The 70,096-nt window shown below is 38.6% G+C and overlaps 4 protein-coding genes across 4 annotated transcripts; 1 reads left to right on the forward strand and 3 right to left on the reverse strand.

The window, feature by feature from the left end:
* Nucleotides 1–6,571: 6,571 nt before the first annotated feature.
* Nucleotides 6,572–12,625, reverse strand: hsd11b1la (hydroxysteroid (11-beta) dehydrogenase 1-like a). The gene is made up of 6 exons (XM_053635442.1): nt 12,210–12,625; nt 11,344–11,474; nt 10,160–10,363; nt 9,403–9,496; nt 9,158–9,323; nt 6,572–7,319 (listed from the first exon to the last, which is right to left on the reverse strand). The coding sequence occupies exons 1-6, from the start codon at nt 12,295–12,297 to the stop codon at nt 7,136–7,138; spliced, it is 867 nt and encodes a 288-aa protein (XP_053491417.1). The 5' UTR covers nt 12,298–12,625; the 3' UTR covers nt 6,572–7,135.
* Nucleotides 12,626–16,671: 4,046 nt separating this feature from the next.
* On the forward strand, nt 16,672–20,135 carry micos13 (mitochondrial contact site and cristae organizing system subunit 13). Its single transcript, XM_053634764.1, has 4 exons — nt 16,672–16,862; nt 18,126–18,282; nt 18,520–18,571; nt 19,686–20,135. The coding sequence occupies exons 1-4, from the start codon at nt 16,834–16,836 to the stop codon at nt 19,781–19,783; spliced, it is 336 nt and encodes a 111-aa protein (XP_053490739.1). The 5' UTR covers nt 16,672–16,833; the 3' UTR covers nt 19,784–20,135.
* Nucleotides 20,136–29,421: 9,286 nt separating this feature from the next.
* On the reverse strand, nt 29,422–37,138 carry LOC128613928 (serine protease 53). The gene is made up of 10 exons (XM_053635117.1): nt 36,907–37,138; nt 36,576–36,726; nt 36,340–36,478; nt 35,056–35,313; nt 34,793–34,945; nt 30,871–30,928; nt 30,501–30,651; nt 30,268–30,403; nt 29,850–30,113; nt 29,422–29,757 (listed from the first exon to the last, which is right to left on the reverse strand). The coding sequence occupies exons 1-10, from the start codon at nt 36,962–36,964 to the stop codon at nt 29,599–29,601; spliced, it is 1,527 nt and encodes a 508-aa protein (XP_053491092.1). The 5' UTR covers nt 36,965–37,138; the 3' UTR covers nt 29,422–29,598.
* Nucleotides 37,139–47,503: 10,365 nt separating this feature from the next.
* LOC128613717 (granzyme B-like) lies at nt 47,504–51,832 on the reverse strand. Its single transcript, XM_053634762.1, has 5 exons — nt 51,754–51,832; nt 51,262–51,412; nt 49,716–49,857; nt 48,773–49,027; nt 47,504–48,685 (listed from the first exon to the last, which is right to left on the reverse strand). The coding sequence occupies exons 1-5, from the start codon at nt 51,809–51,811 to the stop codon at nt 48,530–48,532; spliced, it is 762 nt and encodes a 253-aa protein (XP_053490737.1). The 5' UTR covers nt 51,812–51,832; the 3' UTR covers nt 47,504–48,529.
* Between the last annotated feature and the right edge of the window lie 18,264 nt (nt 51,833–70,096).

Raw genomic sequence — 70,096 nt, forward strand, 5'->3', positions numbered from 1 at the left:
GAAGGGATGAATCTCTCTTTATAAAGTGCACTCTATGTTGTTGTAGGAGACATAAAAAAAAACCTCAAATAGCAAAATTATATTCTTAGGCATGTATGATATGTTGCTATTCAGTCAATACAGCCAACCTTATAATTTGATCATGTTCTCATTGACTTTACTGAAATGTTTTTTCCCCCACTTAAAATCGTAAAATAAGAGAACTGTCAGATAAAACTAATTATGCCATGATCTCAATGTATCAAACCATTAAAAAAATGTTTTGTTGTTCATATGCTTTATAACCACATTTTCATGGCAATGAAGAACCATTTATTCATAATGTGTATTTGTTTAATTTTATGAGTTTTGCACATAAAATTAAGCACTTTGAGATGCCACAAATTAAGATTAATTTCCATCATTACAATACACAAAATTAGGCTGTATTCTGCGACAGCACACCATCCTTCATTCCAACAACATTATTTGTGGCCTCCACAGGCCTGGACTGCTTTGGTGTTTAAAAAAATTTGTTCAAACTGATGAGATGATAGAAAAGCAGAAGGATGGCTTCATACAAGCTTCACCCTTGGCTTGAATTCGGACACAGGCTATGAAACGTAAATAGAAAGTGGGAGGTAGAGGGAGAGAAAGAGGAAAATAGAAAAAAGAAAGCGAGAGGGAGTGGGGGAGCATGGCTTTGGCCTGCTTCACAGCACCTCTGGCCCTCTTCCTCCCCTCCACTGAGCACATAAACAATAACAGTGTTCGCTCTGACAGGACACAGGTGTCAACCATTGTGCACTTTCTGAATAGCATCATGGGGGGGGGGGGGGGGGGGGGCAAGCCTCCTACCTCACTCCCCTACATCTTCTTGCCCTCTCTCAGTGCTGATGTGAACCATGTCCCTGCTGAGGCCTGAATACAGCTCACATTGTGGGCCTCTATTCAAATTTATTTTAAAAGTAGAACAATGATTAACAATCATTTTCTCAAGAGTGAACCATATGAATGGCCCAAGTTCTTTAATGAGCATGAATATTTTTATATATGCATACCACAAAAGCTTTATAATGTTTAAAAATGTTAATGCCATTTGTACCTGAGGGCAATGTTTTCAAATAGATTGGCAATAAAGACAAATATATGCTGAGTTGCCAGCTTATTATCCACACTCATTGCAAAGATATATATCTTAGCAAGTAAGATTATCTTAAATATAGGCCAATTCAACTAATATTTTTCTTAATTTGATTGTCTCTAAACAAAAATATAATTATTAGGCCTATTTCTTACCCATTTTAAGCTTGAAATTGCCTTTTTATATTGGCATATAAATGTTGCTTATTTATTTTTAAAAAGTAGCAACATTATATGGCAATAGAATAAGACAATTTCAAGCTAAAAATGAGTAAGAATATCTACAGGGCATCCCAAAAGTCTCCATACATAGGGTACTATGTTTGCCAGCACCACGTTGGTTGTGCCTTCGTCAGTGGATGTTTGTGGACGTCTAATTCTCGGTGGGTCTGCAACACTTCCAGTCTTTTTGAATTGAATAGAATATTATTTTGAATTGAATAAGTTTGGCAACAGTGTGTGATGTGCTTGCTATATTTCTTGTTCTTGTTCAGCTTCCCAATCCAGCCATGAGAATAATTTAATATGTTCTTCATTTGTCAAAGGCACTCTTAAAGGTTATCTGAAGAAAAAAAAAATGAAGAATGAAACATTTTGGCAGAAATTTTGCTAAAAAGTGTTAATTTCCCCTATGTATGGAGACTTTTGAGACACCCTGCAGAAATAGGCTTAATAGTTTTGTATTTGTTATATAATAATCTCATAATGAGAAATATTAAATAACTATTCCTTCATTCAAGATACCTTCACTTGCTAAGATATCATTGTTTGCAGTGCTCTTTGAGCATTTTCACAGGTGAACCAACCATACAGGTGCACCTTGTAAGTTTACAGTTACTGACCGTAGCAGATTCGTCTCCCTCCATCAACAGAAAGAAACAACAGGTTACCCAAGTTACCCAGATAGCATTTATATCAATACCACGGTGCTGTTGAAGTATGAATAATCTGCCGTTCTGAAAGTAGTTCACACTTTAAGGTTTACATTAATATGTTTGTTACCCAGATGAGGATGGGTTCCCTTCTGAGTCTGGTTCCTCTCAAGGTTTCTTCCTCTTAACATCTTAGGGAGTTTTTCCTTGCCACCGTTGCCACCGGCTTGCTCAATAGGGATAAATTCACACATTTAAAATCTGTATCTTGTGTTTATATATTTCTGTAAAGCTGCTTTGAGACAATGACCGTTGTAAAAATGCTATACAAATAAAATTGAATTGAATTGAAGTTTCTATAGTGACAAAGTGCATAAGGTGGATTCTCTACATAAATGGATTAAAAAGTGTGTAATTGTTGATATGGTGATGTTTATATGAGGCAGTGTTTATTTAGAATTTCAGAAGGAGTCCAATGTCAGTATTTTGTAACAGTTAGAGATAAAGCTGTAACTTTTAAGTTTTCCGCCAGGACAGAGGGATTTGTGCTTTCGGTTTTCTCTGTAACATAACAAGCTGCATTTTTTGTGTTTAAGAAAGAGAAATAAAGAGAGGCTGGTGAGGGAACAACTGTTCATTGCTGTCATATCATAAGTGATAATTGGAACTAACCTGTTTTGTGATCATTCTATATTATTAAATGTAACTATAAATGGATAAAAAGCATTAAGTTGTCATTTTAATAAATGAAAATTGTAATTGTTGTCAAATTGTTGTGATATAAGAGAAATAAAACACTTCATGATGTTATAGGTGCAACACTCTCAAATATAGTACTGCTGCCACTCAAACCACAGTGGCATGGGCATGAGTATTTATGCTGGCCAGCAATTAATATTTTAGCTTAGAGCTAAGATTTCCAAATAAATCTTTAAAAAAAAAAATCATATAAGAACTACAACAATATTCCACACTTACACTTACAATAATTTGCACACTAATGTTAAGTTCATCTTTTAAACATTTTTCCCTTTTCTTAATCCTTGAAGCTGAATCTCTACACCTCAAACAATCAGATCACACACTGACTTCAGTGCAGATAAACTAGTGTTCAGGGTCACATAGGAAAAGACGCATGAGTGGGGCCCATAGTGACATGCGTTTACAGCAGAGACAGTGATGTATGAGCCGTAGCATTGCCTCGCCAGCAGCTCCTCTCTTCCTCTCTGTCTCAAAGGAGATTCATGGGGTTCAGCCTCAGAAGTGTTTTACCAGCTGCTTCTTTAGAAGTGGAGGAGCAGACCTGAGGAGCAGATATAGAATAATTGAATGACAGAATAACTGCAGTTGTGTAGTAAATAATGCTAAACTGAAAAGCTCGAAGTCATAAGAACTGGAATCAGAAGCACAATCCCACAGTGGCACGGTCGGAGAGGAGACAATCTCATACAGAGGACAAAAGTAGATATACAGTAGATAAACAAAGAGAGGCAGATACATAAACACGGAGACAAATTCTGTATGCATAAAAATATCATTTCAGTGCTTTGGCAATACTGTAAATGCTGCAACTGTCATGCCAATAATTGTGAATTGAATTAAACAGTAAAGATATGGTGACAGACAGACAGACAGACAGACATACAGATAGATAGATAGATAGATAGATAGACAGATAGATAGATAGAGCTGTGTATATTATACTGGTGGTGATTTGGTGAGAGGGGGAGGGGATTTATTGCCTACCATTAGAAGAACTAATCTGTTGCAGGTGTTACAGGCTGCTAGCTGCTGCACTGAGGTCATACCACACAAGGCCCCACCATACATGTGTAAGTGTGAATGAACAAGAGAAAGTTTGTGAAAAACGGGTTTAATGAAAACAGAGTGTGAATACCTGTCCATGAGCTGTACGTGAGAATGCAGATCCCTGTTACCTTGTCTTATGGGTAGCCCGAGTGCCTATTTGGCTTCATTTGTCTTTTTATTTATTTATTTATTTATTTATTTAAAATCACAACTGAATAGATGATGGCTTGGGTAAACAGCACATATCAGTCAGAATCCCACTGCATGCTGATTTTTCTCTACCTAGATTCTTATTAAAGTCCTGCCATCATGAGTGTGGCTTTACTACCCTGGGAAGCTGGGGAAGAATAATGATTGATGCACATTGGCACACATTACACGAATCCTATGCGTTACAGAGTAAATAAATGATCTCTCTACAATTTTCATGCCCCAAATGCTACATTCATTGAGAAGTAGCAAACTTTCACAAAACTTTCAAACTTCAACTATATCTATCTATCTATCTATCTATCTATCTATCTATATATATATATATATATATATATATATATATATATATATATACATATATACATACATACATACATAAATTATACGTACATACAGAATATACACATAACTTATAATTGCTCGACATTCTGTATTTTGGCCTAGAAAATGTGAGCAGACACTTGGGACCATGTCACTTTTATAATAGACCACTGCCTCCTAGTGGCCATATTTAATCATTGCAATTATTCAGTTGACGCCTGTAAACAAAGCAGTCTTTCGTCTGTCCAAATAACATAAATATAAAATAAATGTAAGCTGAATATATCCTCTAGAGTAAGATTTCCTAGTTGAAATATGAAACGCCTGATAATTTATTACCTTAAAGGTAAAAATAAATATTCTAGCAGGCTGTTTGATTTTCTCCACTGCTAGCTATAGCTGGCTTTTAACTGATTCTAGCAGGACAACATGTAAGCAGATCTTCCAAAACCAAGAAAACGTGATAGCACTGACCCATCAGTATGTATGACACTACTGACTAAAAACTACAGTGAGAAAAAGCAAGGTATTATAATTAGCTAGCTGAATTTTCCTCAGGTTGACTGCACTTCTCAAACCTGAGAGGATATAAACAAAGTTTTTACAGTTTCTATGATCCACATATGGAGACCACAATAACTTAAGAATAAAGATACATTTACTTTGAAAAGAGACTGAACTATGCTACTAATGCTAGTGGCTAAAAACATCACATTCTGTCACTGAAAGCTGCTCATCAGAGAGACTGGTTAGTACACAAGTGAGTGCTCAGTTTATTAAACATGAAAGTCTCAAAAAAAAAAGTCTAACAGTCAAATGTTTTGCCCTTCAGCTGCAATATTTAATCGCTAGTGCAATAAGAATAATGGTGTGATAATTCCTGCATGGTATCTCAACTGAGCACACCTTAGAACCTTTATTCAAAGTAATTTTATTAGAAGGCAGTACATTTGTTAAAGGAGTAAGGAGACACACGTTACATTCACAATATGACAATGTATTTCCTCATTTCTTTAGTATAAGGTTCATAACTTTGAGGACAGATCAAAGAGACCGTTGAAAAACAAAACAAACAAAAAAAACACCAATACAAAGAGTTCCAGTGATCAGTCAGTCATTGAGTTCATGATGTAATGAATCATAAACACATTTACCCTCTACACCCTTAAAACCCATAAAATAGCAGGAAGTCGAGCACATCCAGAGAATTTTAAAACACGTTTCCATCCGATAGTCTAGTATGGAAATCTCACATTTTGTAGTTATTTCAGTTACCAGTGAAAATACACTGTAACATAACGAAGTACACATGCTGTATTTGTTTACCCTTATTATCAAGGTACTATGAGTATTGAACATTGGGCATACACAATTGTCACTTTATGGCTGCATCCCAAATTGCATGACATACTAACAAGTATGTCAAAATAGCATGCCACAATTTGTTACCTCAGTTATTCACTCATCTTCTGTTCAGGAACTCTTCTGGTTGTATCCTGTCAGGGTCACTGTGGATCCAGAACCAATCCTGGGAACACTGGTCATGTGCCAGGAATACAGCCTGGATGGGACACCAGTCTATACTCATTCACCCCCAGGGGCAATTTAGTGTAGACAATCGACCAAAGGCATGTTTATCATCGTTGGGAGGAAACAGTAGAACCAGAGGAAACCAAGACTCAGATATAACATCCACACATGATAACCCAACCCAATGTTGCGGAGGCAACATTAAAGTAACTATTAAAGATGCCACCCTGTTAATATAGTGGCATACTATTTCTAACAATAGTTTGAAGTCTGGCTAGAATTGTTAGTTAATATTTTCAGTATTAGCATCTGTAAATTTTTAAACTTTGCTCCTGTAGTTAGTGTTTATTATTAACACATGTGAACTGATGTCACCGCCCACAACCTTCCAAAACTACTCCTACTCTGCATGTGTACTGTTATGTGATGAGAAATGAACACAAGTACTCAACCAAGGTGCAGACAGTTCTGGATTTTATTTAGTAACTGTAGCATGCCTTAATCATACTATCCAGTGGAAAGACGTCTAAGTCACTTCATAGAAACAGTGGATCCAAAGTGATAATATACTTTAAAAGTCAATTCAAGATTTCCCTAACATTGTAAATAAGGAAGAAAACATGATGGGACTGTTATTGGAAAATAATCAGCAATGGGGTGGTGTGATGTGGCATGCAAGGCAAAGTTACTATTACCACCCTGGCTTAAAAAACTCCTAAAATGATTTATTTCTCTCATACCACAGCAATTTTCCAATGCTAACAACTTTGTCAGTTTATAGTTAGGTTTAATGTTGTGGAACGTCCATGAAACAAGTTGGTTCCTGTTATTATTTGTGTTATAGCAGATATAGATGGTCATTCCTTTACCAGTTTCTCTTTTGTGAACTTAATAAGACAAAAAAAATTAACACTGTTACAGAAAACGAATCAGCACCTGACTAATAAGAACTAAACATTCAACAGTGGCTGTGGAATAAATGTCAACGATGCAGTATTTGATGGAAGTACTTTACAACACAGCACACATGTATTTATACCATATCATTAAAAAGGTAAGAAAATTAGAGATTAGAGGTAGGAAAAAGTAAATTCTAGAGCTATCATGGTGCTCAGAACTGAGCTTTGGCAGCAATGGATTCAAATAAAATATACCAACCGACTTACTTTTCCATTTATGTTAATTCATATTATGCTAAATAATTGTTCTCCCGTATTTATCCAGAACACCAAATGAACACCCCACAAGCTCAAGTGATCAGCACCTACTCATGGCTGGTAGATGAAACTGTTCCTAATGACCAGATCTCTGTAGTAAGGGAACCAGTCTCTGAAGAGTGTGTAGTAGAAGGTGTACCAGGGGTAGAAGGTCTCGCTCTGACGAAGCGCTCCAGCCTTGATGATCTGATATGCAGCCTCATGTGCAGGGTAAGCAGGCATGTCAATGTAGCCTCTGAATCAAGACACAAAAGATATACAATGCCTTGCATAAGTATACACTCCCCTAGAACACTTCTATATTTTGTTGTGTTTCAACCAGGAATTGAAATTTAATTTTATGGTATTTAATGAATCTTCATAAATTATAGGAATTATGAATAATTATAAATAATTATGAAGTGAATACACACACACACACACACACACACACACACACACACACACACACACATATATATATATATATATATATACACACACTGTAGAGTAAAGATGACTTCAAAATAATGAAATTAAATATTTCTACATTACAAAAAATACCATGAAGAGCAGTAAACAGTAGTAAATGAAACAAAGTCAATATTTGGTAACAACAATTAGTGCAGTTTTATAAGGAAATGAGTTGTAGGTTTTATTGAGCATCTTGCAGAACCAGCCACAGTTCTTCTGGAGACTTTGACTGTCGACCTTGCTCCTTATTTTTGCAGCAAAATCCAGCAGCTTTCATTGTGTTTTATGTCTTAAAACTGGTCTCTTACATAATATGCTGCTTTCTTTAATGACATATAAACATTTTTCTGTATCATTTAATTTTGTGCTGGAAAACTAGTGTTTGGGAATCTAAAATGTTTTTTGTACTGACCTGATAATGTAGAAATCATAAAATAAAAAATCTATAACAAAGTTTGTACTAAAAAATAGGGTGCCTAAAACCTTTGCAAATATATAAATACAAGTATTCACTCCTGTTGCTATGAAACCTAAATTAGTTCTAGAACAAACAGTTCTGGCATAATTTGATGAATGGAGTCCAATTGTCTGTAATTATAGTGTTACATGATTTTGAGGGTTGGTTATAAAAATATACCAAGATTTGAACATCATGCAGAGCTCTATTAAATCCATTATTAAAAAATGGAAAGAATATGGCACAACCATATTCTGCCTAGAGGAGGCTGTCCACCAAAAGGTAGTGGCTGAGTAGGAAGGCCAAGTAGAAGCAACCAAGAGGCCAAGAATAATTCTGAAGGAGCTGGAGAGATTCACAGTTCAGATGGGAAGAGCTGTTCACAGGACAACAGACAATCCATAAAGTTAGGCTATATGGAAGGTTTGTGAGCCATATGAAATCCTGCTTCAAGTTTGCAACAAAAAAAACATTTTGGACACTCGCTAAACGTGTGGAAAAAGGTTTTCAGATCTGAATAGAAGTTTTTGGACTTGCACAAAGCACTATTATTGATATAAACCCAACAACTCATTACCCTGAGAAAACAATCCCAACAGTGAAGCATGGTAGTGGTAGCACTGGATGATTTAATAATGGATTTTATGGCACAACTATGTTACATGCTATAACAGTGGAATTTGTGCAATAACTAAAATATGTGCAATACTCAGACATTGTACAATAACTACAGTATGTGCAATTACTAAAAATATGTGTATGAAACCAAGTACAAAGTTCAATAACTAATATATGGGCAATACATGTAGATGGGAGGGTTGGACAGGAGCACTTATTTTTTGTGTCAAATGGCACCATGTTGGCAGATGGGAGGGTATGTGTAAAGGTCAGGATGTAGTAACTGTATTTTTGTTTGTGTTTACAATATGCTTGGAAATACAACTGCTATTTCATTGTCTTGAAACTTTACCACAGTTCTCTGCCAGTAAAAACAACTTGAAATGAACTCTTTCCCACTAAGACTCACGTCTTACACCAATTCAGCCCACCACCAAATCTATCCCTTGTAAACAGTGCACCATCAGAAATCAAATCATCAGAAGTACAGCATTGAGCAGTTTTCTCTAAATAGAATAAATCTGCTGTATTTAAGCATGGCTCACTTGATTTTCTCCATGGCTGACTCCGTGTCGATGAGGCCCAGGGTGCAGATAGTGACAGTTACGTTGCTGTGCTTCATAGCCAGCTCATGCTGGAGACTCCCAAAGAAGCCATTGAGGGCAAATTTAGTAGCGGTGTATGGCAGAGCAAACGGTGAACACATTTTACCTGCAAAGTTCAACAACATTCACATGACTGCTTAGTCAGAACAGATCTCTGAGTAAGATTTAAAAAGTTCTTTACTCACCAAGCAAGGAAGAGATGACCATTATTGATCCATTAGTCTTCTCCAGGGCTGGTAGAGCTTTCACAGCCATTTTCACATAACTGTGGAAATTCACCTTCACATAGTACAAATAAAGGTGAAATGTAATAAACTGTAGACAGTACAAAGCAGTGGTTACAAAGACACCCCCCCCACCTCGCTTTTCACAACTTTCAGGATAATAACTTAATGCTCTGACAAAGAAGTGTTACAGCAAGAAGATTTGGTTAATGTGATTATTTTAAAATAACTGCATGCCCAAAAGTGCTTTACTCCTTACCACATCAATCTGTCAATGATCAAAATTTTTAATTTATTTAAGAATTACATTTTACTTTTAACCATTTATAGTTCCATCCATCCATCCATCCATCCTCTACTGCTTACTCCTTTTCAGGGTCACGGGGAACCTGGAGCCTATCCCAGGAAGCATCGGGCACGAGGTGGGGTACACCCTGGACAGGGTGCCAGTCCATCGCAGGGCACAATCACATACACACTCACACACCCATTCATACACTACGGACACTTTAGACGCACCCAATTTATAGTTATCATATGATATTTATAGGTATCACTAAGGACATTCCCAGGTGAAAGACCTCATCTATGAGTGTCCACACCCCTACGTCCACCAAACAAGTGACCACAAGGGATTGTGTAGTGTGAAACGCTCAGAGATTCTGAGAGTCGAGTAGCGTGCACTTTTTTGTGTTGTAGACCTACTATGTTGCCTCACCTGCATGAGCCATCGAATGTGATCCACATCACCATCCCACATCGCATATGGACTCGGCCCGATGTGGTTAAGCACTATGTAGTCCAGCTCTTTCAGCTGCTCTTCAGCAAACTCCACTACTCGGTCTGCATCAGCTGTTTCGGCCATGTCCGCTGCAATATACAAGGCTTTCTGAGCTCCCAGATCCAGACACTTCTTTACAACCTGAAATCAGATAAGCAACATATACAGTATACACAGTGCCTTCCAGAATAATTGGTAGCATTCAAAAAATCTGGTTAATTTCCAACTGTTCCAACTGATGTGACACTTTCTGTGGCTCTAATTATGCTTAAAGGTATTATATACCATTATATTTTATATTATATACTTTTTTTGGTATTTTTTTCTGTCCGTTACCTGTTTTGTGAAAGTCAACAACCATCTATTTTGTCTGTTTCTGGTTTTTCACAATGATAATAGATGATAGTGATTTGTACATGTAGTCAAACTTATATTTATACCCCAGGCAAACAGGAATTTGTTAAAGGAAAGTTCCTGGGGACTGAGAGCAAATTAAATATATTTGTTTTAATTTGAATTATTTTAAATATTTCTTAGAGGTGCCAATAATTGCGGCACAAACATTTCTGATAAATATTTGTGTTTCAACAGAGAAAATTGGTTTCCCCCTATTGTTTAAGTGAAAATGTTCAATAGTTGTGTATTGTATACAATTGTTTTGCTGATTTTTATGAAGGGTGCCATAATTTGAGGGCACTGTTTGTTCTTAAGTGACCACAAAGCAGACCCTGGTTACAACTGGGTTTTTTCCTTCTTTTTTCTTTGTTTTTCCTCTCCATGTGTTGTCCAGATCAGTGGTTGTCAAAGTGGGGGCCGTGGCCGCGGTGTGAAAAATAAATTCTCACTCTCAGACAACCACACACACACACACACACACACACAGACACACACAATCAATTCCTAATGTAATGTAATGTAAAGATGTAAGATGTAATTGTTAATAAAAAAAAAAGGGGGATATATTCAGAAGTCTGTATTTTTAATGTGTTTTAAAGACATCTTGCAAAAGGGGGGCCTCGGTCAAATGTTAATGCCATTTGGGAGGCTTGCCCTGGAAAAGTTTGGGATGGATTTTATTCTGGAATATCTTAACCACATGCAAATGGGAAACACCCACTGACCTCTTTTAATACATGTTCTCTTCTTGCTGTGATGACAATCTGAGCACCCATGCGGGCGTAGTGGTACGCCACCTGCTCCCCGATTCCAGTACTCGCACCAGTCACCAGCACTCTCATGCCTTTCAAAGACTCTTAGGGAGAAAACCCCCCAGAAATGTAGACATTCAGGTTTACAAATTCATATGCAAAAGTGAAGTTTGTACCTTGGACGTTCATGTCATGGAGCTGAGAAAAAAACCTTTTACCCTCTTCTCCACGTTATTGCCATGGGGTAACATACCACTGATTTGGAATTTTTAGAACATTTAACAATATATATTTTTACTGATTAGCCTTTTTATAGAGTGGGGTTTAGTTGTACTTGTTATGTACTTAAGGTGAATGAATTAAAATCTCCCACAGTCCTCCTCTTTCCCACACTGAACATCATTTTGAACCACCCTCAAAGATTTTTTTTTTAAAGTCATCTGAAGTGATAAAATACAATATAACTTCTTTTCCCCCATGAGAGTGGGGTCAGTTGTCACATTTTTGTGAATATTTTGAGTAAAATATTCTAAAGCTACTGATGTGTGCAGGTTAACAAGGACTGGATACTATCCCTGTCACAACATCCTTGCAGGGTATCAGTCACAACTTCTTATATCACTTGTACTTCTATCAGTTGTACTCATTATAACTGTATTGTGTGACTTATAGAGGAATTCAGTAATGTTATAAAATAGTTCCTGTATTTTCTTTTGCAGTTTACACTGTATTGTTCTGTAATCACTTATGCCGAACAGTCGAGCAAGTCGTGCGACTTGTTTTACAGGAAGTGAAACGCAAGGGGAAAATTTTTTAAAATAAAATAAACCCAAACTCACCTTCACTAAAAGTGGGGCCACTCCATTGGAGCGCAATTAAAGCTGCACTCAGACTCCCGACTAAAAGGATTTTAACGGGAAACTTCATTGGGAAGAGCTGTAGCGGAGGGTCTGTGCTCAGGTATGTTTAGAGAGCCTACTAATCTCTCTGATTGCACAATCTGCACCCAGGACAAAGTGTAAACTGCCTACAGTCTGCTTAAACCACCGCGCAACGGAAGCTGAAACTAGCTCATAAATCTGATCTGTTAAATCTTTTATTTTAATAGGATACTTTTGTTACTCGTTGTGTATGCATTATAATTATAGTAATTTGCTAATTATTATTATATTATTGTTAATAACTATTGTTATTATATTACAACATCATCATAATCATCACACTGTTGCAGGTAACAGCTTGATGAATTATATTGGCTTTTGTGCTTTCGTAGTCCCGTCGGGCGGAAACAATGGTCAGGAGAAATAGTTCCGCCCTAGTGCACACTGAAAAAAAGTAGCGATAGGAATTCCAGCTCTTTTTATTGAACCAGATCATTTAGCTCAGCTCAGCAATAAAAGCCGGCTCTTCATTTTCAGTACCACTTCTGGCTTTTATAATTCAACCAAATTTAGCAATATGCGGACCTATGATTGGTATCTATGTACATATATCACTTAAATTATTATTCTAGGTAATTATACTAAACCTTTAATTGTACAGAATTTTGAATTATGTTTAGCATAAAAACCATAAATAATGTAAAAACATCAAACACTATTACACATTTGTATTGAACGTTTTATTTATATTGAATTATCCAAAACACAATCCATACCAAACAAATCCCACTCACTGCACTGTTGTATAATTAGAAATGTATAATTCTAATATGGCTGTGAAGGTTGTCAGTAGACCCTGCTGTCTAGACCCTGAATTTTTTACCTGAAATTCTACATTCTGCCTTTATGTTGTCTATGTTATTAAAATGCATGTATTAAATGTATTAGAATGTGATCACACGTGATTTGTCACACGCACACATACGTCAACACAACATTCAGTCAGTGCATGGAGTGCGCGTGGCCGAGCAGTGTAGCGAAAAGATCATCCTATTATTCTGTTTTGTATTCATTTGCATTTACAAAAATAAATAAATAGCCAAAATAAATAAATAAATAAATAAATAAGTCGGTGATGTTATGAACAGGGTACAACAAATAAAAAAATATAAAATAAAAAATAAAAAATAAGTCCAACAAACAAACAAACAAACAAACAAATCCCATTCATGTGACTTTGTTATAATCCACTGTACTTGGATATCAAGTATGTATTAACCATGTTAGTTTGATTATAGAACCTATATTTAAATTGTCTTTTATATAATTTTATTATATATTTATTTTTTTATTTTATGTTCTTACACATTTATTCTGTCATATATTATCTGCCCCGCTACTTCTCTAGCTTTGTTAATCGCCGACGTGTTGCTTTTATTTACAATAATGTTTTTATACTCGTCGTATAATTTAATTATAAGTAAATAAGCTGGAATAAAGTAATACACGCTCTCATTGACTGCCATATACATGCGCATGCACACTGAGCTGCACTGACCTGTTATGCTAAATCAAGCGAGGAGGTTTTATGGAGTTAATTTTGTGCCAAATAAAATAAATAAATTTCACATAAAATTTTAAAAAATCCACAAGCAAAATATCAATCATCAAAATGTAAATATAGGCTATTGCAAATGCAAATTATGAGAACAGAGGCAGACTGGGACCAAAAAGTGGCCCTGGACATTCTGACCCAGAGCGGACCACCACACCTGGCCCACAACACGCCCCATCATAACACACCGGCTCATTGGTGGTTAGAACAATTTTAACACCACTTACTAGCATAAAAAATATAATGCAATACAGAAACATGAATGCTATGTAAACATATTTATTTGAAGCAGCACTAAACAGATATCAAGTCATATTTGTAAAACAGGCAAACAGAAACAGAAGAACAGAGTGATAAAGAATATAAAACAATCAAGACAGCATGAGCTAAGGGGGCATCATCTGGGTGCAGTGTAGGAGAGCTACAACCCTCAGCTGTACAACTCCTGAATCAGGACTGAAACTTTATTTTTTAACATGAATCCACATTTAAATGGCACACTATCATCATGTTACATTAAACTCACCTATGATCATGTCTGCATAGTTCAGGATTTCTCTTGGGAGTAGGTCAGCAGAGCTTTAGGAGGGAATGAGGAGGAGAAGAGGGGTTTGTGTGTGTGTGTGTGTGTGTGTGTGAGAGAGAGAGAGAGAGAGAGAGAGAGAAAGTGTACATTTGAAAGAGCATGTCTATGCATGTCTAAAATCTGTTACTTTAAAACATTTTGCAGCATCTGCCTCTAACGCCTTAATATTTTTTATGCTTTTCAGCTCAACCTTATCTTTTCTTCCCTTCCCTTTTTCATCCATGGAAATACACGTGACAAAATGGGCAAGCATAAGAATCTGAGCAAGTTTGACAAGGGCCAAATTGTGATGGTTAGATGACTGGGTCAGAAAATCTCCAAAACAGCAGGTATTGTGGGGTGTTTACTCAGTACGCAGTGGTTAGTACCTACCAAAAGTGGTCAACCTGTGAACCGGTGACAGGGTCATGGGCTCACTGGTCTGATCCCACAGAAGAGCTACTGTAACACAAATTGCTGAAAATTGCTGAAAAAGTTCATGCTGGCTATAATAGAAAGGTGCCAGAATACACAGTGCATTGCAGCTTGCTGTGTATAGGGCTGCGTAGCCTCAAACCTGTCAGAGGGTCCATGCTGACCCCTGTCCACTGTCGGAAGCACCTATGGGCAATGGAAGAAGGTGGCCTGATCTGATGAATCACATTTTGTTTTATATCGTGTGGACGGCCGGGTACGTGTGTGTCACATAACTGGGGAAGAGGTGGCACCAATATACACTATGGGCAGAAGGCAAGCCGGTGGAGGTGGAAGCAGTTTGATGCTCTGTGCAATGTTCTCCTGGGAAACCTTGGGTCCTGGTATACATGTGGATGTTACTTTGACATGTACCAACTTCCTAAACATTGTTATAGGCAAAGTACACCCCTTCATGGCAACAATATTCCGTAATGTCAGTGGACTCTTTCGGCAGAATAATGCTCCAAAAATTGTTCAAGATTGGTTTGAGGAACATAACATAGAGTTCAAGGAGCTGACTTGGCCTCCAAATTCCCCAGATCTGAATCCGATCGAGCATCTGTGGGATCTGCTGCTAATGTTTGGGAGCCAAATAACACGGTACACCTTCAGAGGTCATGCGGAGTCCATGCCATCTGAGCTGTTTTGGCATAACAAGGGGGACCTACACAATATTAGCCAGGTGGTTTTAATGTTATAGCTGATCTGTGTATATCTTTAGCATACAAGTGTCTTCATTCCATCCAGAAGCAGTTAAAAAGATAAAAAGGTGACTAGGCCACTTATCTGGATTGTCCGTTCCACCTGAAAAGGTTCAGGTCTTACGAGCTCTCGCCTGGAGATGGCGCCATGAAGCACACGAATATCACATACAATTCCCTAAACCATTATCTCCTCATTACCAAAAATCCTCAAAGCTCTGACACTTTGAAATAATAATCAGTATGAAGAAATTGATATGTATTATTATTATTATTATTATTATTATTATTATTATTATTATTTTAAATAATGGGCCTTTTTGAGATAATTTGAGATTATCGGATGCAGGCAAATGGCACTTTCTGCCTAATTCCTACACCATTATCTCATTATTATAATAATAGCCTACATTACACTTTTTCTCATGTGAAATGGTCACAAATGCTCAAGTTCATTGACATTATTTAAAAAAAAAATTCTACAGTATATTTCTTCATGATGAGTATATTAAAAGTATATTATATTTAATTTAATGTGGAATTGAGACATTTTTTTGACATATTTTGAGACATTTCATCATGAGGAGATAATGGTTTGGAACTAGACAGAAAGTGGAAGCAGAAAATCAGAATAAGAAGCTGGTGAATAAGAAGTCAACTTCCGCCTCGTCACCTGGTTTTCTTTTAAACTGCTTCTTTACTGGGATTGAATTAGCAGAATAGTAGTTCCATAAACAGAATCATATAATAATAATAATAATAATAATAATAATAATAATCATCATCATCATAAAGACAACATTATTATTATTATTATTATTATTATTATTATTATTATTATTATTATAAACATTATTGCAAATAAAAGCAACGCCTCAGCAATTAACAAAGCACGAAAAGCAGCATGACAAATTTACGACAGAATAAATGTGTAAGAAAATAATTATATTTATTATTATTACTATTATTATTATTATTATTATTATTATTATTATTATTATTAGTCTAAATACGTACATTTAACTCCGCCATTCAAAGTTTCACAAAAAACTTTATTTAAACGTTCATATCCGGTTGTCGCTAATACTACTGCCCTTGTGGATGGAGCTAGCTGTGAAGCTAGCTAACTAGCTGTTGTGTAGGAAATTATCCTATATTGCGGGTTTCCTTTACATAGATTTATCGAGACGCATATCTGGATCTAGGTTTGGACCGTGTGACGCCATGGCAGCTAGGATTTTTCCAGTAGTCAAGTAAGTTTTTTTGTCTTAGTGTAAAATGACACAGCGGAGGATGCTAAGCAGTTAGCCAGCTAGCTAATCAGTAACAAGTTGGTCGGGTATCGACATCATCTACAGGTGTATTTCATACAGACATAGTCTGACAGTCTGTGTTTCGTTATATACTGGAATAATATTGCATTTTTATATTGAATATAGTAACCTTAGTGTAAATTAAGGCCTTATTTGAGTAGCGTTTACTAGGGGGAGTTCAAGGACAGCATTGCATGTCTATACTACCCCTTTATTCAATAATGTAATACAGATATATATTCCGTAAACTATATTTTACAAAAGCATTGTCTTTTTATACATCATGATCTCATGATTCTGTGGTTCAATCTGCCATTCAATTAGCCCTAATAGAGCTCAATGATACTAAAGTTACAAACTGATGATTGTGTGTTTGTGTTTGGACACCGGTGATCAGTGATTGGTCATGGGGGGGACACTGGTGATCAGTGATTGGTCATGGGGGGGACACTGGTGATCAGTGATTGGTCATGGGGGGGACACTGGTGATCAGTGATTGGTCATGGGGGGGACACTGGTGATCAGTGATTGGTCATGGGGGGGACACTGGTGATCAGTGATTGGTCATGGGGGGGACACTGGTGATCAGTGATTGGTCATGGGGGGACACTGGTGATCAGTCATTGGTCATGGGGGGACACTGGTGATCAGTCATTGGTCATGGGGGGACACTGGTGATCAGTCATTGGTCATGGGGGGACACTGGTGATCAGTCATTGGTCATGGGGGGACACTGGTGATCAGTCATTGGTCATGGGGGGACACTGGTGATCAGTCATTGGTCATGGGGGGACACTGGTGATCGGTGATTGGTCATGGGGGGACACTGGTGATCGGTGATTGGTCATGGGGGACACTGGTGATCGGTGATTGGTCATGGGGGGACACTGGTGATCAGAGAGTGGTCATGGGGGACACTGGTGATCAGTGATTGGTTCGTATAACCAGCAATAGTGATGTGAGCTGGAGAGTCATATCGCGTGCAGGACATCACTCAGATTTGCTCAGAAAGTTGATAGATTTGTTGGGCTCTTTTTTTTTTTAAACACAAATTCACTAATGGGGTCTAAAATGTCACCAAACCAAGCAACAGATTCACTAAGTTTGCAGCACTGCCTAGAACAATTGCTAAACAAGGTTCCTTTATGGACGGTCATCTTGCATTGGGCTTCTCAAGTAGGTAACTCCCATTTTTCTTTTAAGGTTAGCTACAAAAGTGGGCATTGCTGGAGGGGCTGTATACGTGGCCTATGATTCGGGACTGCTCGGTGGCAGCACTGAGGGCTCCGAGGCTCTAAGCAAAGCGAAAGCAGCCATCCCTCCCGCTGTGGACGAGTGGAGTAAATACTTTGGTTTGGAGGTAAAGTACACTTGAAATGATTAGGCATTTAAATTAGCTACATACCAGATCGATTCTGCCTTACTAAAATTGTCAAAAGACTTCATTATTAAAAACTCTTGTCATTCAGGGTCATTAGGACTTTATAGATCAAAAACAAGTCAAAAGGAATGTAAAAATATCCAGTTCGTCTTGTTAAACAGTTTCTAAATAAACATTCTGTGTACATTGGTAATGGACATCTGTTTATCTTTTCAGCTTCCTGCAGCACCCAAAATCGAGTTTTCCCCATGTGATGCTTGGAACTCAGGTAAACACATCAGCTATTCTGCTCTGTGAGATGTGGTTTATGTTGAAATGTTCTGTTGTGTACAATGGAACCCAAAAATGTGAGCTCATGACCCAGAACTGTTGAATGTTTTATCATTTATTATGAAAAAGTGCATTTGTGATTAATTAGCTTAATCTTATGCTGAAATACTGTAATAAGTAAGAAAAGAAAAGGGGGACTTATCAGAAAAGGGGGGACTCATCAGAAATCAATATTTTAAAATAAAAAGCTGCCACAATTATTGGTACCTTTGCATTTTGACCTTGTTAACATACTAATGTTCAATGAGTGATAAGATTGCAGAATACAGAAGTCTCATAAAAAAGAGAGCGCAGAATATAGAGGAATTAGTGAGACGACTCATACACGATCTCTCCAAATCCGACATCTTTTCTTTTAGACTCTCTTCTTTATCTCACCCTACACATTTCCATTAGGGTTTAGTTTAGGGGACTGTCAAAATCTTAGTTTCCCATAATTTGGGCAAAAATCTTAACAGTCGGAAGGGAATAGTATATTATACAGTATATTCAGCTCTAGTCAACCTCACTGTCTCTACACCAGGCCGGTTTAGCAGTCCATTGACGTGCAGAGCAGGATTGTCTGAAATACCCTATTTGATATAACTATGATGCTCTTGGCCTATATATTATTTTTTAACTCGTCAGCTAAAGTTAATATTCCTGTATTTTTGTAAAATACTTTGGTCTAATGCGTTATTGTGATAAGGGCTTTGGAACCCAGAGAATGCTAATTACAGACATTTTCTCATATCTAGAGGGTCACTGGAAATCTTTCAAGTTTGTTAAAACATTCCATATGTCAGGTGCTCAAAAAGGAAAAGAAAAAAGGCTGACTACATTTTAGGACTGTTGAATATTACATTGGAATGACATTATATGCACGGCAGAACTGGCGATGGTTCAGTTTCATGTAGTTCTGTTTCATAAACTGATGAATTTAAGGTTTTTCAAACTGATGTATTATGTCCCTTGATAACTGTACATTGTATGGACTCAGACTTTTGGACTCTGCTATTAACCATGGAATACAAATGTGCTGAAATATGGATTTTCACACGTTTTTCACACAGGAGTGCGGAAGTCCATCCATGCATTGTCAGTGGCTCCAAGTGTGATGTGCGAGTACACCAGTCAAGGCTTGCAGTATGTTAAGGACCTTATTAAATGAACGCTTACTTCTTCATGCTTATAGTTGATTGCAATTATGATTCCTGTGTGTAAGCTGAACGCTAAATGGTGCACATGGAAAATCCTATATGTACAAGTCCTATACTTTAAAAGCTAAATTCAAGGGAAAGACTGAAGATGTGGTCAAATTTCTTTATTTTTAAATTCTGTGAAATACCTGTTCTAAAGGTATTTAAGTAAAATGAGTATAGTTTTATGAATATACACATGAACAAGGGATAAGGCTATATTGCTATTGTATTTATCTTTTCCCTTTACTTTATCAGACCATCTGCATTTTGGTATGTTAAATAATGTACTTTGTTGACTGTAAAATAAACCTTAAGCCTATTTGGAAGGTATGTGCTTTTGTATGTTAATATATGTTAATATAATAATCAGTTTTTGGTTTACTTCTAGCATGTTAGATTGTTATGCACAAAACGGCCCTGAGTGTGCAAAACATTACTCACATCTACTCTGTTGTTTTTCAACCTAATTCCTACATTCCTATATAAATTCCTTTATATCAAAGTGCTATGTAGAAACATTTACCGTAGTTGCTATAAACACACAACATTTACATTTACTTCTCATAAAGAAGGCATGATGTGGCGGTTTACTAAGCTGACAGTGATTCAAGTGCAGCAAGATACCATGTCAGACCAATTGTTCTGTTTATATATAAAACTACCTTTTGCCTACTCCTGGGCTTTAACAAAAAAAAAAAAAAATATCAAGTGTTGAGAAAACTAGGGAAAAAAAAATTCATGCTTGAGATGTACAATCGTGAAAAAATTATTACACCCCATGGCAATTATTGGCTTTTTTTGACATGTTTGGACAAGCAAACATTTGATCATTTTTGAAACTGTGCCTTTTAATGAAGTTGATGTATTTGAACAAAACCCACAAGGAAAAATAGCTTTTTTTTAAAAAAAAAAAAAAATCATTTATTCAACAGAAATATCAACAGATTATATTATTCTGTTGGAAAAGTAAGTACACCCTTGGCCCCAGAAGTTACTATTGCCCCCTTTAGCAGAAATAACTACTTGTAAGCTTTTTGCATAATTGTCCACCAGTCTCTGAGATTGGCTTGCTGGAATTTTTACCACTCTTCCATGCAAAATTCTTTCAGTTGCAAGATGTTTGAGGGTTTTCTTGCATGTACTGCCCGTTTCAAATCCCCTACATTTCAATAGGATTAAAATCCGGGCTTTGTCTAGGCCATTCCATAACCCTCCATTTCTTCTTTTTGAGCCATTCCTTGGTGGATTTGCTAGTGTGCTTAGAATCATTATCCTATTGAAAAATCCACTTTTAGTTCAACTTCTACTTTTTGACAGATGGCCTCACATTATCTTCAAGCACTCTTTGATATGACACAGAATTCATAGTTGAATTAACCTGAGGCAGAGAAGCAACCCCAAACCATAACATTTATATCAACGTGCTTCACAGTTGGTATGAGGTGCTTCTCCTGAAAAGCCATCTTTGGTCTGCACCAAACATGTCTGCTATTACTGTGGCCAAACAACTCCATATTCGATTTGTTTGTACAGAGCACATTATTCCAAAAGGCCTGGTCTTTGCCTATATGCTCATTGGCAAACTGTAGTCTTGCAAAGGCTTTTTCCTTGTATGCCTCCCATGCAGGTCAAATTTGTGTATCTCTTTCTGATTGTAGAAGCATACAATAACACTAACAGTTGCAGGACTTACTAGCAGATTCTGTGAGGAAATTTTGGGGTTCTGGGAGACTTCTTTTTTCATCAGACGGTCTGTTCTTGGACCGAATTTGCTGGAACGGCCAGTCCTGGAAAAATTGGCAGTTGCTTGTAATCTGTGCTATTTGTAGATGATTTTCCTTACAGTGGAATGATGCATTTCAAATAATTTGGAGATCTTTTTAAATCCCTTGCCAGACTCCTAGGCATCCACAACCTTTTTTCTGAGGGCTTTACAGAAGTTTTTAGGTCTTGGCATGAAGACAGCACACACTTCAATAACACCGGGAACACCAGACACTAGATATGAGAGGGGTTTAAATAATACAGGTTCCACCTGCACTCCCTAAGCAGGTTCTAATCACTGGCACCTAATATTGAACACCTGATTCTAATTTTATGGATTTAAATGTGTGATAAATGTAGGGGTGTACTTACTTTTTCAATCTGTCTTATCTGTTTTTTGTTAATTTAAATTGTGAAAATGTAAATGTTGTGTTATTAGAGTGTATTAATAGGCACTGTTTCAAACAGTGTCAAATGTTTGCTTGTCCAAATATGTAAAAAAATAATAATAAGTGCTTGTTCTACCTCTGTATCTTTTATTAGGATTACAATTTTATTAAATTAAATGAATCACATGATATCAAGTTAAGCAACACATGAAACAAAATATATACCTCAAGCATCTTCCTTGATCACTTTGTTAATCCAGTCTGTGAATGGTGAAATCTCAGTGTAGACATTATGGATAATTTCAATTTCATTTATACAGTTGCAGTCAAAATTATTCAAACCCCATTGCAATTTAGGTTTATTGTCAAAATGTTCAGACTTTCAGCTGTTTTCAATGAATAAATCAAACAAAAGCAATTGAAATAGTTCAACACAATGAAAGCTTCAAGTGGTTTCTCCATATTCAACTGAAAATGCAACTTATAATGACACCTCCAGTTTCAAAATTATTCAATCCCCTGAATAGAATCTCTCACAACATCTACTGTGCAAACTCAGTCAAGATGGCAACTTTCAGTTTGTCATTGGTTCAGTCTGACAGGTGCAGCATCAATTAAAACAGAATTATGCTTTTGAGTAAGGCCTAGAGTTGTAAAGGTGTGATAGAACTTAGACTAGTATCCAGCACTGACATTAATGGGCTTAAAACTGACGGTCAAGTAGGCACCATGTGCATTGAAATAAACCTGGTAATCTTTATTGTTTTGGATTTATTTCACATCTGTAAATATTGGAGCACCTTTTTAAGATAATTTGAGATACAGTAGATGCCCAGCCACAACATAAAAATACAAGAGAAAAAAAAATGTTGCTAAAAAACTGTTGACATTTGTATGAGCAGTGTGTTACCTGTTATAATGTTACCCACCCTATAGCGTTTTCTGTCTCTACATCCAAAGCCATCTTGTGTCGTTCTGTGTTTCAAAAATGTCACATGAGGTACAATGGATTGTGGTCATTGGAGTTCTCATGAACTGTGAGAAAATTCTGTTGAGTAGGTTGTGCATATATCAAAACTACATCTTTACATAAATACACATCTCGCAGAAAACACAGTTAATGCACCACATTAATCAGACTAATTCTAACTGACTTCTGACCACTCAGCACTATTCACAAGTACAATTTCTGGCCAAAAACTTGTAGACATCTGACCATCACACCCATATCTGGGCCTTCACACAAAGTTGGAAACAGAAACTTGTATAGGATGTCTTTGTATGCTGTTGCTTGAAGATTTCCTTTCAGTGGAATTAATGGGCCTTAACCTGTTCTAGCATAACCATGCTAGAACTGAACAATGCCTCAACCCCACTGAACACCTTTGGGATGAATACAAACACAGACTGCACCCCAGGCCTCCTCATCCGACATCAGTACCTATATGACCTCACTAATGCTCTTATGGCTGAATGGGCAAATTCCCATAGCCATGCTCCAAAATCTAGTGCAAAGCCTTCCCAAAAGAATGGCAGTTATTATAACAGCAAAGGGGAACTAAACCTTGAATGGGATGTTCAAAGGGTGCAGACAGCATAATTTTTTTCCATGGAGAAAAAAAAAACACACCAGAAACACACTCCCCAGTTTTCATCATTTGAATGCCTGGTCTTGAGTATTTCCGCTCCTGTATCCACCATCATCGCTACAGTCTATAAACCACCTAAGACTAAGACACACGCAGCTTTTATGTCAGAGTTTGCGGACTTCCTATCGATGTTGAGTATGAAGTTTGACAGAATTATAATTGTGGTAGATTTTAACATTCATGTGGACTGTAGTGACTCTGTGGCGGCTAAGGAATTTCTGTTGCTAATTGATTGTTTTAACTTCACACAGTTTGTAACTGACCCTACTCATAACAAGGGTCATACGCTGGATCTTGTGATTGCTAATGGCTCATTTGTATCGCAGTTTTCATCTATTGACATTGGACTGTCTGATCATTCAGCTGTCTTTTTTAACCTCGAACTGTATCATTCAAGTGAGCCTACCATTCGAACAGTAACCTTCCGGAAGTGGAAGTCTATCGATCACACAGCTTTCTCCAATTCTGTGGTTTCCATCCTAAGCGATCTTCATCCCTCATCACTGGAGGAGAAAGTTCTGCAGCTAAATTCCACTCTTGCTGCTAATCTTGACACTTTTGCTCCTCTAAGGTCACGTAAGGTCACATTCACCCGCTCTGCTCCCTGGTATAATGACAATCTGCGCTCTAGAAAGGCTGTATGTCGGAAAATGGAGCGAAAATGGCGCCTTACTGGACTGAATGTCTACTATCAAGCGTGGAGGGATCTTCTGGGGGATTATCGTGCACTACTGGAGACTGAAAGATCCTCTTACTTCTCTCAGGCTATTGTAAATAATCAAAATAATCCCAGACACTTGTTCCAAACCATAAACAGATTGCTTCAAGTTAATGCTATTACCACTTTGCCTGTTTCTCAGCAGCTCTGTGATTCTTTTCTACAGTTTTTTAATTCTAAGATTGTTAATGTTCGCAAAGAAATTCCTGTTAACCCTGACTGTGCCACTTCACACCTTCGTCCATCTGGGTTCACTGGTGCTTCTTTCACTCATTTCTCACTGCTTAATTCTGAGGCCCTCACAAGGGAGGTATCCAGCATGAAATCTACCACTTGCTTGCTGGATCCAATTCCTATGAATTTATTCAAATTGTGCTTCGCTGTGTGGTGCCCTACTATCCTCAGCATTATAAATGAATCATTGGAGACTGGGGTCGTTCCAGCAGTACTAAAGACTGCTGCTGTTACACCTGTACCAAAGAGAGAAAATGTTTCTGTGGATGATTTTAACAATTTTCGTCCCATCTCAAATCTTCCGTTTTTGGCAAAAATACTTGAGCATGTTGTTGCCTCTCAACTCTGTACTCACCTTACAACCAATAACCTCTTTGAACTCCTTCAGTCAGGTTTTCGTAAATTTCACAGCACTGAAACGGCGTTGGTCAAAGTCACCAATGACTTGTTGATGGCCTCTGATTCTGGAGCTACTTCACTTCTTATTCTTCTTGACCTTAGAGCTGCCTTCGATACTGTGGATCATGGTCTTTTACTTACCCGCCTTGTAAGTGTTTTTGGTGTGTCCGGGACAGTTTTAAACTGGTTTAAATCCTATTTTACTGACCGTTCCCAGTTTATTTCTGTGTGTGGCTTTAGGTCTGACACTTGCTCGGTGCTCACTGGTGTTCCTCAGGGTTCAGTTCTAGGCCCTCTACTCTTCAATATTTATCTATCTCCACTTGGGCATCTGCTGCGATCACTTGGCCTCCATTATCACTTTTATGCCGATGATACCCAAATCTACATTCACTCTAAATCTGGTGAAAACATTGATGCTTGTTATCTTTCTGACTGTATTTCTGAGATAAAAACATGGATGAACAATAACTTTCTGTGCCTGAACAGCGGGAAAACTGAGGTTATGCTTATAGGTTCCCGTCATCAAATCACTGTCTCTGTTTGTTGATGGCTCTGTTTTAGAAACCCAAAGTAAGATGAGGAACCTTGGTGTAATTTTTGACCCCAGCCTCACTTTTGATTTTTTTGTTCAGGGCACTGTGAAGGCATCCTTTTTTCACCTCAGAAATATAGCCAGACTATGCCCAATGCTAAACTTATCTGTCGCTGAAAAGTTGATTAATTCATTTGTTGTCACACGGCTGGATTACTGTAATGCCGTTTTAGCCGGAGTTTCTAAAACCGCAATAAACAAACTGCAATATGTTCAGAACTCTGCCGCCCGGATCCTGACGGGAACCAGGAAATGTGACCATATTACTCCTGTTTTGAAGTCCTTACACTGGCTCCCGGTCAGGTTCCGTGTCGATTTCAAGATCATGATGTTGACATACAAGGCATTACATGGATTGGGTCCGCAATACTTATCTGGTTTATTAATCCCTTACACCCCAAATCGCAGACTGCGCTCCTCACAGTGTAATCTGTTAACTGTTCCACAAACACACCTAAAATCTATGGGTGACAGGGCTTTTTCTGTCTATGCTCCTTCACTTTGGAACTCTCTTCCTCCTGAACTCAGGGAAGCCCAGACTTTTGGCATTTTTAAAGCTCTTCTCAAGACACACTTTTTTAAACTTGCATTCGCCTGCTGATGTCTTTTTAGATTGTTTTATAATTATTTTTATTATTAATGTTGTTGTTTTTGTTCTTATGAACTTTTATTTGTTTTATGTTTCTGTGGACTGTGATTTTATGTACAGCGCTTTGAGAAGCTGCTTTAAAGGCGCTTTATAAAATAAAGTTTATTATTATTATTAGAAAAGTAGTTAAAATACTAGGTAGGACCCCTTTTGCTCTCAGAACAGCCTCAATTCTTTGGGTTTGACCAAAGATGTATGGTCCATGTTGATATGATTGTATCAGGTAATCGTTGCAGATTTGTCAGCTGCACATTCATGCTGTGGATATCCTTTTGCACCACAACCCAAGGGTGCTCTACTGTATTCAGATCTGGTAACTGGAGAGGCCATTGAACTGCATGCTGTCCTGTTCATGGAACTAGTTTAAGACAACTTGTGCTTTATGGCATGGCATATTATAATGCTGGAAGTAGCCATTATAAGATAGGTAGATTTTGGCCATAAAGGGATGAACTAGGTCAGCAACAATTGTCAAATAGGCCATGGCATTCAAACAATATTTTGGGTTCCAATATTTGCCAAGAAATCATCCCACACATCATTTGATCTGTTGAAAGAAGCAAGGCTGGATCTATGGATTCCACCTGTTGCCCACCCACGTTGGTTGTTTTTTCCTTGTAATGAAATTTAGCTAGTGTTGCTTTGGTTTATGCCGTCACTTTGTTCACTCACGTTGGTTTGCTAGTTTTAATATCAGTACAACAAACTAGCTTAGACATGAAAACGACCGTCAATCACCTCAACTATCATGCACTTGTAGTTATCGTCAAATAACTCCAGAAAATCATTGGAGGAGATCTCAAGGTCAGCTGAACTTGTAAAAAACCCACGAACACTATTCCTGAAAATAATTTTTGGAGGTAAGTAACTTAAACCATACTGTACATTCCTATGGTGGGGCTACAAATTGTACTCCAGCCAGACACTAGAGGGCTTCAGAGACTTTTTGGCTTCACGTTTTTAACAGTTGGGACATCCAAACATATTAATATAATGGATATTAAAAATCTACACACCCCTAATAAAATGAAAGGTTCTAATGATGTAAAAAAGAAAGAAAAATAAACCAAGATAAATCATGTCACATCGTTTTCCACTTTTATTGTGATACAGCAACCAACAAACATTCAAGTGAAATACAAATAGAAATGTTTTGGGGGGAACTAATTATAATATACTTATGCACACACCATAACTAATGCTTTATTAAAACACATTTTGCTTGTAATACAGCACAGTCTTGTTGGGTAAGTCTACCAACTTAGCGCTGATTTGGCAATTTTATTCCACTCTTCCTTTCAAAAATGCTCCAGTTCTCTCGAATTGCAAGGAGATCTCCTGTGCACGTCCCTTTTCAAGTCATTCTGGATAGGATTCAGATCTGGGCTCTGACTGGGCCAGTCCAAAACATTGATCTTTGTCTTCTGAAGCCATTCCGTTGTTTATGATGTTTTCCTAGCTCATGTTTGGACACGTTCATGATTCTTGTTTCTGCTTTGTTTGCTTCTTTTATGCTTCCTTCAATGCACTTGTCTGCGCTTACATCCAAACCAATATCTAACATTGTTGACTTGGATTTGTGCTTTGGGTCATTATCCTGTTGGAAGGTAAAATTATTCAGGAGTACGATGAAACCAAGATGTCGTCAAGAACATCCGACACGTACTGTACAGCTCAGCTTTATTTGGGGTTAATCAGAATGACTTCATTGAGGACAAGTGTATGATAATTTTGAACATGAGTTTGAATATGATAGGTTAATTCATTGCACATTCACATATAATAAAGGGTGTGCACACTAATGCAGGGTCCTGTAGGGTTTTTTTCTCTTTTATTTTCTTATCTTAAAAAAGAATTTGTTCTTCACTTGAATTTTGTTGCTTGGTCTATCACATTAAGGGTGGAAAAATACCCGATATATTTTTATCTCGGCTTCTTTCTTTTTATTTATTTATTTATTTAGACTTTTTATATACAATGTGTCACGAACCTCGAATCGGCACGGAAGCAGAAGCGGGCGGCAGGTGTAGAGCGTGGTATCGGGAAGTTCAAGAAACGTAGTCGTAAGACAGGCAATGGTCAAGCGATCGGACGAACAACACAGGCAGAGAGCGTAGTCGAAACCGGAAACAGGGGTCGAGGATAACGATAAGACTAACTAACTAAATCGGCTTGGTAACGCAGAGAAACGAGTTGACTGAACGTATACTTCGCATTAACTCTAGGTGAATGACATCCCTAAGTACTAGCGGTGAGAGAGAGAGAGAGTGTGTGTGTGTGTGCGTGTGTGATTAGTGCCAGGTGTGTCTGATCAGAACTCCGGGGATGGTGAACGCATGCGTGCATGAGAAGTGAGTGTTGCATCTTGGGAAATTGAGTTCTGATCTGACTGAGCTGTGACACACTGACAATCACTGTGCCAAAGTCAGCGAGTTTGATGTGAAAATGAACTGAAATTCGACCTGGATCTGCATGATTTTATGACAGGATAATTGCATGAATCACCAGAGTTACAGGTGTTTCTAATAAAGTGGCAGGTGAGTGTATATCAAAACTCACAAATAGCATAATTAGTATTTGAGTACCTTACTGAATGTCTTTATTTGTATTATCCCAACACAGAGATTTATTTGATCCCATTTTTATATCTGCTTATATTTTCATTTGATCTTTTATTTTATCCTTGTGTACCTCTCTCTCTCTCTCTCTCTCTCTCTCTCTCTCTCTCTCTCTCTCTATATATATATATATAATTATTATTATTTTTTATTTTATTTTATTGTACAGTTATCATGTGCTTCATTTGATCTTTTATTTATCCTTGTGTATTCTATTACATTTTTAATTACATTTTTTACTACTTTTTTATTTTTATTGTATAGTTAGCATGTGCTTTATGCTTTCATTGCATGAAGAGAAACAGTGTGAACTCTAGTATCAGATGTGCACATTACCACAGCTCATGCAAGCCCATCATGTGCACAAGTATGTGTATGTATGTGTTCACTTATAGAACTTTTGCAGTGCTGTAAGGACAAATGGCAAATTTCACACATTTTCATTTATTGCTCATAAAGAAGGCAGAATGCGGTTGTTTATTAAGCCGACAGGAATACAATCATACAGCAGTCACACCAATTGTTCTGTTTATATACAGAAGTGAGAGTTTATATTAAGTAATTGACTTTCACCCTTCTCTTGACAGCTGTTTAAAGGATGTGGTGTATCGTGTGGTTTCTGCTGAATAGTCTAGGTCTCACGTTTGTGAGAATGTGGGCTTTTTCAAACAAGTTCTAAAAAGCAGAACCATCAGATATTAGCTGTGACTGTAATTAGAGGATTGCAAATTTTACGCAATCACATGATATTAAACGCACAAAATACACCTTAAGCATCTCTTTTGATCACTTTCTTAATCCAGTCTGCGTAAGCTGAAATCTCAGTATAGACATTTGGCATATTTGGATAGTTACAATTGTTTTTTAAATTGAAGGACACAATACCCACTGCAAGACCACTGCACACCAGAGGCCCTCCAGAATCACCCTGTTAAAACAAGACAAATAGCACAAATGTTTTGTTTCAGCATTCTCATTGTTGAAGAAAATTATGAAGCAAACATATATCTGTTATCATACCTGGCATGCTCCACTTTTGGTTCCGTAGCCTCCTGCACACAAAATCTTAGCTGGGAGTTCCACTTCCACTTTATTCCACTGCTTCTTACAGACTGTGATATCTATGGTTGACACATCAGTCACCATGAGGTCATTCACGGTGTTCTGGGTTTCAGTTTTTCCCCATCCTGCAACCTGGCACTTGGTATTGGGCTTGACTCGTTTGTGATTGCTTGAGATTTTGATGACCTTCAGATGTTTATTCAAATTGACTTTCCCTGAAAACTTTTATTTGAACAGAATTAATGTTATATGTAAGCAATAAAATACGACAGGGCTTGTGGTATAATTATGTTTATATAGATTCTATATTATATTATAATTATATAGGCCACTCTATGAGTTCTAAGCAAATATAGTTTAAATGATTAATCTGTACCTTCAGGAGCATGATGTCAGACCCATAACGTGGCTTTTCCTTGTATGAAGGGGGTATGTGCATGCTTTTCACTGCATATCTTCTCAGCTCATTTTTCGCATCAATGTTCTGAGTTCCGAGGACCACACTAAGGTTACTGCGTATTTAAGAATGAGGCATATATCATATTAAATTGAAACTAATAAATCCACACACTTCTGCTTATTAAGAAACACACAACATGAGTAGCCTACCTTTTGAAACAGTGGGCAGCCGTGAGCACGTAGCTGGGGCTTATGAGGAATCCTCCACATATGTGCTTGCCCTTTGACTGCACAGATGCCATGTACTGAAGTGAGTTCTTCTTGGCTTTCTTGCCATTGATGATTTCCTCTCCATGTGTGGCTGGAAAAAGTTTTATTAGTCTAGTAAGATTGACTTGTTTGACTTGCTATTTTCTCACATTCACACACCATGAAAAGGTGTAGATTAAGAAAGTAGACATTAAATCACAATTTGTGCATTTTAAGTATAAAAATATACAAAGTACACAACATACAAAGAGCGCCGCTTATCGGAAAAAAGTCATGTCTGACACAAGACATGACACAAATGAATGCTTACCATTAAAAGTGAGGCTGATGAAAGCTGCAGCAAGCAGCAGTATGTGCAACGCCTTCATCTTTCAACGAACAATCACTGAGTCAACACTCACACCTCTTACTTAAAGGTTCACTGCGTGACCACCTTATTGTGGTTTTCTTTATTTGCCAATAGTGTTCAGCCCACTTTGCTAGAGTGAAGTGCTGTTAAATCATGGAAATGTGACTTGGTAAATGTGAGCTGTCATTTAAATTACTCCAAAAATCTGACCAAAAATTTATGAAACTTCATATTCAATCATGTGCGCTGGATACTTAATCATATTGGTAGGTCCAGTATAATAGTGTTACAATATGCTATATTTGTTTAACTGAGATAAAAGTTTTATTACTTGCTCCTTGACATCTGATTTGAAATTGTGCATGTGTGTATTATAACCGAGAATGACGAAAGATGGCAGTTCAGGTTGAAAGAACCAGGCGTTTGCAGCAGCATCTGAAGAGCAGTTAAGAGGTAAGTTCTCTTATGACAGAAGGAAAGCAACCAGAGCTGATGTAACACATATGAACCTTGTTTTGAAATGTATATTTCTCTTTTGTTGTTTCTTATCTCTGTCCAGAGTGTTGCGGCTGTGTCTTCATGTGCTCTGAGTTAAGTTCTGTGTATGAGATGGAAAACTAGGCATTTTTTGTTTTGTTTTATGTTAAATGACTTTGGTTTTCCTATGCACCACAAGGAGGAGAAGTATTTAATTGATTGTTTCTAGGGGTGCTCCAATCAGGATTTTTGGGGCCGATCACCGATCCCCGATAACTGGAAGCTGTATCGTCCGATACCGATCACATGGTGTATTTGAAGCTTTCTATTTACCATGTAGCATTATTTATTAAACTATATTTAACAACAATGTAAATTTTGTATTAAAATTAAGAGATGAGAAGGTATCATGAATTGACAACTGTTTATTTATTGGCAAGTAACATGCAACATATTAACTTAAACCATAGCAGCCTGTGCTTGGTTATTTGGGAACAGCTGAGAGCTTGACAAATATAACTTTCAATAAATATATAAAAATCAAAATCAAATAAAAGACAGAACAAACAGTCTTTAACTTTAGCTTTAGACTAAAAACTGCAACAATACTCATTTGGGTGCTTTCTTGCCTGCTCTTTAATTCGCTCTGACATTGACACAGTGGCACTCTCTCTCTCTCTCTCTCTCTCTCTCTCTCTCTCTCTCTCTCTCTCTCTCACACACACACACACACACAGACGAATGTGAAGAATGTGTAAATTAAGTTTTCTCACCCCGGATCAAGGACTGTAGAGATGGTACACAGGCGCTCAGATTCAATGTCATGGAATCTTTTCTGGACCCCTTCCAACAACGTGGCTTTTGAAGTTTTTACACCATGGTCAGTCTCTGCTGTTTTCTCAAGAAGACGAGTTAAAGCTCTGATGGATGGTATAACATCTGCACCATGCACGGCAGGCTGGGTAGATAGGCATCCCTCATGGCCTTTTCCATGTTCTTTGCATTATCCCTTAAGGGGTCAGATCATGATTTTTACACAACATAATTGATTTTTAAACAACATAATTAACGTTTTTCAACGTTAAGCCGATAACGATCGGCGATCGATCAATCGGAGCACCATTAATTGTTTCATTGCAAACACTGCCCTGGGTCTGCTGGGATTTACATTTACATGTACATTTATGGCATTTGGCAGACGCCCTTATCCAGAGCGAATTACAGATGTGCTTTGAAGTCTCTGTCAAAAAATACGTCTCAATACTGTTTCACTAGGTCACAGAATGCTATCAGCCTAAAAACTCTGTTGGGAGGTTATATAGTAAGAAAAGCACACAAACAACACAATTTTTTTTTTTTTTTCACGTGCAAATTTAAGTACTTTTCTTGAATTCTTATGAGAAAAATATATTTGAAGTATATTCCCATTGATATTTAAAATTTATTTTGGAACACCTGGGTGACTAGGAACAGGAAACTGTTCAACCATGACTGCCTGTTTCACAGGGTTATAAATATGAGGTAACACGGGCCAAATTCCCTTAGTCATTCATAACAATGGGTAAGACCAAGGAATATATCTGTGATGTGCGGCAAAAGTTTGTTAAGTTCACAAAATGGGAAGTGGCTACAAGAAAATGGTACAAAGATTGAAAATGCCCATTTCCACCATCAGGGCAATAATTAAGAAGTTCCAGTCAACTGGAAATGTTATGAATCAACCTGGAATTGGATGTGTGTCTATATTGTCTCAACGCACTGTGAAAAGGATAGTTCGAGTGATCAGATAATCTCCACGGCTCACAACCAGAGAATTGCAGAAGTTAGTTGCGTCTTGGGGTCAGAAAGTCTCCAAAACTACAATCCAAAGTCACCTACATCACCACAAGTTGTTTGGAAGGGTTTCAAGGAAAAAGCCTCTACTCTCATCCAAAAACTCAAGCATCTTCAGTTTGCCAGACACTACTGGAACTTCAAATGTTATCAGGTTCTATGGTCAGATGAAACCAAAATAGAGCAATCAACACCAGAGGTGGTTTTGGTGCACACAGAGAGGTAGCCATATTGAAAAGTACCTTATGCCCACGGTTAAATATGGTGGTGGCTCTTTAATGTTTTGGGGCTGTTTTTCTGCCAGAGGACCTGGGCACCTCCCAAAATTCTGACCTTCCCAGATTCATCAGATCAGGTAACCTTTTTCCAGACTTCAACTGTCCAGCTTGTACACACTATACCCATAGTATGAACCCAATATGATCACCTGCTGTTGTTACTCATCCACCTGATTGTTTAATGTGTTGTGCATTCTGAGATGCTTTTCTGTTCACCACGACTGTAAAGCGTGGTTATTTGAGTTACCCTAGCCTTCCTGTAAGCTCAAACCAGTCTGGCCATTCTTCTCTCAGCTCTTTCATCAACAAGAAATTTTCACCAGTAAATCTGTCACTCAGTGGATGTTTTTTGATTTTCACACCATTCTGTGTAATTTCTAGAGACTATTGTGTGTAATATTTAGCAGTTATATTTGTGTCCTTTTCATGGCTGCTTATATTTTCTCCTCACTTTTTATTTCATCCTTGTGTATTCTATTACATAAATCTTTATTTAATTAGAACTTAATTTCATTAATTGATTGTACAGCACTTTGCACTACCACATCTATCAAAATTGCTCTATAGTTGATTATTATTATTATTATTATTATTATTATTATTATTATTATTGTTGTTGTTGTTGTTGTTGTTGTTGTTGTTGTTGTACAGTTATTACCTTTATGTGAGTGCACTGCATAAAGAGACATTGTGTGCACTGTGTGAATTGTCTGAAATATGCCCAGTATGAGAGCTCATGCAGTGCTATAAAAACAAAGGGCAAATTACACACAGCCAGAATGTAGCTGTTAATATACCAACAGTGATACAAGTGCAATAACATACCACATAATAACAATTGTTCTGTTTATATACTAACATGAGAGTCTATATGTGATTAAATAATTGCTTTTCACCTACTCCTAAAAGGTGTTTAAATGTTTTGTGCTGTGGTGGTATGACGTTAGTGTGGTTTCTGCAGAACAGCTCTCCAGTCTGAGTGTCAGGTTTCTGTTTCAGTCAGACTATTATCTCATTAAAACAGAACTTTGTCTCACCTTTCATAAGAATTTGGGCTTTTTTTTTTGTTAATCAAGTGATGACAGTACTAGGGGAAAAAAATCGTACTTGAGAACTTTATATTACCTTTCAGTTAACAAGGGAGAAGCATCAGAAACAGCTTTTAGTTGTGACTGTTAAGAAAGAATCAAGAAATCACTTTTTTCTGCCTCTGTATCTTTATTTAAGAATGACAAATTTTGAAGCAATCACATGATATCAAGTTAAGCAACACATGGAAAAAATACACCTTAAGCATCTCTTTTGATCACTTTGTTAATCCAATCTGCGTAAGCTGAAATCGCAGTGTAGACATTTGGCATATTTGGATAGCTACAATTTTTATTTAAATTGAAGGACACAATGCCCACTGCAAGACCACTGCACACCAGAGGCCCACCAGAATCACCCTGTTAAAACAGGACAAATTGCACAAATATTTCTAATGTTTAATCTTCTAGCACTTCTCATTGTTCAAGAAGAATATATGGCAAACATACGTATATATCCATCATCATACCTGGCAGGCTCCACTTTTGGTTTTGTAGCCTCCTGCACACAGAACATTAGGCGGGAGTGGAAACACTTTGGCCCACTGCTTCTTACAGACGTCGATATGTATGGTTGAAACATCAGCCACCATGAGGTCATTCACCATTTGCTGTTTTCCATTTTTTCCCCATCCTGCAACCTGGCACTTAATGTTGGGCTTGACCCGTTGGTGCTTGTTTGGGATTTTGACAACCTTCACATCTTTATTATTGACTTGCTCTGAAATCTTGTTTTTGTAACAGAATGTACATATGTTAGCAATGAAACACGCGGTCATAAGAAAAATACTTAATATGGGGTCACATTATAGCAGCTATAAATAGTTGTTCTTCCACCACCCTCAACAGACAACATAGCTTGTTACTTTACAGAGGAATTGCAAAGTGCAAACCCCTCTGTCCTAAATACTTTCCCTTGGTGGAACACTTACTGACCGTTACAAAACACTGACATTGGAAATTACTTCCATAATTGTTAAATACATGGCTCCTTATGAAAAGTTTCACCACACCAACGATTATACAGAACGTTTATACAAACATTGTTTACTTTGTTAAATAACATTGCATTTTGATCTGTTTATTATTCGCCTTAGATTATGTGAAGTGTCCACCACTGAATGAGTTCTTACTGTAGAAAATTACTATAGTTGTTACTATAAAAATAAAACCACATTAATATAAACCTGTGATTGTAATTACAGCTAGCATGATTGTCAAAGCTTCTGATCAGATTTAACAGAACTTATAAAGATGATTACAGAACAGTTAGTTCTGGTCCACTAGTTCAATTGATCAAGTGGTGTTACAAGAGTGCTTATATTTGGTATAACAGCACTGGGACATTACTGGGAATTTTATGTAGCAATGCTTTCCAATTCCAATTTTATCAATCTGTGCATGTGGCAGTCTGTACGCATGGCAACACACAACACTCTATCCAGCTATGGCTTCTTTGGGAACTATTTTTGCTGACAGAGCAAAAATAAAAAACAAAAAGCCCATATTGTGTCTGAAATATCATTTACTCTATATTAATTTCTTGTTTATAGAATTGTTGTATAAAAGCAATGTCACATTATCACTTGTGCTGTTGTATTGCATATCAGTACAACTAATATATTGTGCTGATATTTAATACAACAGCACTCTCGGTCATGTGATTTTGCTTAATTATCTGGATTCTGTATTGTAATTAATATAAAATGCTGTGTGAATACCGAGTGAATATAGTTTAAATGATTAATCTGTACCTTCAGGAGCATGATGTCAGACCCATAACGTGGGTTTTCCTTGTATGATGGGTGAATGTGCATGCTTTTCACTACATATCTTCTCAGCTTATTCCTTTTCTCATCAATGTTCTGAGTTCCGAGGACCACGCTAAGGTTACTGTGTATTTAAGAATGAGGCATATATCATATTAAATTGAAACAAATAAATCTAGACATTTCTGCTTATTAAGAAACACACAACATGAGTAGCTTACTCTGTGCCACAGTGGGCAGCAGTGAGCACGTAGCTGGGGCTTATGAGGAATCCTCCACATTTGTGCTTGTTATTCAACTGCACAGATGCCATGTACTGCAAAGAGTTCTTCCTGGCTTTCTTACCATTGATGATTTCCTCTCCACGTGTGGCTGGGAAAAGATTTATTAGTCTAGTAAGAATTGATTTGACTTGGGATTTTGTCATATTCACACACCATGGAACACTTTGTGCATTTTAAGAAGATACAAAGTACACAACGTACAAAGAGTTTTAGTATGTTCTAGAATCTGTGCAGTATTCTTCATTGTTATTCAGAAACGAGTGCTTACCTTTAAACGTGTGGATGCTGAAAGCTGCAATAAGCAGCAGTATGTGCAATGCCTTCATCCTGCCACAGAGTGAAAGCCGTGCATCTTGCACACAGACTCATTGCATGACCACTTATTGTGGTTTTCTTTTTTAGGCAATAGTGTTCAACCTTTTCTGCTTTACGTGAAGCGCTGTTAAATCCCTGAAGCATAACTTTGTACAGTACTGTGCAAATGTCTTAGGCATCCTGTTTTTTTAGTACAAACTTTAGTTTTTATAGATTTCTTATTCCATGACTTCTGCATTATCGAGCCAGTACAAAAAACATGGTAGATTTCCAAACATTAGTTTTCCAGCACAAAATTAAATGTTACAGAAAAATGTTTGTACAGTATGTCATTAAAGAAAGCATCTGGGTTACACATGTAACCCTGTTCCCTGAGAAGGGAACGAAACGTTGCGTGAGCTCCACGCTGTGGGAAGTGCCCTTGCGTGTGACCGACATCTGAAGCTTGTGTAACATCATGCCTATTTATAGGCTTGCCGTGATCAGGTGATGTGGCAATTAAGCGCATCGCATGGTATAAAAACGGCACCTGTGATCTGCACCATCAACTTCTATTATCTGAAGCAAAGACGCAATTCACAGGCATGCCCCAATATGACAAAGCTACACAACGTCTCGTTCTCTTCTCAGGGAACAGGGTTACATGTATAACCCATACGTTCACTTTCAAAGGGAACTCAGCATTGCGTGAGCTCCACGCTGTGGGAACGACAATACCCACTCTGTCATACTGAGGGTACGGCCTGTACAAAAAGACCCAAGCCCGAGGGTCACTGCAAGACACTTGAGCCCAGGGTGGAATGTATATCCAGGCTGTAATATCGAATGAATGTGTGTGGTGTAGACCACCCTGCTGCAGCAAACACATCCTGTAAGGGTACCCCTTTGGACAAAGCCTTTGAGGAGTCAACACCCCTAGTGAAATGAGCCCTTATGCCCAGAGGCGTAGCGAGACCGCACACCTCATAAGCGATAGAGATTGCTTCCACTATCCAATTAGAGATGCCCTGCTTCGACACAGCACCACCTCTACTGTCGCCGCCAAAGCAGACCAGCAGCTGCTCCAACTTACGCCACTGGCCGGAGTGGTGGACGTAAGTACAGAGAGCCCTTACTGGACACAGAAGGTGCAATTTCTCTTGTTCCAGTGTGAGGAATGGAGGAGGACAGAAAGTCTGCAACAATGCTGGCTGGACAACAGACATAGGCACTTTAGGAATATAATCCGGCCTAAGCTATAGGGAGGCCTTGGATAATCCGGGGGCAAAGTCAAGGCAGGAAGGGACAACAGAGAGAGCTTGTAGATCTCCTACTCGCTTGAGAGATTCCAGGGGCAGCAGAAGAGCTACCTTTAGAGTCAGAAACTTCTCTGAGGCTGACTCTAAGGGCTCAGATGGGGCACCTGACAGACCTTCCAGGACCACAGAACTGACACCATGCATAAACCTTGAAGTTAGAGTATGTTACCCCTCAGAGGCTCCATCAATAGGGGCATGGTTGACGAAAATGGTGGCCACGTAGACCCTGATTGTAGAAGGAGAAAACCCTGCTGAGAAACGTCCTCTTAAGAACTCCAGGGCTGTAGCTATTGTGCAGTTCACTGGGTCTAGCTGACATTCCTCACAGTCACTGGTAAACCTGCAAGAACAGCAACATCAGGCTCTCCTTAGCCTACAGTATGGGGATGTAACCAATTACAAATATGTTGTTGTGAATTAACCGATACTGTGTTGTAAAGAGATACAAATACAGATATAATTAAGAGGTGCACTATTAGTTTTACGCCTCTGCCACTAGGTATTGGAGGCATTACGTTTTCAGGTTACAACTTGCTTACAACTTTGTTGTTTGTTGGCACATTCAAGACATAATGTTTTATGATTACAATACTAAGGCACTGAAAGCTGAGGTGCTGCATAAAGGTGTGGCAGCTCTGGAGATGGTGCATATCAAAACAATAAATAGACAATACAGAATATATAATAATGGGTATAAGGTAAGGAGGAGTGCACAACAACAACAACAACAACAACAACAACAACAAACAACACAAGGGCATTCTGAATAACAAAACATCTAAACCTGTCCATCATCCCATGTCTGTCAACTCCTCAGTAAGAACGTGACATAGCTATCGAGCTACTAGCACGTTTATTGATTTGGATTTTAGATGAGCTATGTAGGTTTGTTAACGCAATATAATATGATATGATATGATATGATATGATAATTAGCTACTTTAGCTACGATGAAATTGCCACAACAAAGATGAAGCTTGGCACACGGTGGCTTAGTGGTTAGCACGTTCACCTCACACCTTCAGGGCTGGGGGTTTGATTCCTGTCACGGAGTGTGCAGAGTTTGCACGTTCTCTAATTGCACATTTGCACGTTTCCTCCGGGTACTCCGGTTTCCTCTCCCAGTCCAAAGACATGCATGATAGGCTGATTGGCATGTCCAAAGTGTCCATAGTGTATGAATGGGGGTGCGAATGTGTATATGTGATTGTGCCCTGTGATGGATTGGCACCCTCTCCAGGGTGTACCTCTCCTTGTGCGCAATGCTCCCTGGGATAGGCTCCAGGTTCCCCACGACCCTGAAGGATAAGCGGTATAGAAAATGGATGGACAGATGGAAAGATGAAGCTCCTCAGTCCAATTATAACCCTTACTTGCCTGTAAACAAAACCATCTTCTGTTGGATTGGAAAGGTGTCAAATTCAACAGTAACATTTTTATGATTCTGACCCCCAACAGCACTATGCTAGGAACATTGTAGATGCCATATTCTGGCATGGTTTTAAAATCACTATAGTCTCCCACTATGTTTTTGCAACCATGAAGGGCAGCTGATGTCAGAGTGCCCAGTCTCATCCAGGGGCCTATAGTTTTTTTTCAGTAGATTCTTTCCTGTTTGAAGTCAATTTTAAGGGGTATTTCAGACATACAAATTAGTAACAAGAAAGATTAGACTTGATGGTAGCAGATGTCTACTTTTTTTTGTTTTGCCTATCACAAACTCACCACTGATCAACACTCAATATTGGGTTTGAAGGTCTGCTGATTTTTGTAGTATTTTACAGATTGCATAGTAATATAATTACAATTTGTACAAAGTTGAGTATAAGACCATATAGAATGCTTAGCATATTACGTGGAAACATGCAGCAGTTTTCATTCTTAGAGTCACAACTGAGCGCATAATGTACCATGACACGGAAAGCCGCAGAAAGCAGCAGAGTCATGCAGCGTGTTCATCCTGCCACAAACACCGTCACCTCTTACTCATTACTTATACACATTGAATGACCTGCTTTCTCACAGTACTTTTAATCCCTTTTAACTTATTTGGATTGCTTCAATTTGCTTCTTAGGATAAAACAGTACACATTTTACACATTTTCTCAGTACTGATTTCAGGATAAGGGGTTGTTGACATTTTTATTAAACACTCCATTGTCAATGCTGAGTTAAGCATAATCTGCCAACAGACATATCCAGCCATGCAGTCAGAACATGACACAGATGATGGGTAACTGATGATGAACACATGGAGGGTGGACAAGTCTTGAACATCTCTGGAGAGATCTGAAAATGGCTGTGCACCGACGCTCTCCATCCAACCTGATGGAGCTTAAGAGGTCCTGCAAAGAAGAATGGGAGAAACTGCCCAAAAATAGGTGTGCCAAGCTTGTAGCATCATACTCAAAAAGACTTGAGGCTGTATTTGGTGCCAAAGGTGCTTCAACAAAGTATTGAGCAAAGGCTGTGAATACTTATGTACATGTGCTTTTTTTGTTTTATATTTTTAATAAATTTGCAAAGATTTCAAACAAACTTCTTTCACATTGTCATTATGTGGTATTGTTTGTAGAATTTTGAGGAAAATAATGAATTTAATCCATTTTGGAATAAGGCTGTAACATAACAAAATGTGGAAAAATATGAAGCGCTGTGAACACTTTCTGTGCATGAAAAAAAAAAACATTCAAGGTGATCACCAGTGCAGTATGTGCACGCTGCTTAAAAATCCCAGCAACACTCTTGTGATTGATACACAATTCCACACATGCCAGTGTCATTGCTGTGCTAAGAATTGTCCTCCACCCAAATAATCTCTGGTGGTGGTCTCTTTGCATTTGAATGGGGAAGAAGACTGATCATTTGTGAATGACCACAGAGGCACTCCATATCCTAGGTTCACCTGATAAATTCTTCATACAATGTAGTTGTACCTAATAAACTTACAACTCGTATCCATGCATATTCATAGCTCCTTGTTTGCATTTAAAATGTTTATAGGTCAGTTATATAGTTTAGTTTCTCGGGCATTATTCATTCATTCATCTTTGCTAACCATTTTATCCTGCTCAGGCTCAGGAACCTATCCCAGGAATACTGAGAACAAGGTAGGAATACACACTGGATGGACACCAGTCCTTCGCAGGGCAACCTGCACACATACATTCACACCGAGAGGCAAATGAAGTGTAACCAATACACCTACCAACATGTTTTTGGGAAGTGGGAGGAAACCCGAAAAACCCAGAGGAAACCCACATGAGAGACCGTAACCCAAATTCAGGATCAAACCGGTTCAAGGCCACAATGCTACCTGCTGTGGCATATGCCACCTACTTGGGCATCAAATAAAATAAAATAAAAGGCAATTTCTTATTCTACATAGATGTTTTATGGTTTTAAATGACTCAGTAATTTAAACTATTTTTCCTCCTTGACTCTAAAAGGTTGAATTGTTTGTGAATTGTTGAAAAGCAGCAATTGAAGTAAGGCATGTACACTTTTCTGCTTGACATACCAATTCTCCTCTTAAGCTGACAAATTTTATTACTATCAATTTTAGATGCATTCCAACATACGCTGTACCCTTTTACAGATACAGCCGCTTGCATATGTATTCACTCCCTTGCTTTATTGTCCGAGTAATGCCTTCCATATCCGGTCACTGATTTTGATGGATGGCCTCCTCTAGGCAGAGTTGTGATTGTGCCATATCCTTGAAATTCTTTAATAATAATTGAATGATACTCTGTGGGATGTTCAAAGGTTGGGATAAAACCTGAATGAAACTTTTCAAGAACTTTGTCCTGAATTGATTTTGGTAGCTCCTTGGTTTTTGAGATATTGTTTGAAAACATTGTTTTGTTTAGGTATGTTCTCTAACAAACTTCCATTTTAATTGTACATGTGACATGTTGAACTAATTATGTGACTTTTGAGGGCAACTAATTTAGGTGTTTCCCAATAATGGTTTAATAATGGTTTAATAACAATGTTCACATTTTTTTATTTATAAATAATTTTTTGCTATTTTGCTTTTGCTATTTTACTATATTTCATCCCCGAATTCATTATTATCGGATACTTTATGCTTAGTCCATTTCAGTTCCTGGTGGTTATAAACAATATTTTGAAAGGTTGGTTGGTTGTGGGACAATAAATGTGCACTAAATAGTTGCAAGCCACTGTATGTGCACTAAATAGTTGCATGCATGCACATAAAGTCCTAAGACCTGTTGACCTTTATAGCTCTTAATCTTATAAATACATTGGATTTGCTAGTGGTTTTGCTAGAAAATAAGCTGCAATTTTAATGGTTAAATATAAAAACATCCTAAATACTGTGTCATTGTCTCAGAACAGGAAATTCATGAAAGAGGCCTCTGGTGATCTAAACTGGAACAAATAACCATTAGTGTGATGAAAGTCTTTTGAATTGCATGCATCAGAGTGATTTTTTTTATTACTAAGCTGTACTCTACTTCTTCCTACATGTGTTATAATATCCATTATCACTGTGTAATGATCAACAATAAGACTATATAAGAATTCTTATTGCTTAGCTGTAGACCCTCTGACTATAACATGCCTTGCTGAGTAAGAATTACTCACCACACACCATTTTCCTGTTGTCAGAAAGGCTTACGGTAAACGGCTCATATTTGTGCTGAAGCATTCTGACTCTAGACCACCAACCTTTAAAAAAAAAAAATAATAACGACCCTGCAGTGCAAAGTCAACCACACATTTCCGACCCAAAGCTTCAGATGAAGCAGCTTAAGGAGCCATGTGGCTTGTGGTGGTCTTTTACAGACAGAAAATGTTAAAAGGGCCTCCCATGCTTAACCTGAAAGAAAATTTAAATGTTTTCAATAATATATTTACATGTTAATATTCCCATGTCAGTGGCATTGTTTTTCTTTTATTTTCCACAGGTCCATGGCCCTTCTTTAATCAGAAGATGGTAACTGATGGAAATGGCTTCCAGTTGGGGAAATGCTAGACTGGATTTAGGGAATAAAAAAATAAATAAAAATAGTGAAAGTTAAAAAGTTTACTTTTCAAGCTAACCCAAACAAATTTATTCACATGGTAGACACATTTTACCAAACCAATAAATGCAGGCAAGCATTTGTGGGTTAAGGGTTGAAAGGTCTAACTAGGATTTACTCTCACAACCTTTCAGTTACTAGCACAGAGCTAACTGCAGCAACCAAGTGGCCTGGATCACTGACTGATCTCACGGACAGGCCACACTATGTCAGGGTACAAGGCTGACCAATACTGATGACTAGCAATACTGGTCACAGATGATAAGGAGGAGATGTACAGAGACCTTACTGAAAGCTTCATAGGATGGTGTGACAACAACCACCTTCAGCTCAACATGGGGAAACCAAGGAACTGCTGGTGGTGGACTTCCGGCGTAGCAAGGACACACACACACATACACACACACACAGGCTCATTCATACATTGGGATGATTTATTACAGCCAGTCCACCTACTGTCATGGTTTTCGAGGTGGAAGAAACCCAGAGGAAACCCACTTGGACATGGTGAGATCATGTTAAAGTCAACCCAGACAGTAACCAGATTAGATTGAACCTGATGCCCTGGACCTGGCACCACTGTGCCACCTCCTCAAATAATGATTTATCTATTTTTGTTAAGACAATATAAACTATGAAAATTATTATTTATCCTCCTTAGCCCCTGCCTATTCATTTGTGTCATCTGTAGTGAACATTTAGTTTTTGCAGCTCTCCATTTTACTCATTTGAGTTACACTCTGTACTCTAAAGATGACCTGTCAGGTTGAAAAATGAACAATTTCCTCTTCCTGTCTTCAACAATAACAAAAAAAGGCTTCTGTTACAACAAGCACATTTTATTTTTTAAAAAAAACAAAACAAAACAAAAAAAACAACAAAAAAAACCTATAAAAAGTAAATTAGGTATTAATTAGCTATTGTTAATTTTGCTAAGATTTTATAATGTTTTATTTTATTAATAAAGTATATAATATCCACTCACAGAGCACTTTATTAGGAACACTACACAAGTACTGGGTCGGGCCTCCCTTTGCTCTCAAAACAGCTTTAATTCTTCATGACATGGATTCCACAAGATGTTGGAAACATTCCTTTGAGATTCTGGTCCATGTTGACATGACTGCGTCATGCAATTCCTGAAGATTGTTCAGGTGCACGTTCATGCTTCGAATCTCTCTACCACATCCCAAAGGAATTCTATGGGATTCAGATCCAGTAACTAGGAGGGCCACTGAAGAACACTGATCTCATTGTCATGTTCATGAAACCAGTTTGAGATGACTGTTGCTTTGTGGGATGCACATAGTCAGCAACAATACTCTAATAGTTTATGGCATTCAAATGATGATTGATTGCTATTAATGGGAACAACATTCCCCACACCATTACACCACCTCCACCAGCCTGGGCTGTTGACACAAAGCAGGTTCAGTCCATGGATTCATGTTGTTGGCACCAAATTCTGACACTACCATCTGTGTGCCTCAGCAGAAATCCAGATTCATCAGACCAGGCTCCCCTCTTCAACTGTCCAGTTTAGGTGAGTCAGTGCCCACTGCTAAAGTTGGGGTACACGATCCTGGACTTGGACTCGAGTCCAATTATGAACAAACTCGGACTTGTCACCCACTCGGGTAAATTTGAACCCGAACTTGACACGTACTCAGAAATTTTGGACTTGGAAAGTTTTAAGAGTGCAGTCGAGTCCGTGTCATATATAACATGAAAAGAAATATAAAAAATAAATAACAACATAAAATTAATATAACAAGAAATTAATGAATGTCTCTGTGCCTGATCAGGGGGCTTTCTGTTTGCACACACTTGATACGCATGCACAGAAAGTCGCCTCATCGTGCGAGAACCGAAATGAATTCCCTTTATAGGCTTATTATGCTTTGATGGTCAAATAAATACACAAACATCATGCCAAAATGCAGGTCTGGCCGAATACTCATGCAAACACAGGCAGTTATGTGTTAAGTGTATGTAAACAGTTGGGGAAAAATTTGAGGTGTGTCAATACACTATATTGGATCTGTGCTTTAGGTCTTAAAGTGACAGCAGTCTAATAAACCTGCTGCTGTCTGTGTCATTAATGTTAATCAAACAACAAAAGACAATGAGAAAATCACTCACTCCTCTGACTGAATAACTTCAGCAAATTTAAACAAGAATCACTGTATATGCCATGCAGTGAAGTCTATTTTATTTTACATTTAATTGCTTTATTTAATTTCCATAGTATTTCTTACTTGAATACTACTGATAGACCTACCTGAGAAAACATATAGTTATTGTGAAATAAGACTGTAGTCATATCGCCTGCCCCTAAACATTAGCATTTGGTGATTTCAGTCTTGAATTTCATGTAAAATGTGAAATTGTCACATCACAGAGGTAATGGAGGTTAGGACAGACGCAAGTGCAGTAAAAGACGTTTATTAGAGAGAAAGGCAGGCAAATTCAAAATGGTAATCCAAAGCGTGGTCTAATAACAGGCAAAAGGTCAGGTGATATACAAACAGGCATGAACTGGGCGAGGCTAGAATCGAAATCGAGAAGCAAGGTCAATAACATGAATGAAAATGAGAAACAATGAACAACCACTTGGTAATGAGAGCCACTCAAAATTATGCAATCTGCACAGAGACACAAAGGGTTTATATAACAAACGTAATCATGGGTAAAACACGGGACAGCTGAAAATAGTGATGACACATTTAGAAAACAACCAATGACAAAACAGGGGTGGAGACCGAACATAACCATAACAAAAGCATGTGTCCAATGTTAACAAAGTCAATGTCATTGAAGACCAAAAAGCGTGCGTTCGATAAGGGCTCGTGCACCTGGCTTGTGCACGAGCATGCGCTTCGGTTTTCCGAGCACACTGCTATACTGGAGCTCTGACTCAAGGGGAACTCGTGACAGAAATGTACTTCTTAATGTAGTAAATATCATAAACGTTGCTGATAGGGAGGGGTTTTTTTCCCCCATTTTAGGAATTAAAATGAAAAAAGTTACAAGAACAGAGCTGTGTTCAGAAATGAGTTTGTTGTCATTCATAGACAGATTAAAAGCAGTAATAAAGCATGGAGCTTGTTGTTATGACATGCTGCTAAATGTAACTCTACTCTTTACTCTCTCTCTCTCTCAGCCCATATAACCCTTCTGCTGTTGTAGCCCATCCCCCTCAAGGTTCAAGGTTCAATATTCCATTATTGCATCATTCTGAGTAAAATATACAGAATGTTGTATGTGAAAATCTCAGGAGACCAGCAGTTATAGAAGAGCATAGAGAGCATTCTGACCAGCTCTATCACTGTTAGATACAGCAGCTGCTCTACTTCTGACTGCAAAGCTCTTCAGCAAGTAATGAGAACAGGAAATAAGCTCCTGGCCTTACATTTACCAAACATGTTGTTTGAGAAAGACCTGCAATAACATTAAGGACTGCAGTCACCCTGCTCACTACCTGTTTGCAAAACTGCCACCTGGCAGATGCATCCTTTGCTTCTAATCACGGACAGCCAGACTGAAAAACAGTTTTAAAGCCATCAGACTACATAACAGCCAGTAGTCAGTAAAGTGTTCACGGAAAATATGGGAATTTAGTCGTTTTTTTGAAGATAGTGATGGATTCTGCTGTCTGGATTGAGGTTGGAAGTTCATTCCACCACTGAGGGACAGTCAGTTTGAAGGTTCTGGAAAGGGACCTCGTGCCTCCTGAGTAGGCACTACCAGGTGTCGGTCATTAACTGATCGTAGGTTGCGGGAGGGAACATAAATCTCAAAGAGAGTGTTGAGGTAGGGAGATGCTGTTCCAGACAAGGTCTTGTGCATGAGCATCAAGGGCTTGAATTTGTTGCAGGTTGATACAGGAAGCCAGTCGAGGAAGTCGAAGAGGGGTGTGACGTGGGTCCTTTTGGGCTGGTTGTAAACAAGGCGTGCAGCTGCATTCTGAATCATCTGAAAGGGTTTACTGGAGCTGGCTGGGAGGCCCAGGAGCAGTGCGTTGCAGTAGCAGCAGTATTACTGCCACTTCAGGACACTTAGATCTTTACTATTCAGATTTACTATTTATTGTACTTGTATTTACCGTTCTTACTTACTTAATAGCATGTCACTTTTACTCATTTGCCATTATCCACCACTGTTTTCAGTCACCTTATTACATTACAGCTTCATCTCAACCATTCATGTCTAATTATATTTGTTCATGTTAAATACATGCTTGTACGGTCATGTACAATGTTGAATCTGAGACTTGTCACAAGCATTTCAATGCCCAGTGTGCCCAGTATAACTGTGCAAATGACAAATAAACAACTCTTGATGGTCAAAATCACTGAGATCACATTTTCCCCCATTCTGATAGTTGATGTGAACATGTGAATCTGCTGGCATGTATCTTCATGATTTTATGCACTGCACTGCTGGCACATGATTGGCTGATTAATTGCATGAATGAATAGGTGTACAGGTGTTCCTAATAAAGTGCTCAGTGAGTGTATATAATATGTATAGTATTTAATTTTATTAATATGTCTAGAATTGTGTTGTGAAGTCTGAGACCAGTTTAATTATTTGTGAGATAAAATAGTAGTCCGTTTCTAAATGTCATTTAAAGTGGACAACAAGATTATCTTAACACATTTTATTTATAAACAAAACAAAACAATAAAAATGATACAAATAAAAAAAGATATTAAGATGTTTACGGCTCCTGTTCAGTACCACAGCTGCCCACTAGTGAGGTGAAAAAGCACTGGTTTATCATATCTAGTTTTGATTTCTGTGCCTGAATGTAAAAACAAACAAACAAATATAGAAAAATGGAATATAAATAAATAATCAAATAATAAAGAAATAGACAAATAAATGCAGGAAAAAAGGCAAATAAACTGAAGAAGGAAATCAGATTTTTAAAAAGAATATTTGCCTTTAATATTTTATTTAGTCGTTTTTAATTCATTAATTAATTCTTAATTGTGACTTGCCCACATACTGTAAACACAACAAAGTGACAAAATGATTTGTGAGGTTATTTTACTTTGCTCGAGAGCAAACACATATTTAGTCCCTATGAGGTCAGAGTTTAAATAGAAAGCTGCTCCATATACAAGAGACAAACACAAACACACACACTGACTTAAGTTTTTTTTCATGAAAAAAGGGGGAAAAAACTTAAACAAAATATGAAATAATAGCCAAGTGCTCACTTCGCATATCCTAAAATACAATTAATCCAAGGCAGAAATGTTGAAATTTTGGTGTAGACATAGGGATATTTTGGGTATTTGCAGTCTGTATCTGTGAATGAAACAATTCCGACAGCTGTGTTCTGACACACCAAAGGACCTCCAGAGTCTCCCTGTAAACAAGATGCATGTCATAAATCTAGCCTGTGCAGTAAGTGTAATGTCTGTGTTTAAAACAATGTAAGGTGCATGCTTTATACCTGACAAAACCCTCCGCGACCGTTAGTACACACCAAACTGGAGACAGAGAAAGGTGTTCCCCAGGATTTCTCACAGACCTTTGTGTCTATGACAGTGACATCGACTTCCATTAGACGATCACTTGTTCCACCATTTTCAGACTTTTTCCCCCAGCCTGCTATGCTGCAGACCTGCTTGGCCTTAACGTCCTGATTAATTTTTTTTGGTATGGAGATCCAGTTGATATTCTTGCTCTTTTTGATGGTTTTGTTCAACTGTGATCAAAAAATTATTAGTGTCTTAGTGTTACATTAGTGTTACATTTTATATCGAGGAATGTTCACAAGACCAGTTAGTTCCAATCATCGCTTACATTATAGAAACTATAAATAGTCAATCCCTCAACAGCCTATTTTTTTTTTCTCTCACTTGAAATGAAAGAGACAAAGAAAATGCAGCTTGTCAAGTTGCTGAGAAACTATAAAGTGCAAACACCTTTGCTCTGAAGAATTTCCCATGGCAGAAACTTTACTGACACTATAGAGACTCCTTCCATAACTGTTAAAGAAATGTCTCCTTTCAGAAATATTCACCATATCAATGATTATTTTTCTATAACTATAAAAAAAAACACAATCAAATCCTTCTGAACAATCAGAATCGCGAATTCAACAGTCCTGTGGTACTGTTGTGCATGCTATAAAAAATTAGAACATGCACTTGCAATCATTAAGATATTCTAACATTATAGCTATAAACTATTGCCTATTTTTGGATTTTTGCCAAACTGTGGGCCAGTGAGAAAACACACCCTTTAACCACACCACAGATGCTGTGAAACTCTGTGTTTTTAAAGTATATCAGCCCATAGCCAGCTACCGCAAACGTTACTACGTTCCATAAATGATATTTCTGTGTTTCATTTTCATCATACTGAGAAACATATTGTGTCCGGTGGTTTACCTGCAGCAGCATGATATCATTGAGCAAATTCTCTGAGTCAAACTTCGGGTGGATGTGGTACAGCTTCACCTCCATATGGCTTATAGCTGATTTGCTCTTTTTCAGTTCATGAGAACCCACTACAACCGTGAGCTTCACCCCTCTGTTAGAAAGAACAATAGGGCAAAATATTATTTGCCAATGAGGAGATTTATAATTTGCTGCTTGTATGTACACTTGAGTGCAAAAGTTTGCATCCCTTGATGGATTGTATTCATTTACAGCCATCTGGAATAAGAGAGTTTTATCATAGAGGAGACATTTTATTACAGACAACCCTGTATTAAACTAACCATGAATACAGCTGAAATGATTTAAATGAGTTCTGAATTACTGAATGCATGGAGATTTACATGGTCACCCTGTGTCTGTGTGGGTTCTTTAGAGTTCTCCTGTTTCCTCCTACCTCAAAAAAATGCGCTAGATGGTAGGTGCATTGGCTATGTTAAATTTCCCCCAAGTGTGTGTGTGTGTGTGTGTGTGTGTGTGTGTGTTTGTGTGATGCCCTGCTATGATTTGTCATTCCATCCAGGGTGAATTCCTACCTCATGCTTAGTGTTCCTAAGAATAGGCCTTGGAGTCAAAGCAACTCTGGCCAAGTGGTTACTGAAGGTGAATGAAGGAATGAATGAATGTATGTATGAATTAATTAATTAAGCCATTTGAATAAGTTTTTCCAGTTTACTACTTTTTGCCTCCCCAGCATCACTCCTATGACTTCAGTACATGTATGTGTAATAGTCTGTGCATTTACCTGCATAAAATCTATGTAATTAATCTATGCAAAATTCCCAACCCATAGACCAAAAAACCCTGCAAATCAAAGGTAGTCCAGTTTTGAAAGAAAAATAAATAAATCTTGTTAAAACCTATATTATAAGCTACAAAGTATATAAGCTATAGAGTGTATAAACTATAAATAGTATATTATAAGCTATAGAGTGTATAAGCTATAGAATGTATATTATAAGCTACAAAGTGTATAAGCTATAGAGTTTATATTATAAGCTACAGTATAGAGTGTATAACCCATAGAATGTATATTATAAGGTACAGAGTGTATATTATAAGCTACAGAGTGTGTATAACCTATAGTATCTATATTACAAAGTTCAGAGTGTATATTATAAGCTATGGAGTGTATAAGCTATAATGTACATTATAAGCTAGAGTGTATATAAGCTATTAAAGTTTGCATGAAGTGGGCTTAAATAATTCTGAACTATCTTCATGACTAAATAACAGTACATACTGAAAATAAATTGAAATCCAGTTAGTTACTTATTATTTATTGCAGTTATTTTATAATATTTGTAAAAGCAATTGAAGTAGCAAATAATATTTCTGCCTGATGTAACGTGTAATTGTGAAAGTGGTTACACAAGTGTGAAGACCCTTTTCACAGAATTCCTGAGCCACTTTATTTCAAATGAAAAGGTGACAAGACCCTCTCAGACACTTCACTGACTCAGTGTGTAACAATTACTCCACAAATTACTAAGCTTACGCTTCCCAGCAGTGTGCAGCTGTCATGACAAAGTTCTCTGACATGAGGAAGCCCCCACACCAATGTTTTCCGTCTTTTTGGACAGAAACCATGTAGGGTCTGGAATTTGCTCTAACCACCGAGCCATTCACTATGCCCATGTCAACATAAGCTGTTCCAGAGAGATAGAGAGAGAGAGAGAGAGAGAGAGAGAGAGAGAGAGAGAGAGAGAGAAAAGAAAATGCAGTGATTCATTTTAATGTTTGAAGAAGTGAAACAGTTTGCATGAGCGCTTCCACTACAATACTACTGCTAATGAAAACATCAAATTCTAAGATGTAATGACATGCATAGAATATGAAAGTATATTAAGCAGATATTAAAAAGGCAAAAATGTTCTGTCAAAGCAGTTTGCAAAAAATCCTGGGTAGATTTTAATCCTAAAACTTGCATGCTATACTCTATTCACCATCAACAAATTCAATATATAGTTGAAAAAAGAAACAAACTTACCACAGTGTCCTATGTGAGATAGGAGAGAGGTGAAGAGAAACAGTGAGAGGAGAGCCATTGTGCATCAGACACAGTGAGCTCTTCTCTCAGAGGTTTAAATACTATGTTGAACAAATCAGCTAACCACAAACACCGCTTCACACATTCTGTAGAATACTGCTTTCTGCAGAGAACTGACATCGTAGAGCTCTTCCCCGAAAGGGCAATGTTTCCACTCATACTACTCAAATGGAAATTACAGTAGTTGGCCAAATGGATGTGGACACCTGAGCACTGAACATCCCATTCCAGAACCATTGGGATTAATATGGAGTTTGTCCCTGCTTTGCTGCTATAACAGCCTCCACTCTAGGCTGTTATCTAGGTTCTCTCCTAGATTTTGTAGTGTGGCTATGGGGATATGTGTCCAATCAGCCACAATAGCACAGGATATTGGGCGCAAATTTGGTGTTCCCGTTCATCCCAAAAGGTGTTCAGTAAGGTTGAAGTCATGGATCTGTGCAGGCCACTCAAATTCTTCTACTCCAACCTTGGCAAACCATGTCTTCATTGAGCACGTTTTGTGCATTGTCATGCTGGAACAGGTTTGTGCCCCTTAGCTCCAACAAAGGGAAATTGTAATGCTACGGCATACAAAGATATACTATACAGTTGTCTGTTTCTAACTTTGTGGCATTAGTTTGGGGAAGAACCACATGGGTGTGATGATCAGGTGTCCATCTACAGTATGTTGGCCATAGTTCTCATACTAAGAGAGCAAAGAATCAGTGCCAGTGACTATTAAGAAAGATGAAGAATTATTAGTTGTGTTCAGACTGATTTGCTTAATCGATTGTTCTTTGATTATTATTCCCAGCATTTGAGCATTGGATTTGTTTGGTGCACTAAAACAGAAATGTAGTTTGCAGGTTATTAAACTAAAGTGAATGTACAATTTCATCATGATGTTTGGATGCTGTTATTGTTGCAAATCAGGTTCACTGCTGACCTTTTATCTTTAGTTTTATCATGCTGACTCATTTCTTTCATAACAGGGTTGAAACAGGAAATCTGTAGTCTGTTATCTGGCACAATGCTTATTTATTATGTAATGCTTTTCTTACCAGAAGAACATAAAATGAGGCAATAGACAATAATGTATATAACGGATACAAACAGAATTGTATTATAAAGCAGGCTTTCAGAGGAAAAAAGGCTCATAATGAAAATCACAGCAATAAGTAGGCAGTGCTGAGCACATGGAACATTTTTGATGGTTAACAGAAGACTGAGTGTCCTTTCCATCGATGACTCAATACTTTGAGTTTATGTATTCCTGGGTACTTTTTAAAAGCCTCCTACTGTCTTGACCTCCTACAAAAAGAATTAGCGTTAACTAACTTCAGTTAAATTTTAAATATCAGCCAGGGTATTTAATTATGAAACAAGTTTGTAAGCTAAAATGAACAGAAATAAATCAGGAACCAGAGGTGACTATAGAACATCTAATTTGCTTTTCATACATGAGGTTTTTTTGCAAAGTACTCGATACTCTTAGATGAAAGTATATTATACTTATTGCAGTTGTGTGCAAGAGAGATTTTACAGTTGCAATCTTATCTGGTCTAGTGGTATTAGTAATAAAACAATTGAACTATAAGCCCCAAGTTGTTTTCTGGGTCTCTAACTGAATGGGGAAGTGAAAATGGTATTATTTTAATGTCGCACTCTCAAAAAACATGATATTACAGCACTCTAGAGGTCTAGTTCAAAGTATAAGCAATTGCAAAATTTTGTTATTAAGGAGTTTCTTATTTTCAGAAGTGGGTTTGGAAGGATAAAGGTGCCCAATGACACTGAAAGATCTACATGGAGGAAATCTATTGGGTCACTTTCCAATTATGTGTCCCAGGGCCAGGAGGAAGTCATCAAAGTTCATCCATTTTTTAATGAGATCAACTGGGTGCTATTGGAACTGGGGAAGATTATGCCACCTTTTAAAGCAAAATTACAACCAAAAGGGATGCAAATAACTGTGAAAACACCTAATTTGATAGGAGCTCAAGGTTACTCTCACTGATGATATTGCTATTGACCCATTCTGGCAAGAGGTCTTTAATGATTTCTCCTACTGTAACCCAAATATTGATTACAATCATGGTGTAATCAATCTTGCCTCTCTGGGAACCATCACCTTACCATGGTGGAGAGGTTTGTGTGTCCCTATGAACCTGAGGGCTGTGTTGTCTAGAGCCTTGTGCTCCTGGTAGGGTCTCCCAAGGCAAAGTGGTATCAGGGGAGGGGCCAGACTAAGAATGGTTCAAAGAAACCCTCATGAAGAAAGCAAAGAGAGGAGGAGTTACCCTGCCCGGAGGAAGCCCGGGACCCCTGTCTGGAGCCAAGCCCAGAGGGAGGGCCTGACTGCGAGTGCCTGGTGGCTGGGTTTGCCATGGAGCCCAGCCGGGCAAAGCCTGAAAAAGCAACGTGGCACCCCCCTCTCCATCCTATGGGCCCACCACTCGTGGGGGTCGGGTGTGCTGCTACACGGGTGGCAGTGAAAGTCAGGGGCCTCGACGGAGCAGACTCCGGGGGCAGAGGCTGACTCTGGGGACATGGAACGTCACCTCTCTGTGGAGGAAGGAACTGGAACTTGTGTGGAAGGTGGAGCGGTACCAGTTAGATCTGGTGGGGCTTACCTCTACACACAGTCTTGGTTCTGGAACCGTACTCCTGGATATTTGGGATGGACTCTATTCTACTCTGGAGTTCACCAGTGTGTGAGGCGCCGGGAGGGTGTGGGTATACTCACAAGAGCCGTTACGTTGGAGTTTACCCCGGTGGACAAGAGGGTCGCCTCCTTACGCCTACGGGTTGTGGGGGGGGGGGGGGGGGGGGGACTCTGACTGTTGTCTGTGCATATGCACCAAACACCAGTTCAGAGTACTTGGCCTTCTTGGAGACCCTGAACGGAGTCCTGTATGGGGCACCAGTAGTGGACTCCATAGTTCTGCTGGGAGACTTCACCGCACACGTGGGCAATGATGGAGATACCTGGAGAATTGTGATTGGGAGGAACGGCCTCCGTGATCTAAACGCGAGCAAGCGTTTGTTGTTGGACTTCTGTGCTAGTCATGGACTGTCTATAACGAATACCATTTTCGAATGTAAGGAGGCTCATAAGTGTACGTGGTACCAGAGCACCCTAGGCCGAAGGTCTATGATCGATTTTGTAATCATATCATCTGATCTTAGGCCGCATGTTCCGGACACTCGGGTGAAGAGAGGGGCAGAGCTGTCAACTGATCACCATCTGGTGGTGAGTTGGGTCAAGGGGTGGGGGAAGACCTGGAAAGCCCAAACGAGTAGTGCGGGTGAACTGGGAACGTCTGGAGGAGGCCCCAGTCTGTGAGATCTTCAACTCACACATCCGGCGGAGTTTTTCGGGCATCCCTGTGGAGGTTGGGGGCATTGAGCCTGAGTGGGCAATGTTCAAAGCCTCCATTGCTGAAGCTGCGGCAGAGAGCTGTGGTCTCAAGGTCCTAGGTGCCTCAAGGGGCAGTAACCCTCGAACATCGTGGTGGACACCGGTGGTCAGGGAAGCCGTCCGACTGAAGAAGGAGGTCTTCCGAGATGTGTTATCCCGGAGGACTCCAGAGGCAGTTGCAAGGTACCAACAGGCCCGAAGGGCTGCAGCCTCTGCTGTGAAAGAGGCAAAGCAGCGGGTGTGGGAGAAGGTCGGAGAGGACATGGAGAAAGACTTTCGGTCGGCACCAAGGTGTTTCTGGAAAACCATCTGCCACCTCAGGAAGGGGAAATGGGGAACCATCCAAGCTGTATACAGTAAGGATGGGACGCTGTTGACCTCAACTGAGGAGGTAATTGCACAGTGGAAGGAACACTTTGAGGAACTCCTGAATCCGACTAACATGCCCTCTATGGTAGAGGCAGAGGTGGAGGCTGATGGGGGATCATCGTCAATTTCCCTGGTGGGGGTCACTGAGGTAGTCAAACAACTACACTGGGGATTGATCAAATCCGTCCAGAAATGCTGAAAGCTCTGGGTGTGGAGGGGATGTCTTGGGTGACATGCCTCTTTAACATTGCGTGGAAGTCAGGGACAGTGCCCGAGGAGTGGCAGACCGGGGTGGTGGTTCCCCTATTCAAAAAGGGGGACCAGAGAGTGTGTGCCAATTATAGGGGTATCACACTTCTCAGCCTCCCTGGTAAGTCTACTCCAAGGTGCTGGAACGGAGGGTTCGGCCAATAGTCGAACCTCGGATTGAAGAGGAACAATGCGGATTCCGTCCTGGTCGTGGAACAATGGACCAGCTCTTTACTCTCACCAGGATCTTGGAGGGGGCCTGGGAGTATGCCCGTCCGGTCTACATGTGTTTTGTGGATCTGGATAAGGCGTATGACCGGGTCCCCAGTGGTTTACTGTAGGAGGTGCTGAGGGAGTATGGGGTGAGGGGTTCCCTTATTATGGCTATCCAATCACTGTACTCCCAAAGCAAGAGCTGTGTCCGGATGTTTGGCAAAAAGTCGGACTCATTCCAGGTGGGGATTGGTCTCCGCCAGGGCTGCGCTTTGTCACCAATCCTGTTTGTGATATTCATGGACAGGATATCGAGGTGTAGTCATGGTGGGGAGGGGTTGCGGATTGGTGGCCTGATGATCTCATCGCTGCTTTTTACAGATGATGTGGTCTTGATGGCATCATCGGTCCGTGACCTTCAGAACAGACTGGATTGGTTCGCAGCTGAGTGTGAAGCAGCTGGGATGAGGATTAGCACCTCTAAACCTGAGGCCATGGTTCTCGGCAGGAAACCGATGGAGTGCCTACTCTGGGTAGGGAATGAGTACTTAACCCAAGTGAAGGAGTTCAAGTACCTCAGGGTCTTGTTCATGAGTGAGGGGACATTGGAGTGGGAGATTGGCCGGAGAATCGGAGCAGTGGGAGCGGAATTGAAATCGCTTTACCACACTGTTGTGACGAAAAGAGAGCTGAGCCGGAAGGCAAAGTTCTCGATCTACCAGGCAATTTTCGTTCCTACCCTCACCTATGGTCATGAAGGCTGGGTAGTGACCGAAAAAACTAGATCGCGGGTACAAGCGGCCGAAATGGGTTTTCTCAGGAGGATGGCTGGTTTCTCCCTTAGAGATAGGGTGAGAAGCTCGGCTATCTGAGAGGAACTCAGAGTAGAGCCGCTGCTCCTTTGCGTTGAAAGGAGCCAGTTGAGGTGGGTCGGGCACCTGGTAAGGATGCCCTCTGGGCGCCTTCCCAGGGAGGTGTTCCGGGCACATCCAGCTGGGAGGAGACCTCGGGGGAAGACCCAGGACTAGGTGGAGTTATTATATCTCCACACTGGCCTGGGAACGCCTCGGGATCCCCCAGTCAGAGCTGGTTAATGTGGCTTGGGAAAGGGAAGTTTGGGGTCCCTTGCTGGAGCTGCTGCCCCCGCGACCTGACAATGGATAAGCAGTTGAGGATGGATGGATGGATGGATCATGGTGTAAGCTTAACTTCTACTGTGGCAAAGGTAAGTTTTCTATGTATCTTATTTGAGCATGAGGCTTTCCCCTGATTAGTGTGTTCAGGGCCAGCCGAACACTATAGAATTATTTCCATCCACTGCACTTTTAAATTCAGCTGATGTTCAGATAAATGTAAACATGAATATCCAGTATATAGACCATTTTAATGAGATAAACAATGAACAACAGGTGAAAGCCACTTCGTCGTTTCGTTTTTAAACCTTGGTTAAACAGGTTAACAATACCCGAATAAATTGTTAACTTGTTTAAGATTTTTGAGTTTATGATGACGTCGAAGGTCACCAGACAGTGAAAACATGGCGGATGTAGTATGTCCGGGACTGTAGTCATAATACACACACATACTAATTAGTACGTACTGTTTCAATAGCAATGCGGTACGTACTGTCATAGTATGCGAGTTCGGACGCAGCCAGTAGTCTGCGCATGTGCAAACAACACCCAGTATCACCTGCAGTCTGAAATGTAATACACGCATTGTGCCAGAAGATGGAGCCACAGAGATGGTGAAGAATGCCTCTGTTCTTAAAGCACCGTGAGTGAAATTCTGTATTAATACGAAATCAGTTTCAAACAGCAAACCACGTTGTGAGACTAGAGACAAATACTTTTTGTTGATGTTGAATCTTTAATGGGTAAGGCTAGATTAAAGGCCCTCATTTGGCATCAGAACTGCATTATGTGACTAAATTCAAAAAGTAATGGTACCCCTATAAACAACTGTATTAATTATGCAAAAAGTGGAAACCTATTACCTGAATATCTCTTACTCTGTTATAATATGGAAATCCTGAAATATTTATTATTATTGTATTTTATGGTGATAAATGCTCCATGGTGTTAGATGTCATGTTTACTATTGATATAGTATTTAGCTTTATAGGCCAACTTAAGTCTGGTTGATATCAAATCTATTTCCTTCCTCATAACTCATCTTCAGTGTGGGCAACCAAACCTGATGTTTAAGCATCCCTGTGGTGTAATAAAATTAAAAATCTTATATTTAATGGGGTGTGTGTGTGTGTGTGTGTGTGTGTGTGTGTGAGAGAGAGAGAGAGAGAGAGAGAGAGAGAGAGAGAGAGAGAGAGAGAGAGAATCTGTGCTTGTGCATGAAATGAAAGGACAAGAGAGAAAAGACAGGAGGTACTTCTATGCTGCTGAACTGCCCTGGTATCTTCAGGTCTTTGTCCCCCATGCTCTCTCTCTCTCTCTCTCTCTCTCTCTCTTTCTCTCTCTCTCTGATCTCCAAACGCTTTCCACACAAGTAGAAGGCCCTCTAATACTATAATTGGATGGCTGTATAGATTAGGAGAGGCTTTCTCTCTTATGTTGAGCTTTGATACTGCCAGAATCCCATTAAGTGTCCGATGAGTGCCGTCCACTCATGTTTTGTTTCTTGTTACTGCAACACATTAAAATGATTATTTATAGAGTCAGTGCTCATATTGTTGGAAATAATGTTTAGCTCATGAGATCTTAAACTTTTTGTGGTCACAGACTCATTCCAGTGTGAATACATTTACACAGACCCTGTTATGATTACAGCACCGATTTATTCTATGTGCATAATCCAATTATTCAAATAGTTATTCGGTGTACCATCATATTTATTTACTGACCCATTGCATTTGTTAACTTTTTACTCAAACCAATGTGGATAAAATGGTTTTTATAGATTTATTGTCATTATATTCATGTATTATATCCATTCAGTATCTCTTCTATAATAACTATAACAACTTTGATAGTAGCTCATAGTGATGACCACAGCAACATATCCAAATATATATCAAACAAACAAATGAATAAAAGTTTACATACAACAAACTATGACTAAGGATGCACAGACCTGATACTGATGATATTATACTTGAACATGGGACACAAATTCACTGTACTTACAGTTAGACATCTCCAGAGATTCAGCTCAGTGCTGTAAAGATGTCAGTATCAGATTAACATTGGGTATTTGGGGGGATTTAGCTCTTTTAACCAGGTGCTGCTGGAATAAATGAGCCAACAGGGCTAAGACTCCACTGTCTCCCATGGATAAAAAAAAAAAAAAGCTAGCAATATAAATTAAAATTTTGGCATCCACATCAGAACATTTGCTGTTAATCAAAGATTCAAGGATTATTTTGGATTTCTGAAGAACCAAGTGCAACAGCACCACCAACAGTTATAAGAAAAATACATAGAATGGTATGAAAAAGTGAGACTGGGGCTGATTTCTTTCTAACACAGACTGGAGATTCATGCAGCCTATCAGTGGCAGCTATGTCAGGTGATTACACAGAGTGAAACAATCCCTGATTTGATCTCCATTTGAACATATTTTCATGACAAGCATAACCTCATCATCAGCGAGGATTGAGAAAGTGCACGTGTTGCAGGTGTAATGACCATGAACAAGGTTGATTATGTACTTCTTTGGAGGAGAAACTAAAACAAACTAAGCACACATTGTCCAATCAAAGTATGAATTACGCAAAAAAGGCTGATGACAGAACAGTTCAATTTAGTGGGTATTTCTGTTGTTGTTGTTGTTAGAAAGAAAGGGTTACAACTATTCTGTTTACCATATTTGGTATTTGTAGGAAACATGGAATGAAACCAGTAGCACAGACTGGAGATTATGCACTTGTTACACTTAAAAACAATTAGACAACATGACTGTAGCTGCCAAAAGGTCACATATTGATATGATGCCTTGATCAACCCTAATAGATTAATGACAAGCTATTCATTTATGGATTTTAGTGCTCCCATCTAATATTACAGCCCGCCATCACTGGTGATCACTGTCACTGTTTATATAATTTAAGCATATTAATAGTGTAAGCATACTGAAGTGTTGAATTTGTGTGTATGGGGTATCAGTTTTTGTGCAATGTTGCCTATTGGGTGTAACTTGGGTTTAAATTTAGAATTTAGATGGCATGTTTTTTTAATGACAGTTTGGAAACTACAATCTGAATGTATGCAATATACATAGATAGCAAATTGTCCAACATAAATCATTTGCTGAATGACTTATGCATTGGAAAAGAAACAAAAATACTTGTGCAATCTTTGAGCTACAAGTGTGTGCTGCAGCTCTATCTAAATATCACAGCCAATACAATGATAAAAGATAGATAACACACACACACACACACACACACACACACACGCACACACTATTTTTGAGGTGCATTGTAGACAAGGGTTTGGCATAGCTCTAGCTTTGCCTGAACCCATACTGACTTATACCTTTTCCAGTCCCCCAAAAGCCAAAGACAACCTTGCGATGTTGACTGGGATGGCAGCCAAAATCCAGGCTGCTTCAGCTGGCCAAAGCTGTCTAGCAGAGAGTGAAAGGCACTCCGGCTCCTCTCTACACTCAGCACATCCACCATCATTTGACTCAGCCACAGGCATGTAGGGAATGGCAGCTCGGGGCCGAAGGCTGAGGGGACTTTACAGTGGCGGCACATACCTCAGCAGGGGCACGCCGGGGTTTTAAATGGGCATGGAGAGCGTGTGCCTCGAAGACCGCTGCTTCTCATCTGCCTCCAGTCGTTTCAGACAACACACACTAATCCACAATGCGATGAAAAGGGCTGTTGTGACAGATATGCTTGTGTTTGCCAAAATGGACAAGAGAGCAGGACATTCTGGAGCATGAGAACTGGGGATGTCTCATTATAACTGGAATTCTTTTATTATGGGAGGGGTAGAATTTGAATACTGGCCTCTCCTGGTACAAAAAATATCAGCATCATTTGAAGATCACGCACTGAAAAAATGAACACAAACATAGGGACTTTGCATTGCTAGAATGAACACAAATGTAAGGAGTTCACAATAAAACAATGACCACAAACATGAAGACTTGTGTGTAGGATTAGAACATAAATGCAGGGACTTTCCAGTGACATAAAGACCAGAAATATGGAGATCCGGCACTGAACACACATACAGGTACTATGCAATGTCCTAATAAGCAAAAATGCAGGTACTTTGCAGTAGAAGTTGCTGGTTGACTTATACATTCACTAGTCACTGCTGTTGGTATGCTGATTAGTGGTGGTGATAAAAAACAGTGAGGAAGACAGAAAAGAACGGAGACTAAATGTACTTTGATAGTCTAAAAAATGTTTCAGACTAGATGAATCTAATTCGACATTCAGCTGCACAGGACTTCACTGGGACAAGCTTTCTTTAAAATGTATTCTGCTTCTACTTTAATGGGACATTATGACTATGGTATCACTTTGCATGAAGTGGAGAGCTGTGCTGTTTTTTAATCCCACCTGCTCTCCCAAAGGAATTCTTCCCATTCCTTTAAAGCACAATAAAATGTAAATAAAATACTGTAAGATCAGCAGTGCATACCAGCTCAAAGATACTGATTTGGATTCATTTATGTATGAGGAAAACAGGAAAATCTCCCAGACACTGCTATAGACATCATACACTGCCTGACCATTAAAAAAAAGTCACACACTAAAAATTTCATTGCACCATCTATAGCTTTGATTACAGCATGTGTTCGTCATGGCATTATTTTTGACTGAGATCTAGTATTGCCGAATGGGAGAGTCGAACCACTCTGCAGTACATCCCAAAGACTTTCAATGGGGTTAGGGTGAGGACACTGTGGTGGCCAATTCATGACTGAAAATGATTCCTTATGCTCCCTGAACCATAATTTGAGCCTGATGAATCTTGGCATTGTCATCCTGTATATACATGAATATACATGTGCCATCAGGGAAGAAAAAAGTTCATTGATGGGATAACCTGTTCATTCAGTACAGTCAGGTACTCAGCTGACTTCATTTTATTGCTGTATAATGTTACTGAGTCTTGACCTGACCAACTGAAGCAACCCCAGATCATAACACTGCCTCCAGAGGCTTGTACAGTAGGCACTATGTATGATGGGTACATTGCTTCATGTGCTTCTCTTCTTACCCTTCTGTACCCATTGCTTTGGAATAGGGTAAATCTAGACTCATCAGACCACATGAACTTTTTCCATTGCTCCACAGTCCAGTCTTTATTCTCCCTAGCAAATTGAAGTGGATTTATCTGATTAGCCTCACACTGATTAGGCCACACAGCTGTTTAGTCCCAATCCTGTAAGTTCTATTCACATTCTGCATGTGGATATGCTCTTACTTTCACTATTAAACATAGCCATGAGTTCTACTGTCAATTTTTTTTTTTTACAATGTTACTTCACAAAGCATTTTTAAACATCTCCAATCATGATCATTCAAGATTTCTTCCTCAATGTTGACAGTTCACCACTCTCCTTCCAGGTTTTAATAATGTGTTGAACAGTTCTTAAACTAATTCTGGGGATTTCAGCAATCTCCTTAGTTGTTTTCTTTGCTTGATGCATGCCAATAATTTTCCCCTTCTGAAACATAGTAACATCTTTTCCACAACCACAGAATCTGTCTTCCAACATGGTGTTGTTTAAGAAATGAGAAGCTACACACTGCATCAGTTAGGGTTGAAAGAAGTGTTGGCAGCGGAAACATGTTAATCACTGCAATAATGATCCAATCATAGGCTCTTAAGTATTTGCTTATTTAAATCCAACCAGTGACCTTTTTTTGGCCAGGTAGTGTATATACAGTAGCTTTAAAGAGCTTCCATGCCGTGTTGCACATTCTCAATTTCAGATTCAGAGATTTCAGCTGGTGGAGCTTGTCCACACAAGTACATTTTAGGAATTGGCACGTTCTTATATAGTGTAATTTGCACATTTATTGCACCAATTTATTTAGTTTAATCATTAACAGTGTAGCATTGAAGCTGGAAATTTCATTTGTAGCCTGTTGAATTGAACTAATTGAAGTGCAGGTTGACATGTTTTTTCTGCACAAATAAAACAGACTGAAAATAGCTGCACCATGACAGAGTTTTTGCTTTATGGAAAATATGACTAGCTGACTACTTTTTTTTTTAAAAATGCTCATTAACTAGGAAAAAAAAATCAGTAGTCATGCAACCCCTACTTACCTGCAGTACTGGAATAAAAACAAATATGGAGACTTTGCAATGGCATAATAAACATAAATGCAGGGACTTTGCAGTGTCATAATAAACACTCTAAACACTCTAGGGTTATTTACATAACCCAGTCACTGGGCTGAATGGGTTGGATCATTTTGCATAGTTAACACATTAGAACCCTGTATTTGGGATAAAGTTTTCCAATAAAACATGACAACAACCAAGCATTTCAGACAACAAATCAGAGATGAAGCACATGACTGAGAGAATATGTGCAAGTTCTTTATTTCCAGCATTTTACTTTATGCAAAATAATGAGTAGGTTAAAATTAGTCTGCTTTTTTTTTCAGGACTAGTTAGCTTGATGGCACAAACATACCTGAACAGCAGGAAAGTCTGCAAAATCACCTACCAACAACACTGTCCTGACATGTTTTTCTGAACCGAGATTCACCGCTCAAAACTGCAGTGTCATGTCAAAATGCTACAGGTGTGAATCATGCCACATTAAATAGCAGGGATTTTCCCATCATCAGGGAGAAATAATGAAGCCATTAGGATTAACAGCAAGACGTCTTCATGAGTGAATGATCAATGAACAGCTCTTTTGTTTGATATATAAGTGAAATTTCGTAGTATTTCAGTATGCCCTGCTTCATCTAATGCATAATAGTGTATAAGTTAAATATATTTAAAAAGTGTAAATAAAATGTTACAATTGGTTATGTGTTTAATATTAAATGTATTATTTAATACAAAGCGCACTAATAGTAATTGTAATCTTTGCAAAAGTTCTTTAATTCAATTAAATTCAGTTTTATTTGTATAGCTCTTTTTACAATTGACAGTGTCACAAAGCAGCGTTACAGAAATATATCAATTCGCAATCTAAATTTTAAGTTAATAAATTTCTCCCTAATGAGCAAGCCAGAGGTGACGGCGACGGTGGCAAGGAAAAACTCCGAGATGATATGAGGAAGGAACCAGACTCAAAAGGGAACCCATCCTCATCTGGGTAACGATGGATAGTGTAATTATAAATAAATCCCTTCTATAACTGTGTGCTACATGATAAAAACAAAAGTGCATCTGTGCAATCAGGAGATTCACCACAGTCTCAACATGAAGTCTACTCTGCTGAAATCATGCACTGTCCACTGATGGACACTGATTTTTGCACCTGGGTGCAAAAAGACACCGCACCAAAACCGCCCGCATCAGTTGCAGTCCAATGCCATCTCCACGGCTTCCAAGTGTCCCTAGGCTGTCCATATGGGGCCATCCTCAGCAACAGTGACTGGCCTCCAAGCGACAAGAAATCCAGAAGGAGGGCACCAGGATGGTCCAGGCCGGCCCGGCGAGCTGAACAGTTCAGACCCACTGCTCTCCCAAGAGCAACACATGTAGAGCATTGGCTGGAATCTGGAATCTTTGTAGAGGCTGGTTCTGAGCTGGAGCTGGCACATTCACTGATTCAGGAACAGGAAACAAATGGAGAAGGATTAGCGTGGTTGCTGTTCATTGAATTTCATGCAGAGATTTAAAATACATTTATGGCAAAACGCATTCCAGAAATGCAAAAGCAAGCTTCCAATTATTATTATTATTATTATTATTATTATTATTATTATTATTATTATTATTACATATTTCTTTTTTATTTACATTGTATTCAAGACCCCAACATGGTGTATAAATAATCATAAATATGCTAAACCACCCAGAAATAAGGGTACAAAATAACCCGTGACTGTGTCACAATGAACCAATTTTGGGGTAATTAAAGCAACACACCACATTGGGTTTTACACATAACCAAACAGTGTGTGGTCAAATTAACCCAACATGTGTTCTGTTATAGATTGCCCAAACACTGACTTACAGAAATGACTCCAATTGTGCTACATTTTATCCAGATAATCCACCTTGTAAACAAATGCAGAGACTTTGCAGTTTGATACCGAACATGAATGCCAGGACATTTCCTTCTTAATGTGTGCTGGTCACATACACAGAAGAGAAGAGAAGAGAAGAGAAGAGAAGAGACCCTTTAAGGAAAATAATAACACATGCATTACATGCAAAAAATTAACTTAAGTGTGTGAGAATTGTGAAAATAAGTGAATCGTGAAAAACTGATAAAATGTGAAAAATGAAATCACATGCCTTCAAGAAGTTAAGGGAAGAGAGAATGTGGTGAGGAATGAAGAGACGAGAAGAGAAGAGAGAATCTGAGTAGATAAGAAGAGAAGACAAAAAAATAAGAGAAGAGAAGAGACAAGAGGAGAAGAGATAAGAGAAAAGATTAGAGAAGACAAGAAGAGAAGAGAAAAGATCTCTTCTTGTTACTTCTCTTCTTGTCTTGTATCTTCTCTTAAGAGATGAGAGATGAGACAAGAAAAAGGAGAAGAGACAAGAATAGGAGACAAGACAAGAAGAAAATAGAAGAGAAAAAAAGAGAAGAGAGATGATACAAGATGAGAAGAGACAAAAAAGAAGACAAGAGATGAAGCAAGAAGTGATGAGAAGAGACAAGGCAAGAAGAGAAGAGAAGAGAAGATTTTGCTGCCACTGGCACAGCTATTCACTATTAATTTGTCAGGTTTAGCAACAAAAAAATACATCTAATCCTAAATTCAGAGAACTGAATGGTGATGAAGAAGTCGGGGGATTAGTGTGGCTCTCTAAGAGACACAGCGACTCACTAATGATCTTTCCTACACTTTTCTCAGGGCCTAGGAGGCTGTCAACTTCCAAAACACAAGCTCACTGAGGCACTCCACTTCCAAATATAATTGAAAAATATAGCATTTTATTAAATGTCCATATTTGTATATCTCATACAAAAGACCTGCAGCAGATTACATTGAAAAAAGCTGATTGATTTTTCCTTGCAAGGGGCAGGAAAGTTCAGCAAAGGTCATTTGTAGCCTCTCTAGTAGTCCACCATCTGCGAATAAGATTTCCATCTACTAACCACGGTCGACGTCCAAGCATATCTCACACAATAAACGAACTTCAAGTGCCTGTCACCTGATGGCCTGAATTTAAAACCCAACACCTGAGTACCGTGTACTGACATGCAACTGTAATGTTGGAGGAGGACATCTTGTAGAACTGCCCATGCCCTTCTGCACTGCTCTCTTTAAAGCATTCCACCTTGATTTTCCATGCAGAAGCTGATGATCAAAGGTCTTCCGCTTTGATCTTTCGCCCCAGCGCTGCCAAGAGATCACTCTGGTTTCTCTGGCGAGGGAACTGACAGGACAGTAGCGCAACAATGATAATTACAGGCTCCTCGTTTTTGTTTCTGTGCGTCTGGAGCAAAGGACTGGCATGAACAGATGGCCTTACCTTAAAGCCAAGAAGAAGGGAGAAAGACACAGGATCTGAATTCCTTAACTGTCATAAGGGATGAAGAAAGAGAGGTTAGAAGTCATTTACGCTAGATACTAAAGATGTGGAAAATAGGATTAATATGAAGAATTGCATGCTGTAACAGTGGCTTGTTTTCTATAGACTTTATTTACTCAGTGGTTAACAACTAGGGGAATTCCTTTACATCAGACACTAATAGAAGTCGCTTCGTTTGCCCTCAGCCCATGAGCATAGCTAAGGGGTGATCTTCTCCTCCTCATTATTATTATTATTAGTAGTAGTAGTATTTTCAGTGCAGCCACCAGTGTCATATGATGTGAAACTGAATAACTTGGCAAATCTACCTGTGTAGGCCAGTTTGAATAGTAGCAGAACATGCTATACTAATCAATGGGAAATTTGAAAGTTAATTTTATCATTGTCCAATGGTGAGGATTGTTAGTGAGCATATTGTCATGAAGGAACAAGCAAGTTTAGCTAGCTAACATAGAAACGAATGATTCCCTGGCCTCACGCAACACAGCAAACAAACAGGTGAGCAAACACTGGTCACACATTTTTATGTTAACGATATTCATTATTTGGGGGCATAGCTTTGGATTTCTTCAGTTCTTTTTAGGCTGTGGTTGCAATGATCTGATGATTTGGATCAATGCATCGAATTAAAAGGCAACAATTGACGGTGTAAAAAGTGTCTCATGTATATAAATGGCTGTGTAAACCATTTAATAGGCTAGAAAGTTAGTTTATGTAACTCTGATTTGTCCTTTTGTATGTCATCATAACAGAATGGACAAATATCAAACCATTGCCAAATATTGTCAAATATCAAGCCATTGCCTAATGAATCAAAATCATATCATATTTTGTGGAAGGCTGAGGTTTATACCGCTTATTATTAGTTACCATTAGCTAGAGATACATCATAACACTAATATACTTCATAAGATATACCAATCGGTCATAACATTAAAACCACCTGCCTAATATCATGTAGGTCCTCCTTGTGCTGCCAAAAATATAAAACCTCTGAAGGTGTGCTGTGATGTCTGGTAGCAAGATATTAGCAGCAGATCCTTTAAGTCCTTTATGTTGTGAGGTGGGGCCCCCATAGATTAGACTTGTTTGTCCAGCACTTCACACAGATGCTCAATCGGATTGAGATCTGGGGAATTTGTGAAATCTTTGTCATATTCCTCAAACCATTTCTGAACAATTTTTGCAGTGTGGCAGGGTACATTATCCTGCTGAAAAAGGTCATTGCCATTAGGGAACATGGTTGCCATGAAGGGGTGCACTTGGTCTGGAACAATGTTTAGGAAGGTGGTACATGTCAAAGTAACATCCAAATGAATGCCAGCACCCAAGGTTTCCCAGCATAACATTCCCCAGACCATCACACTTACTATACCTGACTGGTCTGCGGCTACACAGCCCCATATGCAACAAGTTGCAATGCAGTGTGTGTTCTGACACCTTTTTTTTATTTTATCATAGCCAGCATTAATTTTTCAGCAATTTGTTCTACAGTAGCTCTTCTGTGGGATCGGACCAGGCGGGCTAGCCATGGGATGGTGCCCTCCCATGCTGTGAGCCAATGGTGTTTAAATAGCACTCCCATGGTGCTCTTTCAGCTCAGAAGTAGCGGATCTTTACAGGGTCTGGGAGGTCTATTATATGAAACACCTTTCACCTGCTCATATTCATACCACACAGTTGCCATTGTTGCTATTATACTTCATTTTGTGAACAGGACTAAGAACATTTATCAGGTCCCAATTTTGGAATCCCAGTGAATACAGCTGTAGGGGTATGAAGCTGTGAAGCTGAAAAAAGTATGAGAAATTTGGATATTTGAATTATATAAGTACTGCATCGCATTAAATGTGTTGTCTTCTCGTGGTAGCCCAATTAAATGCCTAATCTATTGTCCATAAGGATTCTGCAGGATTTTAGGTAGTTGTCAAGTAATTTTGGTGTAGCATATATGAAATTGATGTAAAGGCTTGGCCTCAAGAAGGATTTGATGGTTTTTGTCTTGATTTTGACTCACTTTCATTTGGACTTGTCATTGCCCCCTCAAGACTCAGCTAGTCCTGGTATTGAACTGGTCTTGGATGTGACAGTAGTGGTCATAAGTATAATCCTAATCGTCCTACTGTTACACTTTAAAGGCAGGGTAGGCAGAGTTCAGGAGCTGCAAATTTTGATCATTTGCCTCATTTTGTTGCTACTGTTGTAGCACTGACCTAGCAACACTATAAACAGAACAAATGCACAACGAACAGCAGTGGGTGAGTGGAGGTAAAATAAGCAACATTTGGCAGAGAGATGTTGGCTGTGTTGATTTATTTAGTGAAGTAGGAACAGAAAACAGAAAAATTGTCATTTTATTAAGTTTTTCTTTGAACATATTGGGCTTGCTGCTTCAATAGCTTCGAGCAAATACCCAGAAACAGGACTCAAACTGCTACAACTAATCCTATGCTATCCATGCAGTGACATAATCCACCATGTGATATTTGGACCAATCACAGACATCTTTTTCCTGTGACACATGCAGCCATCTTAAGATCTTAAGCTCCCTCATCTGATCACATAATGGTTTGGCCTTCAAACTGGTCAGTAGAAAACTGGTAAGAATGCCATCCTTTCTTATAGTTCCACAATCTTATGAGTATTTATTGAAGACATGGACTGCAGTAGCTAAAACAGACTTATACCATGACCCTTTTTTGCTGAATTCTCAATTTTGTTTGGTCAGAAGGTTAATTAATTTTCTGTAACAGCAACTCCGCAAGGCTTATATTAATGCACCCATTCTAATGAGTCCTATAGTAACAATGTACACAGGGACTTCATATAAAATGTGTATAATTGTTGAGACTGTCTCTAGTGTCAGCCCTTTGTAACAGTCAGAGGTAAAGCTGTAACTTTAAATGAAAGTTTTCCAACATAGTAAAATCTTCAGGACAGTTTTTCTATAACAGGACAAGCTGAATTTTGTCTTAAGAAGTTCAAGAGACGGATAAAAAAAATAGAGGTTGGTGAAGAAATGATTATTTATAGATGTTAAAACATAACAGGAACTAACTTGTTTTATGGGAGTTCCACAACCTTATATGTACTATAAACAGATAAGAGTACTATACATCATGGTTTAATTAAGAGCAAAGTATAATCATTGGCAAATTGCTGTGGTATAAGAGGAATAAAAATCTTTGGAATGTGCTGTTATTGGAAAATAATCAACTCTGAGCTGCATTACACCACTTATTTTCCTATATCAGTACATTCCAAAGTGTTATATTCCTTATGTGGATCCAATACAAATTGTGAATTTAAACAACTTGTCTAGCATAGCTATATAGTGTAGTTTCAAAGCCCTATTTCATTTCAGATCAGTATGCTTTACCAG

The sequence above is a fragment of the Ictalurus furcatus genome, chromosome 10 (assembly GCF_023375685.1).
Source record: "Ictalurus furcatus strain D&B chromosome 10, Billie_1.0, whole genome shotgun sequence".
In the NCBI taxonomy this organism is placed as follows: Eukaryota; Metazoa; Chordata; class Actinopteri; order Siluriformes; family Ictaluridae; genus Ictalurus; species Ictalurus furcatus.

Coding starts and splice junctions, on each gene's coding strand:
- hsd11b1la (XM_053635442.1), bottom strand. CDS start 12,297: ATGAAGTTTCCCGTTAAAATCCTTTTAGTCGGGAGTCTGAGTGCAGCT. Junction 9,497..10,159: donor ACATTCGATGGCTCATGCAG/GTGAGGCAACAT, acceptor TACTATGTGAAG/GTGAATTTCCACAGTTATGT. Junction 7,320..9,157: donor TCAGCCATGGAGAAAATCAA/GTGAGCCATGCT, acceptor GTCTTGATTCAG/AGGCTACATTGACATGCCTG.
- micos13 (XM_053634764.1), top strand. CDS start 16,834: ATGGCAGCTAGGATTTTTCCAGTAGTCAA. Junction 16,863..18,125: donor AGGATTTTTCCAGTAGTCAA/GTAAGTTTTTTT, acceptor TTTTCTTTTAAG/GTTAGCTACAAAAGTGGGCA. Junction 18,572..19,685: donor ATGTGATGCTTGGAACTCAG/GTAAACACATCA, acceptor TTTTTCACACAG/GAGTGCGGAAGTCCATCCAT.
- LOC128613928 (XM_053635117.1), bottom strand. CDS start 36,964: ATGAAGGCATTGCACATACTGCTGCTTATTGCAGCTTTCAGCATCCAC. Junction 30,929..34,792: donor ACAAAGTGATCAAAAGAGAT/GCTTAAGGTGTA, acceptor GTTCGTTGAAAG/ATGAAGGCGTTGCACATACT. Junction 30,114..30,267: donor CTGACATCATGCTCCTGAAG/GTACAGATTAAT, acceptor TTCAAATAAAAG/TTTTCAGGGAAAGTCAATTT.
- LOC128613717 (XM_053634762.1), bottom strand. CDS start 51,811: ATGGCTCTCCTCTCACTGTTTCTCTTCACCTCTCTCCTATCTCACATA. Junction 49,858..51,261: donor GCTGCACACTGCTGGGAAGC/GTAAGCTTAGTA, acceptor TCTTTCTAACAG/AGGGGTGAAGCTCACGGTTG. Junction 49,028..49,715: donor ATGATATCATGCTGCTGCAG/GTAAACCACCGG, acceptor TTTTGATCACAG/TTGAACAAAACCATCAAAAA.